This window comes from Cryptomeria japonica, chromosome 10, assembly GCF_030272615.1.
Source record: "Cryptomeria japonica chromosome 10, Sugi_1.0, whole genome shotgun sequence".
NCBI lineage: Eukaryota > Viridiplantae > Streptophyta > Pinopsida > Cupressales > Cupressaceae > Cryptomeria > Cryptomeria japonica.
In genome coordinates, this window is record NC_081414.1 from 833,713,249 (window position 1) to 833,785,337 (window position 72,089).

At 35.6% G+C, this 72,089-nt stretch overlaps 3 protein-coding genes across 5 annotated transcripts; 1 reads left to right on the forward strand and 2 right to left on the reverse strand.

Annotated features, from left to right (window-relative positions):
* Window positions 1–14,357: 14,357 nt before the first annotated feature.
* Window positions 14,358–19,220, reverse strand: LOC131076952 (cytochrome P450 734A1). The gene is made up of 8 exons (XM_059212927.1): window positions 18,786–19,220; window positions 18,374–18,597; window positions 17,021–17,265; window positions 16,395–16,664; window positions 16,003–16,111; window positions 15,902–15,936; window positions 15,581–15,686; window positions 14,358–15,130 (listed from the first exon to the last, which is right to left on the reverse strand). Exons 1-8 carry the CDS (start codon window positions 19,054–19,056, stop codon window positions 14,705–14,707), a joined length of 1,686 nt encoding a protein of 561 aa, XP_059068910.1. The 5' UTR covers window positions 19,057–19,220; the 3' UTR covers window positions 14,358–14,704.
* A 2,718-nt stretch (window positions 19,221–21,938) lies between these two features.
* On the reverse strand, window positions 21,939–25,814 carry LOC131076934 (cytochrome P450 CYP72A616-like). 2 transcript variants are annotated; one of them, XM_059213646.1, is made up of 5 exons: window positions 25,314–25,814; window positions 24,901–25,122; window positions 23,478–23,719; window positions 22,715–23,108; window positions 21,939–22,545 (listed from the first exon to the last, which is right to left on the reverse strand). In XM_059213646.1, the coding sequence occupies exons 1-4, from the start codon at window positions 25,365–25,367 to the stop codon at window positions 23,081–23,083; spliced, it is 546 nt and encodes a 181-aa protein (XP_059069629.1). In that variant the 5' UTR covers window positions 25,368–25,814; the 3' UTR covers window positions 21,939–22,545; window positions 22,715–23,080. The 2 variants fall into 2 exon arrangements, with proteins under 2 accessions (XP_059069629.1, XP_059069628.1); XM_059213645.1 differs by lacking the exon at window positions 24,901–25,122 and having other exon boundaries at window positions 25,314–25,776.
* Window positions 25,815–33,827: 8,013 nt separating this feature from the next.
* LOC131076935 (cytochrome P450 734A1) lies at window positions 33,828–46,689 on the forward strand. Of its 2 annotated transcripts, XM_059213415.1 has the most exons (6): window positions 33,828–34,171; window positions 34,365–34,588; window positions 36,646–36,887; window positions 37,201–37,531; window positions 38,236–38,266; window positions 38,889–39,662. In XM_059213415.1, the coding sequence occupies exons 1-6, from the start codon at window positions 33,901–33,903 to the stop codon at window positions 39,284–39,286; spliced, it is 1,497 nt and encodes a 498-aa protein (XP_059069398.1). In that variant the 5' UTR covers window positions 33,828–33,900; the 3' UTR covers window positions 39,287–39,662. The 2 variants fall into 2 exon arrangements, with proteins under 2 accessions (XP_059069398.1, XP_057870270.2); XM_058014287.2 differs by lacking the exons at window positions 36,646–36,887; window positions 37,201–37,531; window positions 38,236–38,266; window positions 38,889–39,662 and adding exons at window positions 45,125–45,366; window positions 45,576–45,969; window positions 46,094–46,689 and having other exon boundaries at window positions 33,841–34,171.
* Window positions 46,690–72,089: the final 25,400 nt, after the last annotated feature.

Genomic DNA, 72,089 nt, shown 5'->3' on the forward strand with positions numbered 1-72,089 from the left:
ATGTGGTTGATGGCAAATAAACATTATAAATTTGTGATTTTGGATCCATTTTACTTCACTGAGCATTCAAACATTCAAAAAGCGTGAAATTTCTAGAGCTAAGGCATTTCGAGCAAAGAGGCAAAAGCATTTCAGCAATCAATCCTTCTTAAGGCAGAAAACGGTATTTATAATCATGACATCCTCCTCTGCACCTGAATTCATAGCAAACCCTACTGTAGTCAAGGTAATTAAACGCCCTAGGGGCGTATTTCAGCTAGTTCCCGAGATAGCTAAAAAGGATGATAATGTAGGTGCTTTTTCCCAAAATCCCAAAGGAGTTGTTTATGCAGAAGACCCTAGAATTTATATCCATTGCTATATAGAAGAATTAGGAGATGAAGAAATCAAGAACATGTACAAATCTATTATCTATGATGATTTCGGTAAAGTAAAACCTAAACACCAAATTATTGAAACCCTAGGATTCACAGAAATTCTCAGCATTCTGGATTTCCCCAAGGAAGTTATTAGGATAGTGTTAAGTAGAGTACATGGTGCATTCTTTTGGCTTTAATCCGTCCATAAAATTACCAAGGAAGTTGTGAACGTTGTAATAGGGTTACCCTCCACCGGTAGCAGACCAGACAAAACAAAGAAGGTGTCAAACGACCTGGTAATCAACTTAACTGGTGCAACATCCGACATAAGGTCTCTAAGGGTTAATGATGTGACCGACATAAATGTGAGATTTGTTAGCATGATTTTAGGATACAAAGCAAGTCATGCAAACAGACTTAACTCAGTTTCCAGTTTATGCATAAAAAGTGCACATGATATGGTTAAGGATAATGTGAAAATTGATGTATGTGAATGGCTAAAGGATGAGTTGATTGACAATTTAGGAAAAATCAAGAATGATAAGAAAGGGACTTTTAGATTTGGTAATTTACTTGTATGCTTAATGCTACACATAACCAAACAGGTGCCTGGTATAGGCAACAAGAACCTTGGATTTGACATACTGGTAGGGAAACAGTTATCAGATCTATTCAACAACATGGGTGAAAACAAGGAAAAGAATATTAATGAGTATTTTCAAGCACTAAAGGCCAGAATGAACAAAAGAATCAGACTATCATAGAAAATTGTTAACAAATATAAGGATGATATATGCTTTGTGATTAAAAAGGATGAGATCTAGATGGAAGCTGTTATCCCAAGAACAATTTGGGTTACTGAGATGGGTTATGAGACGGATGATCACATCATTGAAACATATGCAACAACCCTTCTTGAAGCACCCAAGGAACCTAAGGAAGAGGTATTTGGTAGTGCTGAGACCATTGAAAGCCAAATTCAATCCAAGAAGAGAGTGAAGAAAGCTGAAGCAACTGTGCGAAGAGGTTCAAGACAGGCTAAGGCTATCAAAGAAGATGTACTGAAACAAACCGGTATCACTAAAGATGAGTTGGAAGCATTACAACTTGAAACTCACCTTTTACCGGTAGCTACTTCTTCTGAAAGTGATATGCCTGCAGCATTTAAAAGAGTTGTAAGGAAAAGGGATCCTTCACCGACATCCACACCCTCACCTAGAAGAACTAGACAAAAACAACAGGTAGTGAGGTCTCCGGTAAAGAAGACAACCCCAAAGAAAAAGCTAACACCTAAAAAGAAAAGGACTCAACAAAACATTGCTTCGATTGATAGACTGTTAGATGAGATCACAGAAGAAGGAAAACTCAAGAACATAGAAAAATTATATGATACACTATCAGCAGATGAGAAAGAGCAAGTTGAAAATAGTGTCATTTTACACCTGGATATCTATAAGAAGTTCTTAATGCAAGTTGTAGATGAGCTACCAGATGAACTATTCAAGAGACTGGAAGCAAGAAGACAAGTTGTTGTAGAGCTTGACAAGAAAATTAAGGTTGAAAAATTACTTGTTGTTTACCCAATCAACTCTCCAAAAGAAATAGATGATCTAATTGCAGAGGCCAACTAGTCAGTTTTCTCTACTGCACATCGGCATATTGCACTAATGGCAGGAAGAGTAAATGAGGTAACAGAAGAAATAGAAAATGGATGGGATATATTCCTTGTGGAGAAGGAAAAGCAGGAAGAGTACAAGAACCCCAAGCCTATCAAAGTCTATCTAAAGGACAAAGATAAGGGTAAAGGAAAGGTTGGTGGATCTCCTGGCATCAAAATAAAAGATAACTTATCCCCACCGCCTTTGATTACTCAACCGGTAACAACAACTGAAGACCAACCGGCATATGACAGTATGGATGGATCACAAGAGGATAATAATCCTAATTTAGAGGTACTATACACAGTGGATGTTGATACTCAAAAGGTCAACATTGTGGTAGATAAAGACACAACCGATAAGACTGACATGGCTAGTGAGCCACCGGCAACTGACAACATTGATAACACTGAAGGAAAAGTGGAAGATGATAGCACAGGGAAACAGATAGAGACTAAAATAGATCAACAGACAGAGAGACAAGCAGAGCAACAGGCTCCGGAAAAGAAACAGGTTCATATGGAAACAGTGCCACCGGCAACAGGAGAGAAACAAAAACCCTTGCTTAAGGAAATGGAAATACAGACTGACCTACCAAAGGTCACTACAAGCATGGTTACTTCCTCCACCGATGGAATTCAGAATGTTGGTTCCTCCTCAGCAGGTTACAAATCAACCAATGTAATTGAAGTTCTCTTAGATTCTTTGAAGAAAATAATTGATTGTAGTTCACAAGCTTATAAAGCTATAGATGACACAATCCCAATTTTGAAGATGATAGCTCCAAAATGCAACATAGATAATAAGGATTCTTTGAGTCAACTTGATACTTTGTCGAAGTATATTACTGACAACACAGTGACAGTTGAGCAAATAAAGGAAGATGCATTCAAAGAGAAATTAGAAATTGAAAAATAAAAATTCTTTGAGGATCAAATAAAGAAGTGTACTAGGGAATTTGACACACTTCTACCGGAACTATGCAACTCATTGAAGGAATTTAAAACTCTGTATAGAGACATTTGTAAGACAAACTTTCTAACAGTTGACATAGATAATAAAATGAGCAAGGTACAGGATGAAATCAATAAACTTGCTGACAATTTTCTTAACTCACCTGATACATTATCAGTTTTTGAACAAAAGATAATAAGTTTTGAGGAAGAATTACTTAAACTAGAAACAGAAAAGGAGAGAATAATAAATAAGGCTAAAAATTTGAGATTAAGACTAAGTCCAAGACTGGACTATCTAGCATCTTTGAGGAAGGAAATATCTGAGGCATTAGTATAAGGACAAAAAACACCGACAGAGCATATGCAACACCTCAACAGTACAGTTCAAAGAACAAAGGCAACAATAAAAGACAGTAAGAAGTTTTTGGAAAGCATAAATTTGGCTTTGGCGGATCTTTTTCAAATTGTAACCACCCAGTTACAAGGTTGAGACAGAAAACTACAACTCTATTGACACTTTGACAACCTTTGTCATTGATGCCAAAGGGGGAGTAGTAGTATGAGAAAATAATCAGCAAAAGACTTATCTTCTCAAGGGGAGCTCATATATTTTTGGTACACATTTTTGGAAACAATTTTTGGATTACAAGTTTTGGATACACTTTTGAAATTTTCTCATGAGTGTTGCCATCAATGCCAAAGGGGGAGATTGTTGGCATATGCACACTCCAATGAGACATTGTAGGTGATTTAAGGTTTTGTCATTGATGGCAACCTTACAATCCTATGACACGGGCAAGGCAATCCACCGACACTAGCAAGATCAGACTCTACACCTGCACTAGCAAGATCAGACTCTACACCGACACTCAGACCACCGGCACTAGCAGTGAAAGGAAGCATACCGGCATAGAGGCTGACAAGATTTTTGTTGTAATATATTTTGTTTATTATTGTAAAATCTTTATAAGCCGACTTGGCAACATTGTAAAATGACTCATATATATAAGAGATCATTGTAGAATATTTGAAGAAGGATGGTAGAAGGTAATTACCTGCGAAATAAGGCAGACCTATTATGCGAATTATAGGTTAAGGGTTTATGTAAGAAGAAGAGCAGAAATCGGTACTGGATCAGGCATTATAGATGCTATTCTGAAGCAGTACAAGACATTGGATTTATATAATCCATTTTGTAAGTCAGTGAGACTTCCCATTTTTGTAATTGAGCAGTGAGCTCTAGGCACTTGGCCTTCCTGCATGTGCAAGCCCCTCTTGTAGCAGTAATATTCTCTTATTGGCCAGTAAGTGAATATTGTGGATCACAATTCCCACCGAGGTTTTTCCCACACCGGGTTTCCTCATTAAATATTTGTGTTATGGTGTATTTTCATGTGGTTGTTTTTATCTCTGTTTATTGCATTACTTCTTGCTTATCAGTACACTATTCTAATATGTTCTACATGTTTTAAGTTAAGAGATTTAATATACCGGTTAGATACTGATTCACCCCCCCCTCTCAGTATCTGTGGGAATCCTAACATATTTTATAATATTAGTTGCTATAACAAGTTTTGTACCAGGAGGCACATATAGAATTATCATATTGATTCTATAGTTGTGAACAATCAAGTCCATGTCAACCTATATAACTTCAATGTTATTCATTGATAATAGTTTGAGTATATGATTTATATTTCTTTCTTGACGTACATGTCATTTATTTGTATAGAGCATACATAAAAATACACTCAAAATCTTATAATTTTTATTGATGCCTAAATAAAATATGTGTGTTTCTTGCAAGAATATCATATTTGATTCCAAGAAGTCACAGTCATTTGCAATGTCATTGATATGGGATTTTAAGCTTTGTGTCTTTGTAGAGATAATAAATATTGATTTAGTTGTCATTGAAATTTCTCCAATGTATTATAGCTATCATTTACTTGTGTGACTAATTAATGATTTTTTTTTACAAATTAATTTTTAACATTAAAATTTTGTCCAAGTCAATTCAACAACTATAGTAATCTATATGTTGCTAACAGATTTGAAGGTTACATATACTGTGAAGTTTATTTTTTGAAGACAAGTAAGGGGTTTGGTATTGAAATCCTTTTTAAAAATAAATTGATAGAGCCCTACTTGTGCAGAGCTTAGTATGGATTATTGTCAAATAGTTCAATGTGTGTGATTTGAGAGTTCAAGAAGATGGTAGTTCAAGAACTCAAGAATTAAGCTCAAAGCTATACCCTTATGAGGGTTATGAGGTAACTTGATAGAGTTCTACCTAATTCAAGATTTGTTTCTTTAGATAAATATCCTCTCAAAAATGTGTATTTATTTTATGTAATCAACAAGTTTTATGATGCAAGCCTCAAGGGGGGGTCCCTTGGTCACGTGAAATTTGAGATTTCAAGGGTTCTTTTGCAGGTCCAATGAAATAAGGGAGGAATGCTATTGTAAATTTTATATTAAATTATTAATTATGGATAATTATGCAATTGGCAACTACATTCTTTTATATAAGCCTCACCATTTTTTGTCCTTCTAGAATGAATAAAAATATGAAAGATTTCATTGATCCATTTCAAATTTTTGTTGCCATCATTTTGAAAATTATTTCCTCTATGATGATATGTACTACAAACACATTCTTCTTAAGTTTGTGCATTTGTACATGGCTTTTTTATGCATTATAAATAAATAATTCTCCTTTATTGGTTGTTCACTAATGTTTATGCAATTTATTTTACGAGAAAGGCTCTTCACATTGGTGCTAGCGGTCATAAGGTTGCCTATATTTTATCTCTCCTTTGTTACATTTTCCTTATTCACAATTATGAGTGGTATTTTTTCCATATTGTATTAGTTGGAATATATTCTTATTTTTTTTAGTTTACTAGATTTTGTACATACTTGGACTCAAATATTTTTTTCTTAGGAAGAAAATGTAATTTTGAACAAACTGTTATAAAACATTGTGACATTATTGTAGCAATTTTATGTTATACTTTATGATGTTAATAGTTTCATAGAACAAAACTCTTATGGTTTGTTAATGAAATGCTTGCATAGAAAACTTCATTTTCTACAATTAGTTTCTCCTTCTAAAGAAATTATGAAGATTGAATTGACATAATTATTATTGATTTTAACATAATTAACACTAAAGAATATGTAATAATCAAGCTCAAAAAATGAGTCAATGTGCAACATAATTGTCATAATGAACTTTTAAATTCCTTGTGGTGCACTTTTAAAAAATAAAAAAGAATCCAAACCTTTCCGCAAGCTTGTATATTGATGAAGTTATTTGAGTCATCGTCACTTTTTGAACTTGGACTCCAAGATCCTTTGACTTTAGATATTGTCATGAACATCAAGTCAAGATCACCAACACTAAAACCACTATTAGTAAAACCTCCATATACTCTTCATAGAACTCAAGGGATTTGACATTCAACAATGATTTCAATCAGTCCATGAAATTATATTTCATCCATTTTGTGATGTTATACTAGATTGACATTGTGTGATCTTCTTTTAAAATCACCTTATTAGTGATTGCCAATTTATTATCGTTTGATGGATGCAAATATTCATTGTCTATTTGAAGCATGTAATATGTTGAATCAAATTTTTGAATGGAGTAGTGGATTGATTAGATCTTCTTTGACATAAAGATGGTTGGAATAGGAATAATGGTGACATCTTCCACCTACTCCTGTGTATCAACTTGTTGCATTTTTTATTGGACATTTGAGGTTAGGGGTTCCCTAGTAACCAAAAACACCTTCGAACTCCAACCTTTTCTCATCTTCCTTCACCACTAGTTTCTTTTATTATGGCCCTCTAAACTATTTAATTGTCAAAGTTAAAAGGTTTAGTGAGAACCAACAACCTTATCAGAGGTTCCTAAGGTTCCCAAAACCTCTAAAATTTTTAGAAGACTCTTTCTTTAGGACCCTTTTCCTCTCTTGTCGAAGATCTTTAATGAACAGGATACCTTGTTGCAGTTCTTGATCGACTACGAACCTTTGACAAGATTCCTAATTGAAACAAAAACTTCAATAAACATATATTATATAATATATAATAATAGTACTATAAATATAAATATAATAAATAATATTATATTATAAATGTAATACAATATAAAATATAATAAATAATATAATATTATATTATTGTGATAGTGTGTACACTAATAATAGTTCCGATAGAAATTTATTATTGTTGTTTGATATGTTTGTAAAATTAAATGCTATGTCTAATATATATCTTTAATACAATAGTTCATAGTAAAATAATTGTAATAACTTAAAAAATTTACATGAATACATAAAAAATTATTATATTTCAACAAAGGTTAAAAATAATAAAACTAACAAACATTAACTTTACACAATCCATGTGATATTAATCAACTATTTCCAGATTAGATTGTGTGAATTTTTTTCTCCTTGGACATTTTTCATTTATGCATGCTCTCTTTTTTCATCGTGATGAGGGATCACAGTGTGTGATCCAAAACGTTGATACAAAAAATTCACACACAATCTAATCCAAAAATAATTGATTAATAAATAATAAAACTTCCAACCATCAAATTAACAATAATTCATTTTTAAAATATTTAAATTTAGTCTTATTAAACAAGGTTACTTATATGTGTGAACAAGTTCTAAAAATATTATGATGTTTGATAATACTATGATCTTATAAAAATGAGCATTGAAAAAATTACTCTTTGCCTATATATAGGCACATAATAACAATGCTAATATACAAAATCAACAAGTAAAGAGAGCCTTCATTCCAAAAAAAAAAAAAAGATTTGCAGGCCTCAATGTATGGAGTGGTTGTAGGTATGCTTAAAAGCACTTTAATCTTCTAGAAATAAAATAGAGTCTTATGTGCTACCTTTGTTGGTGGTCTTTCCAGTTGATAGGTGTCACTTGAAAACTCCACAACAACAAGAAAAAATGTTGCCATCAAAGGGAGCAGAGAGGTCCATGAATAATCTGTTAAAACTAAATCTTTCAAAATGTCCACAAAATGTGGCTAAAGATAGCCAACAAACATAAGTATTTAACCAACAATGAGATTGAGTAGCACAAAAACATAATTTTTGACCAAATTTAAGTAGATGAGCAGATAGGAAGATGACAAGAGAGTCAAATGGCCCTCTACTAAATTTCTTTTTACAATTATTTTGGTATAACAAAAAAAATAAAAAATATTAAAATTTGCATTCTTTTTGATGGGGCTATGTGTTGAACTCAACATGCAATCATGGTTTTGATACCATGTTAGAGTAAGCCAGAAATTTGAGATGCCCAAAAATAATTTTCACTAGTGAAACAATAAACACAATAGGATAAGTTTGTAAAATATCCATAGATGCCTATAGGTAAAGGGTTTATTGAGAACCAACAACCTCAACAGAAGTTCTAATGTTCCCAGAACTTGAAAATTTGGGAAGATTCTTTCTTTAGGACCCTCTTCCTCTCTTGTTAGATATCTTTAATGGACGAGACATCATATTTTAGTCCTTAATAGACTACGAACCTTCCAAAAGGTTCCTAATTGAAACAAAAGCTTTGATAGACATATATTATTTATATATTATATAATATATAATATATAATATAAATATAAATATAATAAATAATATTATATTATAAATATAATATAATATAAATATATAATATGATTTATAATATTACTTTAATAGTGTGTACTAATAATAGTTATAATAGAGATTTATTATTATTGTTTGTAAAAGTAAATGCTATGCCTATATAAATCCTTAGTACAATAGTTTATAGTTAAAAATTGTAAAAAATTAATAAAAAATGTACATCAATATAATTTTTTTTAATCATATATCAACATAGGCTAAAAAATAATGAAAATTTCAACCATCAAATTGACAATAATTCCTTTTTAAAGATTTAAAATTTGTATGTGTACTGAAAATACTAGGATCTTTGACAATACTATGAGATATCAAATTATTATATAGATCTATATCTCTTGAGATCTTTGATGGGGTGCATGGACATGTATCAACGTCACATATAGAAATACAAAGACATAAATTTAGAAACAAACACACATAAAATGTGAATGTGCTGCTGCACATAAAAACCATTTTTATTGCTTGATACAAAACTTCATTTTTATTGCTTGATACAAAACTATTACATGATGTCTCTATATATAGAGGTCTTTGGAAAAATTCTGGAAAATTTCTAAAAGCATCCTATGCCTTTCAAGACATTAGATCAATATGCCCAAAATAACAAGTATCTAATATTTTTTCTTTTAACCTTATCTCTTGTGAATTCTAGAACATTCCATTCTTATCTAGTTTTTATTTAGAAATAGAGAAATTTTAAATTTGTCTTTTTCATTTAACTAATTGCATTTCATAAGTGGGAGAAATTACACATGCCAACATCCCCCCTTAATTTCGACCACCAATTCTACAACATTCAAATTCCTTTGCTCTTGACTCTTTCTAATGTCCATAACCAAGTTCACTAACTTTGCAAATCCTTTTCCTTGCTCGATATCTTCAAACCATCTTCAACTGTTGCGACAGTCCTTTAATCTGTAGCTTCTTGGAAACTTGCCATCTACAAGTGTCTTGCTAGATAATAATATCCTTTGAATTGACACATCTATTATGCCTTTTTAAAAACTTTTCTTGATTGAAATCAACTTTCACATTTTAGAGTCTCATATACAAATTTTGTTTGGTGCACAATCCAACACCCATTTTGTAGTCATATTTTCAAATTACCTAGAAACTTTTTTTTTTTTTGTAATTTGTGTGTTTGGTGCACACTGCAACACCCATTTTACAGTCGTATTTTCAAATTATCTAGAAAAAAAAAAGGATTTCTCTTTGTAATCTTACTTAGTGCATGAGCCAACTAGCACAACACACCTTGCTAGACCTATTTGACTCTTCCTTCTCTATCATTGGTCACACAACATAATGCACCTTGTTGTCCAGTAGAATCCATACATAATTCAAGTAATGTTTAGATGACTAAGTCAAAAGACTTGATAGCCTTACCCAGTTTCTTTCATTGTTGGTAATGTTTTCCATATTTGAACCTAGTTGGAAATTTGATGATTTTAGGAACCTATTAACTTGTTGACACCAAATATCATTTTATCTTTTTTGTTTGCACGTTAGAGCTTTTGCATTCCTTTGAACCTTGCTAGAGATTCAAGAGGTTCTTGAACCCCCAAAACTTCTAATATGACACTTATATGTTTTCTTTCCTTTTACATCAAACTTTAGAGAACTTCAAAATTTGGTTAGAGGTTTAGAACGTTATTGAACCTCCAAAAATTTTGGGTGGGGAGGGGAAAATAAGGCCTCATCATTACTTGTGTTTGATAAATGCTATAGCACCCATTTTATTGTCTCATGCAAATTTTGTTTAGTGCACACTGCAACACCCATTTTGTAGTCATATTTTCAAATTACCTAGAAAATAATTTTTGTGTTTGGTGCACACTGCAACACCCATTTTACAGTTGTATTTTCAAATTATCTAGAAAACAAAGATTTTTCTTTGTAATATTACTTAGTGCATGAGCCAACTACCACACCACACCTTGCTAGACCTATTTGACTCTTCCTTCTCTAACATTGCTCACACAACATAATGCACCTTGTTGTCCAGTAGAATACATACATAATTCAAGTAGTGCTTAGATGACTAAGTCAAAAGACTTGATAATCTTACTCGATTTCTTTCATTGTTGGTAATGTTCTCCATATTTGAACCTAGTTGGAAATTTGATGATTTTAGGAGCCTATGAACTTGTTGACACCAAATCTGTTTTTATCTTTTTGTTTGCATGTTAGAGCTTTTGCATTCCTTTGAACCTTGCTAGTGATTCAAGAGGTTCTTGAACTTGGGAAGACTTCTAATACGACACTTAGATATTTTCTTTCCTTTTACATCAAACTTTAGAGAACTTCAAAATTTGGTTAGAGGTTCGAAACATTATTGAACCTCCAAAAATTTTGATGTCTTAACACATAAAACACATGACTTATACTTAGGAATTTTTTTGGATTCTTAACCTTGGGAAAATAACATAGGCATAGTGAAAACTATCAGAATACACATATCCCATCTAATTAAAATGACCCATTGAGAATCTCTTAAATTAGGTGTAATAGGAAGGCAAACAAAAAACCTAACTGCATAAAGTAACTAGGGCTCAATATAAAACTTTGACACTAAAATATGGAATTTCAACAGTTGGAATAGAGATTAGCAAGGAGTGGGTACACATAAATCTCTAATTAAGTCAATATAAGTAGAGAATATGGCTACTACAATGTGTAGTACAGTGATATGGGGTATTCGCTAGTTTAGCTATGTAAATAAGTAATTAGCCTACTCACTCTCATTACATTAATGAGGAATGAAGTCAATAGATTCAATCCCAAATATTTGTAGAGGGGTTGAATGTTGATTGACTTCTATATCCTACCTCTTTGTTTGAGTTGAAAATTAGCTATGGAAATATATGAATTGAATGCAAGACAATAATCAACATGTATAAGCAATTTTAGATCAGATATGCAGGAATAAGTACAGATATAAAAAAAGATAAGGTAAGACGAACCCATGTTTGAAATCTAACCTTGAAATTGCCAGACGATGGTGCTTGGGCGACCTTGCCCTCGAGGTGTTGAATGTGAACAACAAATGTAATTTTGGGATCAAGATGTTCTAATTTTTTTCTTGAAATTTCACTAAAAAAGTGTCAGACAATGGTGCTTAGGGTGACCTTGTTCTCCACTTTTTTCCTCTACAAAAGTTGAACCTGTACGTCTCTCTCTACTCTTCCCAAATTTGTATATCGTCTTCAAATCTTGCCACCTGCATGTGCAAAGGATAAATTTGGTATAATTTATAGGGGCTTGCCTAGGTCAAATCATGGGTTTGGAATTATACCTCAAGCTCACTAAATTTTATAAAGGTTGATGATGTAATTTTTTTTGAATGTGATCAAAATTGTTGATACAATAACATGGCATGACATGATCAATCACAAATAAATAAATCATAAACACGTGCTTGCATGAAGATTATTGTAACTTGCTACTCCATAATGCTTAGATCTTGAAGAATCATTGAAGGATATGGTGGGATGAAATGTCGCCTTGGTGCTTGATGGATGATAACGAATGTGGATGGATGATGGGTTGTGGATATGAAAAATAATGAAATGATACTCTTATATAGGGTTCTCAAGGTATTTTATAAATTAGGCTGACCTCCAGAGATCATATTGAGGCACCAGGATCAGGAACCAACTAGTTGGAAGTGGGCACCGACATGTTCAAATTTGGACCCAGTTTAAGGGACAAGGATGCCACAGGCACCCTTGTTTAGGACAAGGGCACCCCAAACACCCTTGTCCACCCAAAACAAGGTGAACAAACCAAGGATGAGGTGCTCTCATCTCAAGATAGGGGTTCAAATCACCATGTAGACATGACATCAATTTTGCAATACAGAGGCCAAAAATAGGCTTGGATAAGAGATTAAGAGAAAACTTACTAAGGCAAGGGCACAAAAAGTGGTGTAAATTGTATAAGGTTACAATTTAATGCTACACAATGTTTTTAAAGATAATTTGGTTATAAATTTTTTGTGTAGGTATTATTTTTTACTTCAAGATTGTTAGAATCAGTTGTGATAGTTAGAGTGTTATTTTTTTGGCCATGAAACTCATTTATTATGCTTGTAATAAGTATGTTCAATGTCACTTTCTATGAGAGATGGGAAATAATGGTAAGGTCTCGTTATAGAAGGTTGAGACTTCAAAAACTATTGTAGATTTCCTCACAAAGACAGTGACCACATAGAAGTTCTTTTGGTGCAAGAAGGTCATGGGCCTATGATCTTGTATTAAATTTTATTTATATTTTTTATATGGATATATCCATAATGTATAATTTCAAATGAGAGAATTAGGATTAAGGTGTCATTACCTTTATAAATCTTATGTATATTTTATTTCTCCAATGCTCTTGGAAGGTGAATTTAATGTCCTAGGTGTAATTGGGGAATAATTTGTGATTTTGATGTTCCTATGATATCAGCATTAGTTGTCATATGCATTCATGAGGGAGACGAACAACTATGGTGGTAATTATATTAAATGACTTTGGATTTATTTAAGGAATATTCCCAATTTTATGTGCTAGAGGAAGGAGTGGAAAAGCTTGTCATAATGGATGAGATCCATATTAGTTAGTGGACATTAAAATAAAGTGCTACAATTGATGATGTGATTTTTCAAGGAGTTGTTATTAAAAGATGCCTTTGTGGTTACATTTTTTATTTGAGGATTCATGAATTGCATCCATGTAATGTCAGATATTGAATTTACAAATTGACATTACATGGACTTAATTCATGAATCCTTAAATAAATTACACATGTAGGGGATAAACATACTAGATAAATCACACATGAGTATATACTTCAAACTCATTTTCAGAAGCTTAATATTACCAAGCCCAATAGAAAAACATACAACCAATCAAAATCTATGTTGTTTTCCTACACTTTTTTATTATTCTCTTCCTTCACCTTTTGTAATTTCTACACTCTCAAAGCTTCTAGTACTTATACAATTTACTGAAGCTCTTTCCTTATAAATCTTATCTTCCAATCAGGGCAATATGTTGATTCCTTAGAATGATAATATAAGATTTTCCTATGTCAATATTTTTTCTTGGGATATTTGTACTATGAAAGCTCTTGGCATCATTTGATTGGATGCACAAAAAAATTATCTACCATCTACATTATTAGCTTAAGGCACATTATTCTTAGTCTATGTCATGTGCCATATAGATCACAAAATCACAAATTAATTCTGGCCATCTATATTGAATACCTAGAGCTTCTCTATTCTTCCTTTATTGGCCTACTTATGCACTGTCATTGATCATCAACATAAAATATTTCATGAAGTTCTATACCACTCTTCTACTTGGTTGGTCTAATCTATGTGAGTATTTGACCCACACAATCAACGACCCATGAAAGCATTGAGATCCATATAAAAATTTGAAGATCATCATTGTAAAAATTATTGATCTTAAAACATTTTAATAATATAAAGACCATTTTCAATTATCATTACTCCCATCATTCTTTTTTTTATGAATAAGTCATATACTACTCTTTATTATATAAAATAATATAATGATGTAGCATTCACAATTAAATGTGGATGGTAGAACGACACACCCTTCAAAGTCTAGGCAAGACCAAGTCCAAATAAAAGATAAAAATAAAAATTAGAGTAGAGCTTGGTCAAGAGTAAACATAAATAATATTGCTTAGTGACGAGAGTAAGAGGGAGATCACAATCTCATACATCATCTGATTTGCTCTAATTTACTTATGTAGATCTAAGTTCAAGTTTGCAAAGTTGCATTGGCAGTCATTTTATCTGCAAGAGCTTCATAACCACTAGGGTAATGGTCTCTACACTTTTCCAAGGGTCCTATTCCTTGCTTCCTCCTCACCATGTGGTCACAGGCGTGGTCATAGTAAATTTGCCCAATAAAATCATAGATTAATATTATGTACATTAGATTTACAAAGACAGTTCAAATTTCAATCACAGAGGAGTTTAAGGGTAGTATTATTCTCAGATATTAGTCCACGTGGAAGATAATCTGAGGTCCGTATTGAGGTCGTAGAGTAAATACAAGCAAAGGAGCATGAGTATAAGATGGTGAAGTCACAAAAGAAAAATTTTGCAGAATCATGGCCAGCACTAATTTTGCTTCCAACAAGGCAAAATTCTGACCCACACATTTAGTTGGCCCTGTTCCAAAGGGCATGAATGCCATTGGATGCTTTGCAGCCTTTGCAATTCCTTCACTAAATCGCCCTGGGTTGAAATCTTTGGCATCATTTCCCCACAGAGCAGTATCATGGTGAATTGCAATGATCGGAAGCTCAAGTTGGGTGCCTGCAGGAATTGAGATCCTTCCAACTTTCGTTGGCACACAAGCCTGTCTCAATACACCCACTGCAGGTGGATAAAGTCTCATGACCTCATTTATGATCATTCCCACCTACAAAACAAAATCATACAATATTTAATGAGACAAATCCAAAATACTGCTTTTGAATTCAAATGCCAGTGCTCGTTTACTATTGAGATTGGGTATTGCTTCCCTTTATATTCTTTGAAAGTGTTTTGCCAAGATAATATCTGCTTTTTGTGTCGTTTCTTGGACCAATTGCTCACCAATTTCTAATTGTTATAGCTTATCCTTCTTTAATATCATTTCACAAAAGCCCTATATCTGCGATTGATTTCTATTTCCTATATATTTAAATTTACAGTAACTGAATCTATGTTTCTCTAAGGATCTCATCAGGTACCTCATGTACAAGGAAAAGTGCAGAGTGAGAGGCATAAAATTCAGTTTGTCAGAGCCAGCAAATGGCCCCTACTCTAACTTATTATTTTACAAATTTCAAAATGCTTATCATATTCACATCTGTTAGATGGTTCTTACAATTTTAAGACGACTTAAGCTGTCTGCATCTGGATAATTGTTTCTCCCACATACTTCCAACACCTCTCTGCGACCTCGCTCTTGCCAATCTTGATGTATGCCCAACCTATGTTACCAGAAACGAGAAACGTGAAACGGCAACCGCAACGCAACGAAAAACGGAATTTAGAAAGGTTGTGAATAAGAAACGGTATTATATATATATTCTTTTATAAAATCAAAATATTAAAAAAAATAAAAATTAAAAAATTCAAGATACAAACAAATGCTAAATAGATATTAAATACTTTATAGAAATAAACTCATAAATCTCTAAAATACCCTAGGGCGAGGACCTCATCTGTCTGTCCAATGCTCTGCATAATCTACCAAAGAAGGGTTGCTGTAAAAATCTCCTCGTGGCGTTTACGAGGGGTTACTACCCATATCCGAGCGGTGGTGCACTTCCCATCCGTTGGTGAAGCATGGCTATCGCCCCTGTAGTGCTCTCGTGCTGATCGATAGTTCTCGAAGCGTATGAACAGACCGAAACTACAGAGTTATCTACCAGTGTTTGACGTCATCCGCTACTTAAAAATATATTAAATCTATATGCATGACAAACTGCTGGTTAACTCGTGTAAGTGGTGAGTTAATAGCCTAAAAGGACGCAGCAGACAGTGGCAAGCACAAAAAACTGGCAGATATTTTTGCTACAAACTCCTTCACAGCCGATTGGAACGGTCAGATGGCTTAGAAACGGCCGTTTCAGACGGGAAACCCGTTTCTGCCGTCGAAACGCGAAACGGGGCTTTCCCGTCGCGTTTCTGGTAACTAGGTGCCCAACAATATTATACTCCATGCCAACAGTACTGATGTGGTTTCATGACCACCAAAGTAGAAAGTCTTACATTCATCAATTATTTCCTCCGTGCTCAGGCTTGCATTACTTTTTCCATTGACTCTCCCCTGCTGCTTGCTCTCAGACATCATAAAACCAAGCAGATCGGCACCATAGCTACCTGTTTTCTCCATTCCAGCAGTCTTTTTCTTCGCATCTATAACTTGTTTTAAGCATCTTCTTATATTTATCTCCAAATTCCAACGTTACCTGTTCTTTGCAGTAGGCAGAAACCTGGTGAGAGGAATCACTTTCACCCATTACGTACTTATGTAAGAAACAAAAAGAAATTGTAGATTCTGTGTAATTTCATAAAATGAATAAGCCCTGCTAAAGTACGAAGGCATTTATTCTAGTCAGATAAATATTGGAAAACCTTTTGAGCAGTTGGGTTTAAAGTTAAACAATCATTTATTAGGTAACTCATCTGCCATTACACGAGTTTTTTCAATAAAACTCATTCATTGATGTGATTTACCTCAAAGAAAACAAAAACAAATCACCATTTCAACTAAGTAATTTCAGATTGACAAGTGTACAGTCACAAAACTCAAGTTTGTCACCTGAAACCTGGAATATAAACAGTGTGAAATAATTCAGATGTAAGAACCATCTGTTTAGCCTGCATATCAAATATATCCTTTCCCTCTATAAAACTGCTACCAAATGCTGTGCGGGCTATAATATCTGCTGTGAGCTCACGGAACTCCTTCAGCACTTCAATTTCCGATGCACCTGACAACACCAATTTACTCCATCCCTCCAACAGATTGGCACTGCTTTCAATAATTGTTGGAATCATACCCTGTATTTACAGAACTGCTATAATCAAGATACATAAGTTTAATGTACGACAGAACATTTGACTATAAACATCAAAATAGGTAAGTTTTTATAAAATAATCCACATAGCTTCTAAAAGATTAGGGTGTATATTTTTGCAGTCATAGTCTCTATAAGATAAACAAATTTTCGATGTATATATCATATCATTTTAATCCTAATTTCTCTACTCTTGTATGCTAGATATACCAAAAGCATCATATCAAGTATTTGTATGAGTAACCTAAAGATCTGCACAAAAAGTCCATGATAAAGTTGCATGGGACGTTAGAAATCATTTTAATACTGAGAATTCAAATACTCCATTTGAAACCATACATGTATATTTGATGGATCATTAATCTCTGTTCCGCTACTGTGGCACCAGGCAGACCATATCTATGTGTTCTAACAAAGTAAATGGATACTATAATTTGTCCATTCAAGAAAGTTAAATAAAGTAGACATAATTGCTAAATTCGTCAGAGGTGTTAGAAAGTTTCCTAAATAAAATGTAGGTAAGTTGATCATATTGAGTTCCATATTGAGATAAAAAGCTGAAAAATGATGTGTACCCAAATAGGCTAGCTTGAAACATCTAGCTCTTTGTTTCATACAGTGATACAGCATTATGATTCAATGAAGCTGAACTCGCCTAAAGGTGGGTTTGTTTGAAAATTAATAACAGTAAACTTTAAGAAAATATTAGCCTTCTTTTTAGTTTTTACAGCATTGATGCAGGACAACTGTTTGAAAAAGTTTCTAAGCCAACTTAAGAAAAGAGTGTTATGTAGCATCGCTGCACGACAACGATTTCACAAAATCTCTGAGCCAAAAGCACAACTAAACAAACAAAATTTACTCCCCAAATTTTGCAGGTTAAGTTCATAATGAAAAGCAAAGCTCACTGAGTATTGAATGAATCTTTTGGACAAGAAAAAGATGCCCAAAACAGGTATTTAACAAAACAATGCCAGAGAACTTACCACAAGGATGTGGAACTTGATAGATTTCTCTCTATAATAAAGCGATTTATATTATATCATTTTGGTTCTAACTTAGGACATAAACACAGACATTCAGTGCCTTACCTTCAAAAGATCCATGTGGAAAGCAGGATTGATGATTTTTCTGTGCCGAGCCCATTTCTCACCTGTCAACCCCACAAGTCCCTGTCCAACCAGTTGTCTTGAAAGGGGATTTGTCGGAAGCTTTGAATAGTTGTCAAATTTAGTGGAACATATGTCCTTAATAAGCTCAGGATGGGGAACGACCAACCTAGCATTCGGTCCAAACCAGAAAACATAATCGTAACCTATATCAGATAGAACAAGTTTATTAATCAACAGTCTTCTTTTTAATCTTTCACTTTTCTTCCTAACCAGCCACTATTTTAAGTTCTAACAACACCCATGTAAAAATATCAATGGTGCTAAGCAAGAATTCCAGTAATATGAAGAATGAAACGCCAGATGCTTTAAAAAATGCAGAATACAGGTGTACCATAAATTCTGCTCCACTGATGTAAATGGGGAAAAACTCGAGGGAGCATGTCATGTGAGAGTGGCATGGGTTTGGACTTCTGCTCATCGATCATTCTGGATATATCTGTGGTATTCCCATAGAATAGCCTGTATGGAGGGCCACTGATTCCTTGGGCTTCAAAGAACTTTTTCACTTGCAAAGGCTTCCACCACATCCTTGTTACAATCTTCACCAAAAACAAAATTAAACCTGCACAAACAGCTGCAAAACCCCAAAATACCCATTCCATATTCCAGACTTAGCCAATAACCAGTGATCCTTTGGTTGTGAAAGCTTCAGATTCGTAGTAGGCCTATGAAACCCAAGTGTACGATCCCTTGCATTCTTGTAACTTTAACAAAAAGAAAATGACCTGTTCATTGATTTGACGAAGATAAATGATTGCAAGTAACTTTAAAAAAAGTCTAGCAGTGAAGAGATGACAGCTTAGATTAATAAAGTGTCAACAGATCATTGATAAGGATATTCACCTTGGAGAGAAGTTTTAAATTTTCTTTACATTTTAGTGTGAATATTTTTAAACATATCGATGAGCTTTTTAATAGTATATATTCTGTATTTTCAAGTTTTCATGGATATTAAGCTTAAATTATTATTGAATAAATATTTTGATTTTCAACAATTTTGATAATCTAATAAGAACGAATGGTTAAAATGATATGTAATTTCAAATATAATATATTAGTTCTCTAATTAGGCTGAGAGGCGTTTTACAGTCACATACTGATGAAAAACCTCATCTCAATAAATAGATAGCTAATTTAAGTTTAGCAGTTATAAACATAATGAACTTTTCAAGCATTATCAATGGCAGCTACTGTTTTCTTGCGAGTTACAAACATAATTGTGCGACTGAGGCGTTTCTTTTGTAGGGCTGATTACTGGGTCATAAGAATTTCTGAAGGTGATTTGTTGTTCCTTTCTCAAGTTGCATCCTTGTAACCTGAAAGCTCTGCATGGGAAGAATCATGTGAGATTTCCAATCTAAGGCTCTAAAAAATGAGGGTTTTGCCAAAGGTGAAATCAATGCCAATAGATTACCGATGGCTATTTATGGACTAACTATGTGTAGGCAGATGCTTAATACCAGTAGTTGTGACCTTTGTCTCCGGACCGCTATCCAGAGCATACAACAGTTCATGACTTGTTGCTAGACGAGCACATATATGAAAACCCTTGTGCTGTTAAATATGTTTTTGCAAACATTTATACTGAATGGGGTAGTTATAATTAGCGATGGCCATATATTCTTGATAGCCAAACTTTAATCTACTAGAAAGCATTCTTATAACAACAATAAGATGTGAATTACACCGTGTTGTTCAATTTGTCTCTGCCAGCATTTATACTGGATCTGGATGGTTCAAATATAAGAGGGGTTTCCTGTTCTTGTGACATTAATTAATTCGTGATGCTTTAAGTATCACCTAGTTTGAAGGGTTGAGTTTGTCTTTCTAACTGCCTCATGAATTTGCATAAAAATTGTAGATCTCATCAACAAATTTCGGTTGGGCATGCCCTACCATTGAGGCATTTTGACAAACAAATTGCATGCTCAGTTTGTGTCATTCTGTAAAACAATTCATCTACATTGAGCATACTATTTTTTTTGCGATATTTTGTCATCAGCTCACCAGACCTGTGCAGGCATGTTATTATTATTTAAGGTATTTTGTTAATCTGTGTAGGCATTTTACTATTATTTCGGCTGTATTGGACAATATTGTATATACTGTCCCTTTTGCTGTTTATTTGTGCAGGTGTTTAATTTGGGAGGTATATATATTCGTGTATCTACGTTAGATGTATGGAAAACAATGTTTAAAAAGGTATTCTACACTTCCTATCTATGATTTCATTAGTTTGAAATGGAGATTAAACTGTGGAATGATATTAAACTATGTAATCTAAAGTTCTTCATATTAAATTTTCATCTTAATTATAATGTCATTTATTTAATTGTATTATATATATTTTTAAAGCAAATAGATAATCTAAAATGATATCTCTTAGTGTTTTCTATATATATTTTTCTAAATATAGGTATGCTAGTACTAATCATTTGAAAACAATAGATTTGAGCGATGGTGTATTCATTATGTATCTAAAGTTGTGTATTCATTATAACATTTCAATTCACTTATAAACAGATTTGGAATAATTACAATGATGAATAAAAGAAGCTTTGAATGAAACCCTATATGAAGATATAATTAGATCATGTGGTGTGTCCTCATCCTATCCTATGCTATGAGACAAGAAAGTACATACCTAAAGTTAGTTTAAGTAGATAAAGTAAAAATGGGGGCTAATTAATTAATTAGATAGTTTTTTTATTAAATATTATATAACACCTGCCTCATAAATACAACTTGGAGAGAAGTTAAAAATCTAATGATGAATGTGTGAATAGGTGCATAGATGAGTCTCACTTACAACACTTAATTAAATATCCATGTACAAATAGATAAATCTCTTATAACTAGAGAAAATAAGAAAACCAAATAGAAGAAAATATTCCACTTCAAAAAAAAAAAATGAAATAAACATCTGTACTAGTGAGAGAAGGAAAGGAGAATGTGATATGTCCCCTAAAGGATTTATTCTATCACATAAACTTATATAATAAATGTTCCCCCAATAGGAGAGAAAGAAGATGAGAATATGAATCCCCCTCAAAATGAAGTATCCATTGTATTAATGATGAAATCATAGAGATAATATGATCTACTACCTGCAAACAACATTTCTCCCCTTAGTAAGAAATATATATATTGGTAATTGAAGAAGCAACTTCATAAGATGGATGAATAGGAAATCCAAATCCAAATCCAAGGGTGTGTCTCTAATTTTTTTTTCAAAATGATAAAATCAAGTGATGCCAATCCAAAATCCTATGGTTAGATTGGCCTATGTTTGACAAAATGTTTCAATAGGGTCTTGACAGTGGCTTGATATTACAATCCATTTGTCTCTCTTTGAACCACAAAATCTACCTCTATCTTACACCCCAAGTACTCACAATCAAATCATATTCATTGTACAATTCTATCAATCAAATTTTAATTTAGGTTAGTCAAAAATATAATCAATCCATTCTACTTTAACAGATAATACAATAATAATAACATTTATTATATCAAGAGTTCATGACCATCTTGCCCCCACACAAACCAACAATGTTTTTTGTGAATACAAGTTCAACCCCTAACCCAAGTTACAAGAGGAATAGGGGTCTCACAAGAAAATAGAAGGGTTCTTAGGGAATGTCACATATTGTTCTCAGATATTAGTCTAGTGGGTGGAAGATAATCTGAGCTCCATATTGAGGTTTCAGAGTAACTAAAAGCATAGGGGCATGAGTATAAGAAGGTGAAGTCACAAAAGAAATTTTTTGCAGAATCATGGCCAACACTAATTTTGCTTCCAACAAAGCAAAATTCAGACCCACACATATGGTTGGACCTGTTCCAAAGGGCATGAATGCCATTGGATGCTTTGCAGCCTTTGCAATTCCTTCACCAAATCGCCCTGGGTTGAATTCGTTGGCATCATTTCCCCATAAAGCAGGATCATGATGGATTGCCAGGATTGGAAGCTCAAGCTGAGTGCCTGCAGGAATTGAGAGCCTTCCAAGCTTCATTGACTCGCATGCCTGTCGCGGTAGAGACACTGCCGGTGGATAAAGCCTCAAGGCCTCATTTATAATCATTCCAACCTACAAATAATTCAAACAATCTCTTATGAGACAAATCCAAAATACTGCGTTTGAATTCAAATCCCAGTTCTTGTTTACCACGATTGTGATTACTTGAATTCAAATCTCAGTGCTAGTTTAACTGTGATTGTTATTACTTGTTAATGTGGGCGTGTTAGATGGTTCTTACAATTTTGAGGCGACTTAAGCAGTCTGCATCTGGATAATTGTTTCTCCCGCATATTTCCAGCACCTCTCTGCGACCTTGCTCTTGCCAATCTTGATGTATGCCCAACAATATTATACTCCATGTCAACCGTACTGATGTGGTTTCATGACCAGCAAAGTAGAAAGTCTTGCATTCATCAATGATTTCCTCTGTACTCAGGCTTGCATTACTCGTAACATTGACTGTCCCCTGCTCCTTGCTCTGAGACATCATTAAACCAAGCAGATCGGCACCATAGCCACCAGTTTTTTCCATCTCAGAAGTCTTTTTCCTGGCATCTATAACTTGCCGTAAGGATCTTCTTATTTCTTTCTCCAAATTCCAACGTTACCTATTCTTTGTAGTAGGCAGAAACCTGAGGAGGGGAATCACTCTCAGACATTACATACCAATGTAAAAAAGCAAAAGAAGTTATAGATTCTGAATGCTTCAGAATATGGCTAAACCCTCCTAAATTACCAAGGCATTTATCCTATTGAATAAAGTGTCTTCTCAAGATAAAAATTCATAAACATGGTTCTTGAAGGACGAAGGCATTTGAGATGGGAAGATATAACTAAAAAAATAAAGTGGCACTTCCAACTGTAAGATAAATATTGAAAAACCTCTCAAGAAAAACATAACAGAGACAGAGACATTAACACACTCAAATCAAAATTTTGATTGCATTCTTTGGTACTTCAATATTGACAAATTGTACTGTCGCAAAACACAAGTTTGTCACCTGAAACCTGGAATGTAAACACTGCGAAATAATTCAGCTGTAAGAATCATCTGGTTGCCCTGCATATCAAAGATATGCTTTCCCTCTGTAAAACTGCTTCCAAATGCTGTGCGGGCAATAATATCGGCTGTGAGATCGTGGAACTCCTTTTGCACTTCAATTTCTGATGCGCCTGACAATACCAATTTACTCCATTTGTCCAACATATTGGCACTGCTTTGCACAATAGTTGGAATCATACCCTGTAATTACAGAACTAGTTAATCAAAATATGCAAGTTTCTAGTATGACAGAACATGTCTTCCTATGAAACTCCGAATATAAGTAGCAAAATAGAGAATTAATTTACAATATAATCTACGTGGTTTCAAACAGATTAGGTTTTATTTGCAGATTAGGTTTTATTTGCAGAGTCAAGTATCAGGAATATGTTTAGAATAAAAGCAACTTCTACAGATAGGAGCAGAATATCGGTATTCAAAAAGCACCAGTCAAGACATTTCAGTAGTATCTCAATTCAAGACAACTAGATCTACACTCTACTGACCAGCAAATTGAACAAAATTAATTCATCATGTTATTTTTTTACATGCAAATAACTCCCTGAAGGTCACTGTGTGGTATCAATTTGTAAGTAGTTCCACCGTTTACCCATGAATCTCTTTTTGACTGCTGCAACCTTGGGCTTAATACCACACAGAATCTTCCCTCTGCTAAGAGAAGTATACCCTTTCAAATTGACCAGGGTTTTGCACTCAGATGAAACCGTTCAATAAAGATATGTCAAAACAGGGCAGCAGGGGCATGGCCTTTTAAATTGGATTTCCTCATGCGAAGCATCACTGGCTTAATTCTGTATCACGTGACACAGACAAACAGATTCTGTCTCAATTTAATTAGTTGAAAAATGTTTGGCCATATGTAATGTGACTCTGCAGTAGACATCCTTAAGAGTGGCTTATGGTCCAAGACTGAAGCTTCTTAAAACTAATTGCATGCTACTTGAAAATGACACTTAACATGAACTGTGATAAGATTCAGGGCTTAACACTCAGAAATGCTTGTTATGATGCCCAAGTGCAAAGTTTAGCCTGTGGCACTAATTGGCCATTGGATGCTAGCTGATCTAGACAATGTGGAGATTACATCTAGTTAGAGAAATTACCCTGCCTCTACAAATAGTAAAGGCCCAATAATGCGCCCCTGCATGCTTGGAAGGAGAGTTTTATATTTCTTGATTGGGTGTTGGCCCAGCGATCAATCCTCGGGAAATTTTAGAAGATAGATTTACAAAGCAAATCAAAATTATAATGTATATTTATCAGTAGGAGCTTGATAGATCTCTCAAAACAAGAATTCAATTTATCTATTAAATCAGTTAGGTCCTTATTAGAAACATAAATTCAGACATTTGGTGCCTTGCCTTCAAGAGATCCATATGGAAAGCAGGATTGATGATCTTCCTGCGCTGAGCCCATTTCTCACCTGTCAAACCCACAATTCCCTGTCCAACCAATTGTCTTGAAAGGGGATTGACCGGAGGCTTTATAAAGTTGCCAAATTTAGTGGAACATATCTCCTTAATAAGCTCAGGGTGGGGAACAACCAACCGGGCGATGCCCAAACCAGAAAATAAAATCCTGTCCTATACAAAATAGACCAAACTTATTAATCAATTGGGTTTACAGAATCTCGCATCTTCTTCTTAATTAGCCAATATTCTAAGTTCTATCACTACCCAAGCAAAAGTAAAACAATCAATGGTGCTACAGAAGAGTTCCAGTAATATGATTAATGAAACACGCCATGCTTAAAAACTGAAAAATACAAGTATACCATAGGCTCTGCTCCACTGATGATAATGGGGAAGAACTCGAGGAAGTATATCATGTGAGAGTGGCATGGGTTTTGACTTCTGCTCAGCGATCATTCTTGATATATCTGTGGTATTCCCATAAAATAGGCTGTATGGAGGGCCCTTGATTCCTTGGGCTTCAAAGAACCTTTTCATTTGCAGAGGCTTCCACCATATCGTTGTTGCAAGCTTGACCAAAAACAAAACTAAACCAGCACAACCAGCCACCATACCCCAAAATATGCACTCCATATTACAGACGTGGCCAACACCCAGCTCTAATTCTTTGGTTGTCAAATCTTAGTTTGCACTTTGCTGTAACAACGTATTTGCTCGCCAAGTGTTATATTTGCATAAAGAAAATGAATGCAAGCAACTTCAACTCCTCTGGTAAGCTTTCCAGAGATGACACGGCTTAGATCTTACTCTCTGACACGAAGGTCTTCTTAAGACACTGTAAATCTATATTAGCACTCGCCCACCATACTGGTCAACCTTTGACCACGACAAAGATTAGCAAATGTGATGGCATGAACCGTCCGTTGTGCTTTATTAGTAGAATCTACAACCTACTCATGAATTTGAAGTGATCATAATTCACCGGAGAGGTCCCACACTCAGCCAGCTTAATAGTGGAGATAGTACTAGTTGGGAAAAAGAATCTTTTTTATTAGATCATTAAAAAAGTAGTCAATATTTATTTTTAAAAAGATTTTCTTAAATTTTAAAAAACAATCAATTATGTGATGTTACTTCTATGTACCAATATACATTATGTGATATCATATATGATTATGTGGACTTGAAACCAAATTTTTTAAATAGGGGACTTGTCAAGTAAAATGTTGTAGAAAGTTGAGAGTGATTTGAAATATCCACATAAGATTTTGGAAGACTTGTTTATGACTTGTTGTTTTATTGGTAATAGCACGACGATGATTAGAGAGCTCAAAACTCATCTTTTGGGCACATTTGATATGAAGGATTTGGGGGTTGCTAGATATATTCTTTGGATGCAAATCAATAGGGATTCAGTATATAGAAAGCTTTGGTTAAGTCAAAGTAACTATGTTGACACCATTTTGTAGAGATTTAAAATGTAGAACTATAAGCTAGTAAGTATTCCATATCCAATTGGTACCTAAGTTGAGTTTAGACATGTATCCTAATTCTAATGATGATATTGAAGATATTTCTAATTTTCCTTATGCTAGTGTCATTGGTAGTTTAATGTATGCAATCGTTTGTACTAGATCAAATATAGCCCAAGCAGTGGAAGTTCTAAGCAGGTTTATGTCTAACCAAGGTAAAGAACATTGGACTTTTGTTAAATTGGTATTAAGATACTTGTGAGGTACTTTTGATTACTATTTCCTTTAGCATGGTACTAATGATGTGGATAGGTCATTGGACATATAGGGTTTTGTTGATGCAGATTGGGCAAGTGACTTGGACATTTTACCAGTAGGATATAAAGAGTGGTTGAAACAAATAGTTAGTTAACATGGATTACGAGGCTTTTACAATTCAATTAAATTAAGGCTATTTTAATTCATTTGAATTCAAGTCTATGATGAAGGTGTGAACGATATACAAGATTGTGGTCTAGCTTGGGGTAAAAGCATGACTTTAGAGCGATTTTGAATTTCATTGGATACTTGGCCTGAATTTGATTTGTTTAACCATGCATAATGCATTTTGTGACTTGCTCTTCCAAGAATGCTTTCATGAAAGTGCATGTACCAATGAATTATTGGTTGAAGAAAAGTCAAAGAAATACAAATGAAACAACACTTATTTTTATGGAGAGGCATGTGTCGATGAATCAAGGGTAGATGGAAAATCATGTGGGGTCTTGATGGACCATAAAGATGATTGTTCAAAGAAACATAAATCAAATATTGCATATGCTGGAAACATTTTCACTAACCTAAGATTGTTGGTGAGGGATTCAATTGAAAACAATGTATGTGTGAAAGTTTGTGAATTGACATATTCGCATTTGTAATGTGCTAAACACATGACCAACTACCCACTAGATCGAAGAACATTTTGACTCATATCGAAATCTTCAACTCGCAATGTATAACTTGTATCAGTCACAACCTCCATCCGTCTAAATGCTCATCACTACAGTCCTTTTGCTAGACTCTCTTAAACAGGGTTTCCACAAATTTAGGGGCAAGGCCAAGAATGCCTATGGTCACTAATTAAAGAGGATTTAAAAAAAAAAGGTTAGGAAAATATAAATAAAAGGAGCTTAAATTTAATCTGATATACATGTTAATATTTTTCTTTCCTTTAAATTTGTTTTTTAAATGTTCTTTCAATTTGCAATATCCACAAGAGTATATACTCTTTCATTTAAAAATCAATAATAATTAATAATACTATTATTTAAAAAAATATCATATAAAAATTAATTGGTTATGTTTGATTTTGCTCGTAGCTTTCTATATTACCTCTTCATGACCTCTTCAATGCATTCTCTACTACCGCGAAGTAGCGATGAAGACTAACACAACGTGTAATATGGTTTTGCAATTTTGTGAATTCACGAGTCAATGCCATCTGTTGACATATGAGATAACAATTGCGACTAACACACTGTGTTAGGTGATTTTGCACTTTCGTGCATGACTTGTTAAATGCATTCTCTATTACCGCAAAGTGGCGATTGCAACTAACACGGTGTGTATGCACTTTTGGAATTTCACTACTTCACGGGTCAATAACATCCGTTGACCCGCGAGACGGCGATGGCGGCTAACGCATCGTGTTGTCCTCATTTGTAGTTTCATGCATGACCTTTTAAATGCACTCGAGCTACTATAATGAAATGGTGATTGCGACTAACATGTCATGTCAGAAGCTTTCATAATTTTGTGACTTCATAGGTCAATACCATTTGTTGACCCATGAGACAACGTTATTAACTAACACGGCATGTTAGGTGCTCTTGGACTCTCACGTGTGACCTTTTAAATGCATTCTCTACCACCGCAAAAATGGTGATTGTAACTAACACGGTGTGTTAGATGCTTTCACAATTCCGCGACTTCACGGGTCTATACCATTTGTTGATCTATGAGACGACAATATTGACTAACATGACATGTTAGGTGCTTTCGGAGTTTTGCGCCTAACCTATTAAACGGATTCTCTACCACCACGAAACATCGATTGCGACTAACACTGGTTGTTATGCGCTTTTGCAACTTCATGGGTCAAACTATCTATCCACTCGTTGGATGATGATTGCGACTAACATGCAGTTTTAAGTGCTTTCACAATTTCGCGTGAGTAGACATAGTCGATTGTGACTTTCGTCGTTTCACTACTTCGTAGATTAAGCCCAATCTGTTAACCCGCGAAATGACAATTATAACTAATGCGACCTGTTTTTCGCAGCTTCTAGCCCTAACATGACCAATAAAAAATCTAACGCTACTTCTAACCCAATCTAAGCCATCCAATCGAAAATCTATAGTTACTAACACACCTATTCACCATTGTGACTAACACGCAGTTTTAAGTGCTTTCCTAGTTTCACATGAATAGACACAACCGGTTATGACTTTCATCGTTTCGCTACTTCGTGAATTAAGCCAAACATGTTAACCCACGAAATGACGATTGTAACTAACGCGACCTATTTTCGCAGCTTCTAACCGTAACACGACTTCTAACCCTAATACGACTTCTAACCCTAGCGCAATCTCAGTCATCCAATAAAAAATTTACAGTTCAAAAGGTGGGACTAACATCACCTGTTACTCGTGCCGTAAGTTTTGAAGCCAGAATAGACGCGTCCCACGAGGTGTCTTACCCTAACATGACCTGTGTGTGCGTAGTCGTAATATATCAAGTGACCTATGTGTGTATAGCTCCTAGACGACGTGTCTAACCCTAACACGACCTCTATGTGTATAGTCATATTATATCAACTGACCTGTGTGTGTATAGCTCCAAGTCGTATTATATCAAGCAATATAAACTAACTATAATATCTTCAAACTAAAAATGAAAACTGTAGTGATTTTAAACATAAAATCCAAACCATATCATGCAAATGATAAACTAACCTCAATATGACTTTTCCTACGTTAGGTACATCAAATCGTGCCATGTTAGTCTTTTCTCTGATGAACGTACCAATTTTTGGAGCCTATGCCCTCTTTTTTCCATCGCGATGTCATCCGAACACAGTTTCTTCATTCACTTTCTTTTAATGTGCGTGTTATGCACAACAAACCACCGGTAACCATGAAGCCAGTCACGGCCATCCTCTGGCATGTCCACGTAATTTCCAGTGGCCCCTGAGGAGTGAAATCGACAACTTGACTAACTCCACAGGCAACTCCACATCACATACCATGGGTCTAGGCACCGCAGCAAGTTGGCATGGTATGCATGTCTTAGACATGTATGTCGATGCATCTCGTTGGAATGACAAGTCCATTTTTGAGCCAGAATAGACGTGTCCGAGAAAAAGAATCTTTTTTATTAGATCGTTAAAAAAGTAGTGTCAATATTTATTTTCAAAAGGATTTTCTTAAATTTTAAAAAATAATCAATTATGTGATGTTACTTCTATGCACCAATATACATTATGTGATATCATATTTGATTATGTGGACTTGAAACCAAATTTAATAAATAGGGGACTTGTCAAGTAAAATATTGTAGAAAGTTGAGAGTGATTTGAAATATCCACATAAGATTTTGGAAGACTTGTTTATGACTTTTTGTTTTATTGTTAATAGCACGACAATGATTAGAGAACTCAAAACTCATCTTTTGGGCGCATTTGATATGAAGGATTTGGGGGCTACTAGATATATTCTTTGGATGCAAATCAATAGGCATTGGGTTCATAGAAATATTTGGTTAAGTCAAAGTAATTATGTTGACATCATTTTGTAGTGATTTAAAATGTAGGACTATAAACCAGTAAGTATTCCATATCCATTTGGTACTAAGTTGAGTTTAGACATGTATCCTAATTCTAATGATGATATTGAAGATATTTCTAATTTTCCTTATGCTAGTGTCATTGGTAGTTTAATGTATGCAATCGTTTGTACTAGATCAAATATAGCCCAAGCAGTGGAAGTTCTAAGCAGGTTTATGTCTAACCAATTAGGTAAAGAGCATTGGACTTTTGTTAAAAGGGTATTAAGATACTTGTGAGGCACTTCTGATTACTATTTGGTTTATCATGGTACTAATGATGTGGATACGTCATTGGACATATAGGGTTTTGTTGATGCAGATTGGGCATGTGACTTGGACATTTTACCAATAGGATATAAAGAGTGGTTGAAATGAATAGTTAGTTAACAGGGATTACGAGGCTTTACAATTCAATTAAATTAAGGTTATTTTAATTCATTTGAATTCAAGTCTATGATGAAGGTGTGAATGATATACAAGATTGTGGTCTAGCTTGGGGTAAAAGCATGACTTTAGAGCGATTTTGAATTTCATTGGATACTTGGCCTGAATTTGATTTGTTTAACCATGCATAATGCATTTTGTGACTTGCTCTTCCAAGAATGCTTTCATGAAAGTGCATGTACCAATGAATTATTGGTTGAAGAAAAGTCAAAGAAATACAAATGAAACAAGACTTGTTTTTATGCAGAGGCATGTGTCAATGAATCAAGGGTAGATGTAAAATCATGTGGGGTCTTGATGGACCATAAAGATGATTGTTCAAAGAAACATAAATCAAATATTGCACATGCTAGAAATTTTTTCACTAACCTAAGATTGTTGGTGAGGGATTCAACTGAAAGCAATGTATGTGTGAAATTTTATGAATTGACATATTTGCATTTGTAATGTGCTAAACACATGACCAACTACCCACCAGATCGAAGAACATTTTTACTCATATCAAAATCTTCAACCTGTGATGTATAACTTGTATCAGTCACAACCTCCATCCGTCTAAATGCTCATCACTAAAGTCCTTTTGCTAGACTCTCTTAAACAAGGTTTCCATATATTTAAGGGCAAAGAGGCCAAGAATGCCTATGGTCACTAATTAAAGAGGATAAAAAAAATCAAGTTAGGAAAATATAAATAAAAGGAGCTTAAATTTCATCTAATAGACATGTTAATATTTTTTATATTCACTATCGTGGAATCTGGAGGTGTCCTCACCGAAGCGAGAATAATCCCCCAGTGTGTACAACCTGCTCACAAGGTAGCAACACACATAGAGTTAACACAGCCGGAGACTCGAACTCAAGGCCATGGGGAGCATACCCACGCCTTAAGTTGCGATCCACGACCGGGTGAGCTAGGGCCGAAGCCCTGTGTTAATATTTTTCTTTCCTTTAAATCTAATTTTTAAATGTTCTTTCAATTTGCAATATCCACAACAATATATACTCTTTCATTTAAAAATCAATAATAATTAATAATACTATTATTTTAAAAAATATCATATAAAAATTAATTGGTTATGTTTGATTTTGCTTGTAGCTTTTTATATTAAAAGATAAAATTTAAATTTTAAGAATTTTTAATATAATTTATTTTTATTTCTAATATTTTAATTAGAATTATAACTTTTTAATTTTAAAATAGTTTACATTTAAATTTATAATATTTTTTTATTTCTTAATTTATTCAAGACTTTAATTATATTTATTCTTAGTATTATAATAATTTTCAATTTACTTAAGAAATTAATTATATTTAGGTTGAATTAATGTTAATATTGTTTGTAATAGATTATTATTTTATTTGGAAAGACACTTGATGCCCCACACAATCAATATTAAACATACATTCATTAAATTGTCTCAAGAGCAATCCAAACCCTTTCCCGTCTTATATTGTGTGGATCTTATCACATCCAAGTCTTTGTTCACACATCCTTCCATAGATCACTAGCTCAAAATACAATTGTACTTTGATACCATCAATGAATAAACATGGTAAATACTTCAATATTATTGATATATGCTAGGAGAAATTTATATTTATATGTGAGTAAGCAATCATGTGTAACAATTTGAAGTTATAAAGGAGCAAGTGAAGACAATTCATGCAACTGTTATGTAATGGTGGAACAATATTTTCATAATAAAAATTATATGCTAAAGAAATAATAGGGATTAAAAGGCAAAAATAAATCATGTATGTAATTGCAAGTAGACTAGCCTTTCCTAAAAAAAACTAGAAAATATGATTGAGAGTTTCATGGTGGTCACAAAAGAGAAAAATAGTATTAAAACCTTGATAATGAATACATTATGAAAAGTGAGTGAGCAAGCTTAGGCTCACCAATTATCATCCAAATAGTTTGGAATCTTCATCGATTGAACTAGCTAGTACCACCCAACACAAATAAGGGGAATGCAACAATAGTCTAGATGGGGAGGACTTCGATTGTGTCAAATGGTAGTGCAACATTTGCTTTGGTAAGCCATTGCAATAGTAGAAATCAATTAGTTCCATCTCTATTTACTTTTCTAATAATCAATATGACAACCACCTTGTTTTGTAAGCCATTGCAATAGTAGAAATCAATCAGTTCCCACTCTATTTACTTTTCTAATAATCAATATGACAATGACCTCTTCTTTTCTAATAATAAATGTCACAACAAATTCTTCATCTCAAATAGTTCATCTATATCTTACTATCAGAATCATAATAACCCTACAAGTGCTAATATTAAAAAACTATCTGGGCCTAGGGGAAAGGATCCAATAGTTGTGCACCCTAACTTCGCGCTTCTCAAAATCCTACTTGAAAATTTCAAATCACTCCGATTTTTTTACAGCAGCTTACTTGGCAAGTCCCTTGCTTATAACTAAGGTTTCAGGGCCACATCATCAAATATGATGCCACATCAGCATGCTTTTTGCCAAGGTGTCCAAAACAGCGCCCAAAAAAAGTGAGACCAATAGGTGTGCAAAAGAGACCCCAATAGTTGTGCCGCTGACATGGCATCACATGATTGGTTACTTTTTACAATATTAGTACATTTCTTAACAACTATTGGTACATTTCCTAACAACTGTTGGTACATTTCCTAACAAAAATTGATATTTTTTGTTTCAAACAATAGGTTTTATTTGTTCAATTTTTGAAACAAAAGGTATCAACAACCCTCACAACAATTGGTACATGCTCAACTACTAGTCCTTTCCCCTATATCTAGAATGAAATGGCCGCGGCTATTTTGGCTCCAAAATAGACCTTTCATACAACGTGTTAGTGACAGGGTAGTCAATCGTGACCGTTAAATGCAAAATCGATGGTGTAAAACGCGCGACTAACACGCATGTTAGTCCCTCCGTACTGTCGAAAGAAATCATCCCTTCTCATTAATATCATTGTACACTTATTGATAATAATATAAGCTGTCATCTCTTGACTACGACACTCTGCTTCAGCTACTTGCATTCATTATTCTTTGTCAACAGGTCATTTCTTTATGCAAATATAATAATAATAATAACAAGAACTCAAGGAATCCTACACTTAGCAGCACGGACATAGTCACTACAAATCTAATTCTTGGGTGTTGGCAACGTCTGGAATATGGAGTGGCTATTTGCGGGTTTGGCAGCTGTTTGTGGAGGTTTAATAATGCTTTTATTTAAGATTGCAACAGCAATATGGTGGAAGCCTTTGCGATTGAAAAAGTTCTTTGAAGCACAAGGAATCAGGAGACCTCCATACAGGATATTATATGGGAATTCTACAGATATATCCAGAATGATCGATGAGCAGACAGCCAAATCCATGCCACTCTCACATGACATGGTCCCTCGAGTTTTTCCCCATTTACATGAATGGAGCAGAATTTATGGTACACTTGTATCCTGCAATTTTTAAAGCGCCTGATGTTTTATTAATCATATTACTGGAATTCCTGCTCAGCACCATTAATTGTTTTGCTTGGGAATTGTTAGAACTTAGAATAGTGGTTGATTAGGAACAAAAAGAAGATCCAGGATTCTGAAGATTGTATTTATTAATAAACTGTTCAATGTGATGTATAGGTCAGGATTTTATTTTCTGGTTTGGGCATCAAGCCAGGTTGGTAGTTCCCCATCCCGAGCTTATTGAGGAGATATTGTCCGCTAAATTTCACAACTTTACAAAGCTTCCAGGTGATCCCCTTTCAAGACAGCTAGTTGGACAGGGACTCGTGGGGTTGACAGGTGAAAAATGGGCTCAGCATAGGAAAATCATCAATCCTGCTTTCCATATGGATCTCTTGAAGGTAAGGCACTGAATGTTTGTATGTATGTCCTAAATTAGAACCTAAATAATAGAATGTATGGATCGATTTTTTTCGGAGAGTAATCTACCAAGTTCCACATCATGGTAATAAGTTCTCTGCATTTTTTTTTATATGTTAAATACCTTCTTTGGAAATCTTTTTATTGTCCCAAAGATTCATTCAATATTTACTGAGCTTTGCTTTTAATTATGAACTTAACCTGCGAAATTCGGGGAGTAGTTCTGTTTGTTAGTTTGTTTTTTTTTGGCTCGGACATTTTGTGAAACGGTTGTCCCTCATCCATGTTTCATAAAACCGTTTCTTTAAGATGGCTTAGGCTAAATAGTTGTCCTGCTCATTGATCTAAAAATCAAATAGAAGGTTACGATGTTAATTGATATTTAGTTGTGTTTATTCACAGATCTTTTAGTTGAGTAGGTTTTTTGATTCCGAGAATGTCTGGATTGCTTGACAAAATGGGTATATGGGTTTCTGATAGTGGATTGCGTGACAAAAATCCAAAATGGGTATATGGGTTTCTGATAGTGGATTGCGTGACAAAATGGGCATATGATGCAAGATTGGAATGTTGCAGATAGTGGACAATTGAATCTGGACTTCTCTCCTATGTTAGTCCTATGTTGGAACTATTGATTGGGAGGATAAAAATGGATAATTCTTTGATTCATTTCTGATTAATAAATTTTTACCCAAGCAAACCCAACTACGGACGAGTTCAGCTTCATTGCAAATATTGCTGTATCAATGATAATGGTGTTTCAAGTTCGCTTACCTGTCTGGGTACCCATCATTTTTTAACGCAATATGATCAGCTCACCTACATTTCATCTAGGAAATTTTCTAACGCTTGTGATGAATTTAGCAATTGTGGCTAATTTGTTTAACTTTTTTAATAGACTAATTGTAATGTCCATTTACTTTGTTAGAACACATAGATAAAGTGGTCTTCGTTTGGTCTGCCATAGTAATGTCACAAGGAAGAATGATCCATCAAATATACTTATATGATTTCAAACGGACCATTTGCATTCTCAGCGTTAAAATGATTTCTAATGTCCCAACGTTTTTTCTCATGGACATTTTGTGCAAATCTTTAGGTTGCTCATACAAATATTTGATATGACGCTTTTGATATATGTAGCATACAAGAGCTACTTTTTTGGCGAAGGATATTTTATCAGATAGAATTAGGATTAAAATGATATAATATATATAAATCGAAAAAATTTCAGTGTCACTGTTGCCGTTGCCGTCACGTTTCTGGTTTCCGGTAACCCTCTTTCCAAACATGCATAAGTGGACTATTTGCAGAGCCAGGGTGATTCCTCCAATTAGATATAATCCCCACGTTATATCCACGGCCAAATATTGCAGTTGGGCGTCACAACTGAAGTTAAAAATGATTTTCAAGTAGAATGCAATTAGTTTGAAGGATATCCAAGCCAAATTACTTAAGGATGTCTAGGGCAGGGCCACATCACTTGAGCCCAAAGATTTTTTAACAAGTTCGTCTGTGATGAAGAAATAAGCCATTGATTTTTCCACGAGGAAACCCGAATTAAGCGCCATCCTCTGCTGCCCTGGATTGACATATTTTTAATGAAGGGTTATATCTCTGTCAACTTAAGAGAATAGCGTACTTCTCTTAAAGCATTCAAAAAGAGATACGTGGGAGACCCTGGTACTATTTTTTTTTTTTTCAATCAATGCCTACCTTGAGATTTCTAGAAACATAATATTATGAACTAATTTTGTTTAATTTACAGGCCAGTGGGGAGTAAACTTGATTGAGATGCTACCTAGAAGCCTTGGCTGGTGCTTCTTGTATACTGATATTCTTGTTAGAATCTATAAAAGTTACTTTTATCTTATCGAATCTATGACACTGCCATTATAAACCCTAATCTCTTTGTAACTATCCAGATTGTTCTATAAATACTTCCCTACTTTGACATTCAAATCAAAATTTCATAGGAGATATATCCTGTCATACTAGAAATTTATATATATTTTTAATAATATTTCTGTAATTACAGGGTATGATTCCGACAATTGTGAAAAGCAGTGCCGATATGTTGGATGAATGGAGTAAATTGGTATTGTCAGGTGCATCGGAAATTGATGTGCAAAAGGAATTCAGGGAACTTACAGCAGATATTATTTCCCGCACAGCATTTGGTAGCAATTTTACAGAGGGAAAGGAAATATTTGATATGCAGGCCAAACAGATGATTCTTACAGCTGAATCATTTAGCACTGTTTATATTCCAGGTTTCAGGTGACAAACTTGAGTTTTGTGACATATTCTTAAATTAGGAGTGCAATCAACATTTTCTCTGAAAATGTATTTTTTAAATAATAGTTTGTTCAAATGTTTCATCTGAAATTACATTAATAAATAGGTTCTATCACTTGAGATTAACTAACGAAACAAAAGCACCCACAACAAATGTTTGCTAACGTTTGTCGGACTAGGATAATGTGTTGGTACATTACGAGGGCCTATTCATATTATGGAGTGCACAGAATCTATAATTTCTTTTGGTTTCTTAAATTGGTACATAATGTCTGAGAGTATCTCCTCTCATCAGGTTTCTGCCTAATACAAAGAACAGGCAACGTTGGAATTTGGAGAAAAATATAAGAAGATGCTTAAAACAAGTTATAGATGCTAGGAAAAAGACTGCTGGAATGGAAAAACCAGGTAGCTATGGTGCTGATCTGCTTGGCTTTATGATGTCTAAGAGCAAGGAGCAGGCGGGAGTCAATGCAAAAAGTAAAGCGAGCCTGAGTACAGAGGAAATCATTGATGAATGTAAGACTTTCTACTTTGGTGGTCATGAAACCACATCAGTACCGTTGACATGGACTATAATATTGTTGGGCATACGTCAAGATTGGCAAGAGCGAGGTCACAGAGAGGTATTGGAAGTATGTGGGAGAAACAAATATCCAGATGCAGACAGCTTAGTTCTCTTCAAAATTGTATGAATCATCTAAAAGAAGCGAAAATTTCCATGAGAATATCATAAAGCATTTTAAAATTAGTCAAATAATATATTAGAGTAGGGGCCATTTGCTGGTTCTGATAAACTGAATTTTTAGCCTCTATACTTTAGTCAAATAATATATTAGAGTAGGGGCCATTTGCTGGTTCTGATAAACTGAATTTTTAGCCTCTATACTTTTCCAGTTTCTTGAGGTACCCGCTGACATCCATAGTAGAAACATAGATTCAGTTATTGTAAATTTAAATATACATAGAGAGGGAACAGAATTCAATCGTATATATAGAGCCTTTATGAAATGATATTAAAGGTGGTCAAACTATAACAAATAGGTGTTGGTGAGCAATTAATCTAAGAAATGAAACAAAAAGCAGAGAAATTATTGAAATTTGTACATGTTATCTTGCCAAAACAATTTCAAAGGATGTAATGCGAAGCAATACCCAATTTAAATTGTAAACAAGCACTGGGGTTTGAATTCAAAAGCAGTATTTTGGATTTCAAAGGATGTAATGCGAAGCAATACCCAATTTAAATTGTAAACAAGCACTGGGGTTTGAATTCAAAAGCAGTATTTTGGATTTGTCTCATAAAATATTGTATGATATTGTTTTGTAGGTGGGAATGATCATAAATGAGACCTTGAGACCTATGTTACCAGAAACGAGAAACGTGAAACGTGACGGCAACGGCAACGTAACGAGAAACGGAATTTTGAAAGGTTGCGCATAAGAAACGGTATATATATATATATCAAAATATAAAAAAATAAATAAAAAGTTTAACATTCAAACAAATGCTAAGCAGATATCAAATACTTAATAGAAATAAACTCATAAATCTACGGAATACCCTAAGAAGGGGACCCCATCTGTCCCAATTGCTGCATAATTTGCTGCAAAATCATCGGAGTATTTTGATAGACTTACCAAAGAAGGGTTGCTGCTAATCCCATTTTAAAAATCTAGCTGTGTTTGTTTGCTTAACTTAGTTGAAAATCAACACGTCAACAGCTACATAAAAGTATTAAATCCATATGCATGAAAAACTGCTGGTTAACTCGTGCAAGTGGTGAGCAAAAAGCCTAAAAGGATGCAGCAGACAATGCTAAGCACAAAAAGTGGCAGATATTTTTGCTTCTAACTTCTTTGCAGTCGACAGGAATGGTCAGATGGTTTAGAAACGGCCGTTTCACGACGGGAAACCGGTTTCTGCCGTTGAAACGCAAAACGGGGCTTTCCCGTCGCGTTTCTGGTAACTTAGCTTGAGACTTTATCCACCTGCAGATGGTGTATTGCGACAGGCATGTGCGCCAACAAAACTTGGGAGAATCTCAATTCCTGCAGGTACTCAACTTGAGCTTCCGATCCTTGCAATTCACCATGATCCTGCTTTGTGGGGAAATGATGCCAACGATTTCAACCCAGGGCGATTTAGTGAAGGAATTGCAAAGGCTGCAAAACATCCAATGGCATTCATGCCCTTTGGTGCAGGCCCAACTATATGTGTGGGCCAGAATTTTGCCTTGTCGGAGGCAAAAATGGTTTTGGCCATGATTCTGCAGAAGTTTTCTTTTGTGACTCCACCTTCTTATACTCATGCTCCTTTCCTTTTATTTACCCTACGACCTCAATACGGAGCTCAGGTTATCCTCCTTAATAGTATCTAGAAACTCCTCGGTCATTGAAATTTTAACTAGCATTTTAGATCTACTATACATAATATTAATCTATCACCAGACCTCAATAGTGCAGACCTTGAATAGTATCTCGAATTAGAAATGCTGGGAATAATCACGTTCTCTCAACATGTTGTAATTGCCGCATGTTTCCTAAGTTTTGGAAAGGAAAAAGAGTGGAAGAAATCCTATGGACCTCATGGATTATAAATCTTAATGCAATGGAATATAGTAAATTTGTTTTATAGACTAATAAATTGTTGATATCTAAGTTTGTCACTTTCTCAAGAATGAGTTTTGCTGGTGACAAGTTGTCTTTTGTTAAAAATTCTGAAACAGAAATTAATAATGATATGGATGTTCTAAACTTGTATTGCTATATTTTGAACTCAAAATTAGCTCATCACAAGATATAATTCATTAAATCCAACTTGTCTCAAGAGCAATCCAGGTGATTCTGATGAAGTTGAAGGAGTTGTTGATATGGAAGGAGAATTGAGATCTGCATTGGCTGATTTGGATGAGCGTAGAGATAAGTATAAGAAGGTAGTTGAGAAGATTATTTTCTTAAGAGATTTAGTGGACAAGGGAAAGAAGGCAATTGATGAGTTTGAAACAAATATTGATGAGAAGACCAAAGAATATTTGAAGTTAGAAGAAGAAGTGACAAATCTAAAAAAAGAACTCAAAGATGCTAAAGATCAGATTAGTAATGGCTTGAGTTTGAAAGGTGGAAAAGAGATACATGAATCTATCAAGTGCAGTTTCAGAATAATAGAGATTTTGGTGAATTTTCGAAGATCAATGAAAATAAGAACAAAGGAATGAAGAATACTACTGAGGATAAGAAGACTTTCATGCCTAATCAAAATTTCTGGAAGTCTATGATGGACCAGAGACCTCTTTTTTCTTCCAAGTATTTATCATTCAAAAGAAATTGTTTTTCATGCAATCAAGTAGAACATAGAGCGAGTGAACGCGGAAATGAGATAGCCTAGAACTATTCTTTCAATGGAAATTGTCATTATTGCAATAAGTTTGGAGGATTCTTGAATACCTATTAGTGTTCAATGTTGTTAGATTGTGTATAATGAAAAAATAGGAGCATAAGTTTTTCAATTTTATTTCAACGGAGGAACCAAAGCATATCCTCTATCATTCACACCATCAACATGAATCACATTATTATCAGTGAGATCTACGATTTTATGCTCAAATATAATACAAGTATATGTATGTGTGTCGAGTAATGCTATGGAGATTGCAGAAGGATTAATCATTATACAACTTTGAGACAATCCTCTACAAGAATCCTATAGATGGATGAATTAAGGCTTACCAAATTATTGAGAAGGTTTGAAGAACATTATCTAATGTTTTGCTAAGCTTTGTAAATTTCCTAAACCATCAATGTTTGAATGGTACAAAATCAAATGTAGTAGACATTTGATTGGACTAGATTTAGATTCTTTCTTGTCATTTCTACTTTGAAATGTATTATTTTTTTTTACATGTTGAATAGCAAGAGGAAGTGGATGATACCCCATAAGATTCAAATATTTAAAATTTAAAAAAATTTAAATTCACATAGAAATTTTACCACATAAATTTGGAAGCTAATTCCATAGTCATTAATAGCCTAATTATGTCTCTAGGGACCTTTAATTACATTAGTTAGTTGTTTATGACCATACTGACACATAAGTGTTGTAAGAAAGTGGTGGCTAGCTTGTTAAAATAATGGATAAAAATAGGAGCTAGGGATTAAACATAATCAAGGGCATAGTCCTTAGGGTTCATGGAAATAATTCAGGTAAGACTTTATCTTCATATGCAATATATCTAGATACGTATCATTACAAGCTCATAGGTGACAATTGTGACCATTGTTTCCATAATATAACTATAGTAAAGTCAATGGACAATGGTTGGCTAAAACCCTCAAACACAAAAGGTGTGCAATATGGAGGACTATATAGCTACAGGCATCGTATCCACTTTCTTTTTAAGTTGATCAAACTGCTCTATACTAGTTTATTTAAGGTTTAGAAATACAAATAATAGTGGTATGTGAAGCATGAGTAAAATAGAGAATGTTAAAGAAAGTGAGGTAAGAAAATGGAATTGTAGTGAAAAGAAAAATCACACTATAAATATAGAGTTCTCATAAAATGACAAAGAAGAATGATACAAAGAAATAATTTTAATACTTGTATGAGTATAAATAAACACTATCCAACTTAAATTGAGAACTCTAGCTTTGAATATAGAACATCACAAACTACACACATAATACGCACCCACAAAATAATTATCTCACTAGTTTCAGTCTGACCATCATCTTAACCTTCCTCAACTTCCCTAAACTCAAAAATTCTTCATTAATTCGTATGGTGAATTGTGACTACAATCTACATTTTGCAAATCAGTTGCAACTACCTCTTAAGAAAATTCCTGTGTCCTTTATACTTTGATGAATGTCCATACCTTGTTCCAAAGCTCCCATTTGGCACATGGTCGGAGGATGCTGATATTTGGTTGCAAGTTTCTAAAACCTTTTCAACAAATCCATTTTTTAAATATCCTACAACCAGGGCGTTCCATGAGAACTTATTTCTTTGAGGAATTCTGTCAAACGGTTCACATGCCTTGTTTATGCTTCCACATTTTGGATCCCATGACATTCCGTCAAACAGTTCACGATCCTTACCTATGCTTACACATTTTGCATACACGTCTACCAGGGCGATTGCAGTTACAACAACTGATGAAATTTATCTATCGTTTAACATGCGATGGATGTCAATAACCTGTTCCAAGGCTTCCATTTTGGCACAGGCTGGGATACTGGCAAAGGTTGCACAGTCTGGCTTTCCACCTGCTAATCACATTTGGTTGAAAGTTTCTTAATTCTTCTCACCAAACGCATTTTGTGCATATCATGCAATTATAGAATTCCATGAGACCACATTTCTTTGAGGCATCCGGTTAAACAGTTCACATGCCTTATATATGCTTCCACATTTTGGATAAATGTCTAACAGAGCATTTCCAACAGTAATATCTGACAATAAATTCCATTCCATTATAATTTGATGGATGTTCATACCCTGTTTTGAAGTTCCCATTGTCGCTATTGCAACAACCATATGGGTAAAACGCTCTTGTCTGCTTCAGATACCTTGGTCTGACGTTCTTGTCTTTTCATTTATGCCATCAAACGCTTACGGGCATCCACCGGAGTTCAACAGTTTGAATGGAAACAAATGCTGGTGACAGGAAAGGGTCCACATATGTCATCTAAGCTGTCGAAGCTTGCGTTGTGCTGTTTAAGTCCAATACTATGGGAATATATTAAATGAAATTACATCGCATTCGTTTGTCTATATACATTCAAACAAAAGGTCATTATCTTTCTGCAATTGTAAATATAACAGGATACTACACTTGGGCAGCACAGACATCGTTACAGCAAATCTGAAGCTTTAAGCAAATAATTACTGGCTGTTAGCCACATCTGGCATATGGAGGGGGTATTTTGGGGTTTGGCGGTTGTTTGTGGTGGTTTAGCTTTGTTTCTACTCAAGATTACAACAACGATATATTGGAAGCCTCTGCAATTGAAAAAGTCATTCGAAGCGCAAGGAATCAGTGGTCCTCCATACAGGTTATTCTATGGGAATTCCACAGATATATCCAGAATGACCGATGAGCAGGAATCCAAACCCATGCCGCTCTCACATGACATACTCCCTCGAGTTCTTCCCTATATTCACCAGTGGACTAAAACCTATGGCACACTTGTATTCTGCATATTTTTAAGCATATGGTATTTTATTAATCATATTACTGGAATTCGTACTTAAGACCATTGATTGTTTTGCTGGGGTGTTGTTAGAACTTATAATAGTCGCCAATTAAGAAGAAGATGCAGGAGTCTGAAAACCCTATTGATTAATAAACTTGTTATATGTTATATAGGTAAGGATTATATTTTCTGGTTCGGGTCTCATGCCAGGTTGGTTGTTCCCCACCCTGAGCTTATTAAGGAGATACTGTCCACTAAATTTGGCAACTATCCGAAGTTTCCGATTAATCCCCTTGCAAGACAACTGGTGGGACAGGGACTGGTGGGGTTGAAAGGTGAGAAATGGGCTCAGCATAGGAAAATCATCAACCCTGCTTTCCATATGGATCTGTTGAAGGTGAGGAACTGAATGTCTGTATTTATTTCCTAAATTAAGAACATAATGATCTAATAAATAAGTTGAATTATATTTTAGAGAGAAAAAAATATCAAGTTCCTACTGATAAATAAACATAAATCTACTTTGCATATCAATCGTCTGAAAATTTCATGAGGTTTGATTGTTGGACCAACACCCAATCAAAGGATAAAGCCCTCTTTCCAAGAACGCAGGAGCTGACCATCGCACCTTTACTACTTGCAGAGCCTGGGTGATTCCCCTGATTAGGTGTAATCTCGAGGTTATGTAGATGCCCAAGTATCCCACGACCAATTATTACCCTATAAAATATGTCTCCATTGCGAAATTTTGCACTTTGGGCGTCATAACAAACATTGGTGAGTGTTTGAGCCCTGATTCTCATCACAGCCAGAGCCAAGTAAAAATCAGTTTGAAATAGCAAGCACTTGGTTTTAAGAAGCTTCTAGTCTTGAATCTTTAGCCGTCTTAAAAGGATATTCAGTCCAAGGTCATATTAAACTAATGTCCTGGGTTGACATGCCTTTAATGAAGGGTTATGTCTGAGTGCAAGATCCTGGTCAATTTGACAGAATATAATACTTCTGTGTGGTGTTTACCACCAAAGATATTGCTTCAGGGGGCGATGAGTCTCTCACCTTTATAATTATTTATCCACTAATCTCATTTGTGATTTAATACAATTAAGACTTGTGCTCAAGAGCAACAACTAAAGTCTTATCCCATTCATGTCAGCTTATCAAGGATAAGCTGAATATTCAGTCTCAAAGGATCTCTTCTGATCATAGGAAGTCGGAGGCTAGGTTCGAATGAAATGATTTGAGTTTTACGGTTGCAAGCTCACAAAAAACAAAAGGGTCTTCTGTAATGAGCAAGCAAAACCCTTTGGTTTCTGTTTTTTCTTTACATTTTGGTAAGGATTTGGACCCAGCTGTTGTGGATTCTGTTGAAGACGTAAACCAGAGCTTCTCCCTCTGGTTGAGATTGGTTCTTCAAAGAATTATAAAACAACCCGATCGGATGATCGGATCAGAAATTGCTTCAGAGCTCTTTAGAGAGGCTTGATTTCAAACCTCCTTGACTGTGTCGGCTGTCTTGTTACTCTTACGCTGCTATTTGTGTTGGCTGTCTCTTTGTTGTAATGTTGGTGTTTGATTTGCTTGGGCCTTTCTTATCTTAAGACCAGTTTCTTTGTGGATCCTTTATTCCTGTTGTAATTTTGTTTGTTTTGATGTGTAAGATTTTTGGACACTTCCAAATTTGACATTTAGAAAAAAATTACTAGTAGAAAAATGATATTATGATTTAACTTTGTTTAATCAACCGACCAGTGGAGACGAGACCTTGCCCTCTTGAATTCAGATCTCTTGGCTGGTGCTTCTGAATAGCAGTACTCTGTTCGATCCATAGAAGTTACTTTTAGCTTAAATATACTTCAGACCATGACTGCCAAAGAAAACCTTATATTTTAGAATCTATGCAGATTATTTTTCAAATAGTTCTCTATTTTGATATTTATAAATTCACGGTTTCATAGGAAGATATTTATATTCATAATGTCAGAAACTTATTTATTTTGATTATACTCTTTCTTTAATTGCAGGGGATGATTCCAACAATTGTGAAAAGCAGTGCCAATATGTTGGAGGAATGGAGAAAATTGATATTGTCAGGTGCACCGGAAATTGATGTGCTAAAGGGGTTCCGCGATCTTACAGCAGATGTTATTTCCCGCACAGCATTTGGAAGCAGTTTTACGGAGGGAAAGGATATCTTTGATATGCAGACAAAACAAACGATTCTAGTACTTGAAGCATTTCATAGTGTTTATATTCCAGGTTTCAGGTGACAAACTTGAGTTCTGTGACAGTATAATTGTCAATCTTAAATTTTCTCTGTTCTTGATAGTTTTTTCTTGAAACAGTCGCTGGAGAGGTTTTCCAATTTTTGTCTCACAGTTGAGAGTGCCACTTGTTTTTCAACTCAAATAACTTTGTCCTTCTTTTGATTTCTTACATTGATACGTAATGTCTGAGAGTAACTCCTTTCATCAGGTTTCTGCCTACCACAAAGAATAGGCAACGTTGGAATTTAGAGAAAGAAATAAGAAGATGTGTAAGACAAGTTATAGATGCCAGGGAAAAGACTGCTATAACGGAAAAAAATGGTAGATATGGTGCCGATCTGCTTGGTTTAATGATGTCTGAAAGCAAGAAGCAGGTGGGAGTGAATGGTAATAGTAATGCAGGCCTGTGTACAGAGGAAATCATTGATGAATGTAAGACTTTCTACTTTGCTGGTCATGAAACAACATCAGTACTGTTGACATGGACTATAATATTGTTGGGCATACATCAAGATTGGCAAGAGCGAGGCCGCAGAGAGGTGGTGGAAGTATGTGGGAGAAACAATGATCCAGATCCAGACAGCTTAAGTCGCCTCAAAATTGTAAGGACCATCTCACACACCCACATTAACAAGTAATAACAATCACAGTTAAACCAGCACTGAGATTTGAATTCAATTACAGTATTTTGGATACCCCATAAAATATTGTTTGAATGTTTTATAGGTGGGAATGATCATAAACGAGACCTTGAGACTTTATCCTCCAGCAATGTTTCTGTTGCGACAGGCATGTGAGCCAATGAAACTTGGAAAGCTGTCAATTCCTGCCGGCACTGAACTTTTTATTCCGATCCTTGCAATTCACCATGACCCTGCTTTGTGGGGAAATGATGCCAAAGATTTCAACCCAGGGCGATTCAGTGAAGGAATTGCAAAGGCTGCAAAGCATCCAATGGCATTTATGCCCTTTGGTGCAGGTCCAACTATATGTGTGGGCCAAAATTTTGCCTTGTTGGAAGCAAAATTAGTGCTGGCCATGATTCTGCAAAATTTCTATTTTGTCACTTCACCTTCTTATGCTCATGCTCCTATGTCTTCAGCTACTCTGCGACCTCAATATGGAGCACCAGTTATCTTCCGCATGGACTAATATTATCTGATAACAGTACTACTTAGAAACTCCTCTATCTATTAAAATTTCAGCTATGATTATGTATTTACTGTTGATGTTGACCTTGGAAAATAATGTTTATACTTTGTAATAAGGTTGTTTTCATGATTTAGTATTAATAATTAAAATATTCAGTTAGTTTTGTGTTAGATTCTTATAAGATAGTTTGGAGAAGTTTTACAATAGAATATGTTATAAACATTTGTATAATACATTAGAGATGATTTTAAATGAATATTAATAAAATTAATTTTTTTTAGTGTATTTTTTGAGAATCATATTTTTATTTTTATAATATTTATGTTGTATTTTTCAAATTGATATTAGAGTCGTGAAAAAAATAGAACTAGTAGAGTAAATGATGATATATGATTGTTCAATTAGATCTATTTTTTATAATTAGAAGAGTGTCGATCCTCGAAAAAAAAGTGGGTAAGCAAAATCAGGGAAATGAGCATTATTTGCAGAAACCATTGTATTAGGAATAACAACATTAACAATAGAAGCAACAACATCAGTTGAAATGACAACAAATCAAGCACTGCACATTTTATCATTAGAAGGGGGTTTGGAGTGGCAAACAACACCATTAAATAAATTAGTAGCAGGATGGATAGGAGTAGAAGAAAATAGAGTAGGAGACTACCCCAGGTCCAAAGTTAGCTTTGTAGAACTAGGAGGAGAAACCTTAGTGGGTGGTTCAGAATCCTTTGAAACAACATCATCCTCAAAAGAAGCATTAGGAAAAATAGTAAGATGGTCGTGCGAATAACATTCTTCCACCAAGTTGAGGAAGACTGCCTACATGCATTAGAGGAGCACTCAAAAGCCATATGCCCAGTAGCAAAACAATGCCTACAATGAAGGGGGGTTCTTTCATAATCCACTAGCTAGCATCAAGATCTATCATTAGCTTGTACAATGACTTCTCCAAGTAGAGCTTTTGAAATATCTACTTCAACTAAAATTTGATTAAATAAAGTGTGAAGAAAGACTTTGGTCATAGATTCAACCTCCAAGAATCTACCTAAAGTGCTACCAATAGCCTCATAGGCTTCATCCAGAAATGAAGGGGAAGATAAGACAACATTACCCACACAAACAAAATATCAATTGAATCTTTCAAAGGGTTGAATGAAGAAACTTAGGGGTGCATAAAGAGAGGATGTGAATCCCACCGCCAAGGCCCACCATCAAGCATAGATCGTTGATCATCCTCATACTTGAAGCACACCACAAAATACCTTTGGTAGAAGGCTACAACTCTATGTTACTATCAACTAGAGGAGCCCAAACCTCCTGAACCCAATGGTGTAAATCAAGAAGAGAAGGCTAAAAACAAAAAAACCTATAGATTAAGCTATACTTGGCAAAATATCCCTCACAACCCAACACTACTCTCCCCAAAGAAATCATGAGAGAAACAAAAACACAAGGTACTGAAGACTTGACAAAACCCTTCATTTTCTTGAAAGCAACAACCTTGGCTTTAGAAACAACAAGCAAGATTCTCCTAAGTAGATCTACATAGGAAGCATGTTGACCAAAGGACCCGATGGGAGTAGTAGCACCCAACTTCGTAGTAGAAGCAGAGTAACCCAAAGCCAAATTATTTGTCTCTAGAGCCCCCATAGACATGACCCTAATCATAGAAACCACATGACCAACAATAGGCCAAGAGAAAGCCCTACAAGGAGACGAAAGGTCCACCACCAAATCAATATGAGACAGATCAGCTATAAAGGATATCCAATGTCCCAAGGAGGGGTAGGAAAGCAAAATTTGAAAAATGAGATGAATGAGATTGAGCAGGAGGCATCTCCAAAGAAAATCTTTTACAAATAAAATATGATTATTGCATTATATAAAGTGACTCTATTGAAAAGGTGAATCAAGCTAGCATGCTTATAGAAATGATGGAAGAATATGGTAATGTTGTCAAATTTTATGTCAAGGTTAAAGTGGTTAAGTGAGAAGGAAATATTGAAAAGATTATTAGAAGAGAATAAATCGGATCAATTTGAGGTTAAAGTACTTAAGGGATAGGGAAATATTGAAAACATTAGAAGTGAATAAAGAGGAATTTAGAAGAAAGATGGGAACAATTAGGTCATGAACTTGGTCACTGAAAGGGAAAGGGAGGGAGAACATGTGGGTCCCACTTTGAAGTGATCAAAGAGAAATAATGATGGGGAGAATATAGGAAGCATTTGGGTTATGGCTCCAAATCATTAAAGGGATTTTTTAGATATATGAACTTAGTGGTTGAAAAAAATGAAATAATAATAGGACACGTGGATAAGAGAGATTACAATAGGTTACCCCCAATGCTAGGGGAAATAGAAGTAATGATAGAAAATGTGGATAAATGGAGATAGACATTGAAGAAAAGCAAAGATTGATAAGAATACGTGTGGATGTAGAACAAGAAGGTGATGGGAAGAGATAAGGAGAGATACCCCTAAGGGAAGAGTGAAGATCTATCTCCCAAGGGATGAAAGGAATACATTAAGATAAAGTAAAAAGGTGAGAGAGAGAGAGAAATAGTATATAAGAAGAAAAAGATTCAAAAGTCAAATAAAGGTGAGAAAAGATGGAATAGAAAATGAAGAGAGATACAAAGTAATATATAAATTAAGGTTAAGGAAGATAGAAAAATAATTATAATGACAACAAGATTCACAACATAGACAAGTGGGTTTCCTAATGTTGTCTTAATTTTATGCACAAAAATGGTAGAAATTTTTGGTCAACCATCTTTTATGTGTATGTTGTAGTGTAAGTGGAGAAGAAAAGAAAATATTTAAGGAGTGCAAAGGGATACAATAGTATATCAGATAAGTGTAATGTGGAAGGACAACAAGTGATGAATGAGAGGCTTGCCATGAATGTTTTGAGGAAATAGTCATTATTTTATCAAGGACTTCAAGAGAATGAGGAAAGACAGATCAAGAGATGGGGAGATGGAGAAATATGCTAAAATTTTTATCCAACAACTATTGTCCCCATAGATATCTAATAGATAATGAAAATTTATTTATTACCAGCAGCAATTGCACCCACACTTCCAATTGTGTATGAACTTGTAGTCTCCAGAAGCATTTTTATTGTTGTGCTAGTTATAAATGCATAATCATAACAAACATGTGAGATACTCTCAATAAAAATTGACTAATTCAACAATAGAATTTAGAATCATAATTGTATATGGTGAAAATGGATAACAATAATAACAATATTGAAAGGCTAAATGAATTCAACCACAAAACCCTAGCCTAACAACAACAAAGATCCACCATAACATATGAAGATTACCTAAGACAATGCAAATCAAACGAAATCACAAAGATTATACCATCACATGTCCAATAGGGTTTGATTCTCCATTCTTCCTATCTCCATTGATCTTGCTTGATATATTTGCTCTCAGATTTTATGTGCACAAGAGCTCAACAAAGAACGGAATGTGGTTGCAAGTAGGATCATAGTGTAGTCAAGTGCATAAAAGATGATTAGGTCATTAGGGTTTGATAATGAGGGAAGCATCTCCTTATATAGAAGACACTATATGAAATGGAGGGATAAGATTGAGAGGTGTAAAAGGAGGTCGGCTATGATTAGAGGGTAGGTAAAAGAAATAATAAAATAATGAAAGGGGTAGGTAGTGTATGAATTAAGAGATGAATGACATGTGTCATGGATAGAAATGGCTAATGAATTAATTAAATAAATAAAGATTTATTTAATTAATAGAAGAAGTGGGATAATTAAATAAATAAGATATTTATTTAATTTAGGAAAAAGGATAATTTAAATAAATAAAAGTATTTATTTAAATGAGAAATAAGGCTAGAAGAGGATAAATGAATTAATTAAATAAATAAAGATTTATTTAATTAATAGAAGAATTAAGCTTAGATAATTAAATAAATAAAATATTTATTTAATTAGACTGGACAATTTTGGGTGTCTACATTTTGCCCCTCTTTGAGACAATGCGGCTTATCGCATTGTTTTAAAGAAGATAATATGAACTGATACAAAGTTGCCCCAAGATGAGAATGATATGCCCCCTCGAGAGATTGGATGAAAATGTCTGAAAAGATTGCAGACAATCTCTCAATAAGAAAGAGAGGCTAGAATGGACTGACCGGATAAAGTGACAGAGTCACGGGATAATGAAGACTAACTCGGGAGGCAAGGGCTAGGGCTAGGGTAGTCTATAAGATAGACCACGGGGGAAAATACATCCTCATTGTCATGTACACATCCACGAGAGCAGATTGCAAAGCGAAAAAAGAACAGCAGCAGTCAGCAGCAATGGCCTTTGTTCACAGATTCGACCGCATTCGCCGATTCCAGAGGCCAGCAGAGGCAGGAGAGCTGGTAAGTACCACCAAACCTCTTCATACTTTGACGCATTTAATTTTGTCATTAATGCATGGTAGGTAGAGCAATAAATGCGCTTAGACTAGGGTCCAAAAAATGTCCAAAAATGTCCAGGCGCGTCTGCGTTGGTGCCAGGCACGTCTGTGCTCGCGAGGCGCATTTGTGTTTGTCAGGTAAGCGCGTTTGTGTTTTAAAAAGTGTGAAATTGCGTCTTCTAGGTCAAATCGGCAGTTCTGTGATGAACATACGATGTCGATTGGATAAGCTGCTGAGAGGATACACTCAAGCAGGTCCTCTAGGGAAGACTAGAATAGATCAAGGCACTTTGTGATGAACAGTGAGTACCAAGATAGAGTACTTTGTGATGAACAAGGAGTACTAAAATATGAGCAGGGAGTACTAAAATATGAGCAGCACTTTGTGATGAACAGTGAGTGCAAATGTGAGAAACACTTTGTGATGAACAGGGAGTGCCAAACACATAGTACTTTGTGATGAACAGGGAGTACTAAAATATGAGCAGCACTTTGATCTGAACAGTGAGTGTAAATGTGAGCAGCACTTTGTGATGAACAGGGAGTGCGAAACACATAGTACTTTGTGATGAACAGGGAGTACCACTAGGATAGAAGCAACACTTTGTGATGAACAGTGAGTGTCACTAGGATTGAGATGATTGATTTGTGTTACTGCAGGAGTATTTGCCTATGTTGGAGTCATGGGAGAGATTCCCATCGACTTAGAGGTTGTGACCTGAGTTGACAGTCGACGACCGAGCTGCGATTGAGGTTATGGGATTGAGACATATTTTGTATGTGCCTAAGTTTCGGGCGAACATGAGATTGCTGACTGCACTGGTGGAGAGGTGGCACTCAGAGACTTGTACTTTCCATTTGTCGATGGGGGAGATGACAGTCACCCTGGAGGATGTATACAGGATTCTACGGATACCGATCGATGGGGAGCTGATTTTGTACGATCGAGATGGAGACAGGGATGCCCTTAGACGAGTGTTATAGGATCCAGGACTGGAGATGAGGGTGGGACACGTGGCATGGGACACGATGACACAAATAGGATTAGCACTACCAGTAGTGTTGGCAGGAGTTATCAGTGGGTTCCTCTGTCCGGATAGGGCGACACGAGGGGTGGCTGCAGAGGACACAGGGGCCAGGAGAGATGATCTTGGGGCAGGTCCTTCTAGGGCTCAGACTCTGTCGAGGCTAGTCGGCTCTGAGGGAGGGAATTCATCATAGCCGTAGAGGGCTCCGTATGTATTAGTATTGTACCATTTTTGTATGATGGTGTAGACACCTGCGGGTGATTGTAGCCATATGATTTTGACATCATTGTATCATGACACTTTATATATATATATGAGATGATTCATCTTTGCGGCAACTATATGCATGTGTACCTATGTGATGAGATGTTTCATGATGTATGCTTATGATATGGATGCAAATATGTATATGATGCAATGCAATATTTTTGTTCTTTTATGTTTTATATGTGTATGCATGATGCAAATGTGAATGTATGTAATGCAGATGAATATGATAATGCAAATGTCAATTGTGCTAACATGTGTTGTGTGCAGGATGTGATGCAGTTGTGATATCTATATGTATGTATGAAATGCTTATATGTGGTAATGCAGGTGCAACTACATGAAATGCAAATATTTTTGGTGTGTCATTATACTCAATCATGTGATAGCAGGCTACGCGGACTCGAGAAGGATGATGGAAGTCCATCAAGAAAGGGGGATGGAAGACAGAAGATATGAAAGTGAAAGAGCTTCTTGTGCATTATAATCATTAAGCTTTATTATGGCAAGTAGGTTATGACAATCGAGGCATATGTTCGACCCAGAAAGTCATTGTACCTATTTGCATGGAGATAAGACAGTCACAAACAAGGAATGCCCCAGTTCACACTAGACTCACAGTGTCCTCATATCCTTGGACAAGTCATAGCATTACTAGGAGACAATCCACAGACAGCAAAGAAAGATAGGTGACGATACCCCATCCTCGCATTTCTAGTCAAAGACATCCTGGAGATAGAATCTCTAGTCAGAGACATCTTGGAAAAGCTAAAAGACATGTCACCAAAAAAGATGAAATCAAAAGTAAACCAAGACTCGACACCAACATCCACTGTAGTCCTCAAGTTTAGTGTCTCTTGTCACTTGTATAAGTCTTATTTGATTGTGGTCACAATGTTTACTTTCACAGAAAGGATAGATAGCACTGAACCATAATGTTGTCTAAGTCTGTTGAAAGATTTGATTTGTTGAAGCCCATTGTTGTTGTTGTGTCTCATTTGAAACTGACTGAATCCATGAAACTGATACTTTATTATGGAGAAGATGAAACTTTATTGCGGATCTGTGATGCAAATGTTGCTTTATTGAGGATTGTGCGCGGATAGACTGAAGGAAGCTGGAAGAAACTGTACTCCTCGAAACATGTGATGTTCTCAGTTCCACACCCATCACTAGACGTAGGATTTGCCTTAGCCACAGATAGGATCTGATTTATTATGGATGGAAAGGGAGGTTTATTATGAATGGCTAACCAATCTTGGGTAGATCAATAACAAGCCATGATGGGAATGGGTAAGTTTATTATGAACGAATAGGTTGTGAGTGTGTGCAAAGTGAAAGGATGAAAGTGAATCCTAGAGGAGGGAGGAGCAATGTCTCTACACATGGCACTGGTGACCCAATTTTCACCATGGTACTTGCCCAAGGCGCCACTGAAGTGGTTTTCACCGTTGGACGAAATTATTTCTCTTTACTTTTTTTATTTTTCAATGTTTGTTGTGTCACAAGGCACTTGTTTGCCAGGTTTTCACCAAGTAACGATTTTTTTGTTTTATAATTTTTTTTTTGTATATTTGAATTTTTTGATTTTTTTGTATTTTTTGAATTAGGATACTCTGAAGAGCTATGTGTAAAACCTGCGAAGGTGCATGTTGTTGATAGGATCCTCCAAAGGTTTACCTTCTATAGTTGAGAGCTGATATGCCCTAGATCCATATGTTGCTGTAATGATGTAAGGACCAAGCCAATTTGGTTCGAACTTGCCCTTCTTCTCTCTGTCTTGCTGATTTTTGGGATTTTCTCTGAGGACCAAATCTCCTACCTCAAATGTGTGAGGCTTGACCTTGTGATTGTAGCCGTGACTCATTCGTTGTTGGTAAGCTTTGAGATGATTAAAAGCAGTTTGTCTTCGTTCATCCAATAGTTCCAACTCTTGTAACCAAGAGACCCTATAGTCCTCATCACTGATGATGTTTTGCAAAGAAACCCGTAAAGAGAGTAGCTCAACCTCAATAGGCAAGATGGCTTCAGTGCCATAGACAAGTGAATAGGGTGTAGCTCCTATAGGTGTGCGGACACTTGTGCGGTAGGCCCAAAGTGCAGGATTAAGTTGGATATGCCAATTACGACCAGCATCGTCGACTGTCTTCTTTAGGATTTTAGGGATTGTTTTATTAGACACCTCAGCTTGGCCATTACCTTGGGGGAAATATGGTGTGGAGAAACGATAGAAAATATGGAAGCGGTCACAGAGTTCACGAACATCCTGATTTTTGAAGGGACGCCCGTTATCAGTGATAATGGAAACAGGAATACCGTATCGGCAAATGATATAGTTGAGGATGAATGTAGCAATCTGTTTTCCTATGACTTGTGTGAGAGGCACGGCTTCAATCCATTTTGTGAAATACTCTGTGGCAGTGATAATGAATTTATGACGATTGGAAGAAGGAGGGTGAATCTTGCCTATGAGATCGAGTCCCCACTGGCAAAAGGGCCAAGAAGACGCAAGTGGTTGAAGTTCTTGTGTTGGCACATGTATGAGGTCTCCATGAATTTGGCATTGCTTACATTTCTTGACAAACTGATATGAGTCTTTTTCCATATTGGGCCAGTAATATCCAGTCCTGATGAGTTTCTTGGCTAAGGTAGGACCACTAGCATGTGGACCACATATCCCTTCATGCACTTCACGTAACGCAATCTGAGCTTCATCGCTTTCTAAACATCTAAGAAGAGTGCCATCTAGACCTCGCCGGTATAGGATATCAGCTAAAATGACATATTGAGAGGATTGGCGAATGAAAGTGCGACGTTGGTTATTTGATAGATCAGGAGGTAGAGTATTGTCACGTAGGTATGTGAAAATGGAACCATATAACTGGGATTCGGGACCGACAACACATATCATCTCAGTAGGCATGATCTCATATGAAGGAACCAAAAGGTTATCCACCAAGAACTCATAGCGGGTCTCATTTGGAGGTAAATCAATCAGGGAAGCAATTGTAGCCATGACATTTGCGGTGCGATTCTGCTCTCTTGGTATCTGCTCAAAGTCTATCTTTGTGAAGTGTTGTTTCAGGTCATCCACCATTTGTTTATAAGGCATTAATTTTTCATCTTTTGTTTGGTAATCATCAGTTGCTTGACGGATGACAAGTTGAGAGTCCCCAAAAACACGAAGTTCTTGGATCTTCCATTGAACTGCAATTCGTAATCCTGTTGTTAATGCCTCATATTCCGCTATATTGTTAGTGCAAGGAAATGATAAGCGGTATGATTTTGGTATAGAATCCCCTTGAGGAGTTATAAAGAGGATGCCAGCTCCTGCCCCATGCTATGTGTATGAGCCGTCGAAGTATAGTTGCCATGGCTTTGCATGTGACATTGTCAAAATGGATTCATCTAGAAATTCTGAACTTAGAGGAACATCATTTATCATGGGAGCATCTGCTAATTGATCTGCGATGGCTTGTCCTTTTATTGCTTTTCTATCCACATACTCGATATCGAATTCACTCAGGATCATTACCCATTTGGCCAGTTGCCCAGTAAGTGTGGCTTTATTGAGAAGGTATTTCAATGGGTCTATCCTTGCAACTAGCTTAGTCTTATGAGTAAGCATGTAATGTCATAATTTCTGCGAAGCAAAGACCACGGCGAGACATGCACGCTCAATTGGTGTGTAGTTTAGCTCATATCCTACCAATGTGCGACTGATATAGTATACTGCTTTTTCCTTGCCCTCAACAATTTGTTGTGCTAAGAGTGCCCCCAGTGCTGTTGGAGTAGCTGATATGTATAGTAACAGTGGTTGATCTGGAACTGGTGGCATTAGAACTGGCGGATTTAGAAGATAATCTTTGAGCGTCTGGAAAGCCTGTTAACAGTTATCATCCCATTTGAATTTGATGTTTTTATGTAGCAGGTGCTGAAAAGGATTACACTTATCTGCCAGTTGTGCTATGAATCGTCGGATGGACTGGAGTCTGCCTTATAAGGATCAAAGTTGACTGATATTTCTTGGTGGTTGCATCTCCAAGATGGCCTTGACTTTTGCTGGATCAGCTTCAATTCCTCTTTTGGATACAATGAATCCTAGGAGCTTCCTGGAGGTTACTCCAAAGACACATTTCTTGGGGTTTAATCTTACTTTGTATTTTTCCAACTGATCAAAGACGACTGAAAGTATATCCAAATGTGTATTTCTGTCTATTGATTTTCCCAAGAGGTCGTCAACATAATCTTCCACGGTTACGTGCATGAGATCATAAAAGATAGTAGTCATGGCTCTTTGATAGGTAGCACCCGCATTCTTTAGCCCGAAAGGCATGACATTCTAGCAGAAAGTTCCCCACGGACAAGTAAATGATGTTTTGTGTTGATCCTCGGGCGCAATCCTTATTTGATTATAACCAGAGAATCCATCCATCAATGATAACATTTCATGACCTACTGTGAGATCAACAATCAAGTCAATATTTGGTAATGGGAAGTCATCCTTTGGACAAGCTTTGTTGATGTCTCTAAAATTTGTGCAAATTTTGATGTTGCGATCTGGTTTACTGACAGGTACTAAGTTGGAGATCCATTCGGGATAATCGATTGGGCGTATGAATCCGACATCCAATAACTTCTCAAGTTCTGCTTTAACTAGTAATGCCACTTGGGGATGCATTTTTCTTAATTTTTGTTTTACTGGTTTTGCCCCCGGTTTGACTGTCAGATGATGCATTACCAAATCCGGATCCAATCCAGGCATATCAGTGTATGACCAGGCGAAGTTGATTTGTCATTCTTTGAAGAAACTTATGAATTTTGACCTTTCGGACTCTGTCAATAATTGAGCTAGGAATATGTTGTGTGGAACCTCTTCTGTACCAATGTTTGTTTTGATAGTCTCCTCTACCAACATAGATGACTTTTCCTCATATGATGCTGGGAGAATGTCGAGCCTTCCATCTTCGGGTGCCTCAGAGAGGTTTTTGCCCTCAGATACGTCCTTTCTTTTTACTTTTTTGGGGTCAGACAGTGCCACAGTGTGGTTTTCGCCATAAGACCCTTGATTTGTTCTTATTTTCACATTTTTGCGACTAGAAGGTCTGACACCCTCACCAAAATATGCCACGCTATTGAGTTCTATAGTGTATCCTGCTTTATGGTCTCCAGGAGGAAGATCATCTCCTTTGCCCAAATAGTCAATAAAAGCTTCATCATTTTGGAATGTGTCAAACTGTGTAGGTCCTTCATGATCCCAGTCAATGAGTTGGTGGTGAACAAGGGGAAGGTCGTTAATGTCTTTGAAGTTAGTGGGGCTAAGAGTGAAGATGCAGTTATATTCGGGTATGTCAAGGTAATTATCGAGGTCATCGATGGCACTCTCCTCATCAGTCTCGATTGCGAGCGAATCCAAATTATCATCACTAGTAGCGCATTCTGGGACAGGTGTTCTCATCCTATGTGATTTCAACCTAGAACCTTGAGACAAGGACTGTGTGGAATCCTCATGGGTTGTTTCTTGACCAACTCTGAACTTGTTATAAAATTCCTCTTCTTTTGTTGGTTCATCTGGCTCTTTGAATATCTCGATGAGCTCGTAGTCATTGGAAGACTTGTCGGAACCCCATTCCCATTCGTTGGAATATGTGGAATAGCAATCCTCTTGTTGAATTTTGGCAGCTTTGATTTGTAAGGCTTCTTCTGTCCTTTGGGTGTGGACCTTGGAAGTTAAGAAACCAAGTCCTTTCGAGCGTTCCTTTTTGAAAGTCAATTCAGGTTGTAAAGGTTCAATGATGCCTTCCTTTCGTAACCCAAGAGGGCTTTTTCCATCATACCCAAATTTTTGTAGAATTTTGAAGCCTTTGCATATTTCTGACATGGTAGACTGATGTGATCTTGTGTTTCATCTTCATTGTCTCTAAAAAGCATTTTGTATAAATCTTCCTCTTCTAGTTCACCCCATCTTTGAAAGGTAGTAGGGTCCCATTTGAGCATCATGATGGATACTTGCTTGTTAGGATGTGGTCTTCCATATTCTTTTGGGGAACTCATGACTTGTAGTAAGTACATGGTCTGATTTAAGGTGTATTCCCCCATGCCCTTGTTTTGAAACTTGCCTTTAAGCTCATCTTGTTTTGATGTCAAAGGTTTTAACGACTCAGGATCAATATATGCTGAGGAAGGAACAACTTCACGATTACTAGGAATGATGGTCTCAGTTTTTGATCTCAGATTATTGCAGTATATGAACGGATTAGGATCACCGTTAACTGTTACCTCCACTCCATTATGAGGAAACTTAATGCATTGGTGATATGTGGATGGGACTGCCCTCATTTCATGAATCCAAGGGCGTCCTAGCAATATGTTATAAGTGAGATTTAAATCCAGGACTTGACAAACCACATCCTTTGTAATTGGCCCAACTCTAAGAGGTAAGGTGACTATGCCCTGGACGAATGTTCTTCATCATCATATGCCTTGATGGTGATTTGATTTGTAGAATTCATAGCTTTATCAGAATATCCCAATTGTGTAATAGTGTTCAATGTGCAAATGTTTAGACCTGCTCCTCCATCTATCAAGACTCTTTTTATTCGATGTTTGTGTAGGAAGGCTTCAATGTGTAATGGTGCATTATGTGGCTGACTTACGGAGCCGTCATCAGCTTCTGTGAAAGTAAGGGAATGTGGAACGGAAAGGTATCCCACCATGGCTTGAAACTAGTCCACGTTCAGATCAGTAGGAACAACAGTATCTCTCAAGATTTTGTCAAGAATGGCTTTATGTGCGGGTGATATGCGTAATAACTCAAGGATTGAAATGAGTGCGGGTGTCTTCCCTAATTGTTCTACAAGGTCATACTTAGGTTTGGTTGATGAAGAAGCGGTGTTTTTAGTTGGAGCACCTTGCAAAGTGATTTTACCTCGGTGGGTTGTAACATGACATTCAGAGGTAGGTTCAGAAGAAGATCCAACACCTTTTAGGAAAATCCTGGGTCTCCGAGTAGAATTCTTAGACGCTTTGTCCTTGATGATAATGGTAGAGACATAATTGTCCATCGAGATGTGATTGATGGTTGAATCATAGTTGTAAGATGCTCTGGTATAGTTGGTTTGATCCTCTGTGGCTTTAGCTTTTCCCTTGTCATGTTTTGGGAATGGTTCCTTAAACATCTCATGTTCTTGATTAGACGAATGTCCCTCAATCTCAATGTCACCTCTATCAATGAGATCTTGTATGATGTTCTTCAGTCGATGACAATTTCCTGTCTTATGACCCTTGCTCTTATGAAATTCACAATACTCATCATCATTCCACCAATTCGGCTTAACCTTTGGTTCATATGGAGGAAAATCTGGAACTGTGATTACCTTGTTTGCCACTAGCTTCTTGAAGACTGACTCAAGTGGTTCTCCCAATGGGGTGTACTTCCTTCGTGATCTAGAAGTTGTTTGAGTATTCACTTGATTGTTTGTAGAACTTGATCCCGAAAAAATGAATTTGGGTCGCACTGTGTTGGCATCAACAACACCATCATTGACTATGTTCTTGTTTTTGTTCCAAAATCTTGGCTTATCTTTTCCTTTAAAGTCATCTTTGTTTTCCTTGAATATCTTAATGATTCCTTGTTCAATTAGGACCTTCTCTATTGCTAAGCCTTTTTCAATAACGTCCTTGAAGGTGGACAAACAAGCTTTCCTTAGATCATAGCCAATGTCTTTGTTAACATTTTGTGTGAACATCTCTACCATTTGTTTTTGTGGAATTTCACAAGAGCATCTGCTGGCTAGATTTCTCCATCTTTGTAAAAATGATGCAAAAGATTCTCCCTCTTTTTGCTTGGTGTTGCACAAAGTAGTGACTGATATGTCTGTCTCTATGTTGTAGGAGAAATGTTGGATGAATTCCTCTGCTAAGTCACCCCATGACTTAATTCCAGGTGGAAGTTGGGAGAACCATTCCATAGCTTGATCACCTAAGCTCTGTGGGAATAATCTCATCAAATATGTCTCTTCTGCTGCTATCTCAATGCAAGCTGTGAAAAATTGTCTTATGTGTGCCTTAGGATCCCCTTTTCCTCTATACTTATCAAATTTAGGCGTCACAAAGTGTGTAGGAAAAGGAGGCATTGGAATGCTCTTGTCAAATGGATAAGGACATATGTCTCTCATTGTGTACGTTGGCTTTGGTGTATTTATGCCCTCCATTTTCTTTTGTAAGTCCCTGATTTGTTGCTCCAAATTGTTCTTAGGTGGAGATCGACTTCTTGGACCATACCCCATGCTTGAGGCACCAATTGGAGGAGGAGCATGTTGCATATATGGATGATATTGATCATACACATGTTCATATGGAGGAGGTCTATAGTGATGTTGCGTATATGGACCACTTGGTATAGATTCATGTTGAGGAACACCATATCTATTTTGTCCATGTATACCATACTCTACAAGCATGTCATGTTCTAATGTGTTGCCCCCAAATTTGACATGGGGTTTCCTCATGTCCAAATTTTGAGCATGCCTTTGGATATCCAATTGCTTTGGTGGTTGATCCTTAGCATTGGTATGTGATTGAGCATATCTGTCTGCATAAGACTTCCATAATGGTCTACGAAGGTGAGTATCATATGCTTGACCATGTGTATGTGGGACCTCTAGTTTTTGAAGCAAAGTTGATGGTGATTCAGGTACCATATGTGGTCCTCTATTTCCTCCACTATTAGGCCTTCTTTGATCCATGTTGGAGTGAGTTTGTTGCAAAGGTCTATTTTCCATTATTTGAGACATGTCAAAATCATGAGGTATCTTGGCTCCACTTTGTGCCATCATTTGTAAGAAGTATTGTCTATCCCTCATTATTTCCTCAAACAATCGATTGAAATGGGGATTCATAATGGATTCTTCCACATCTGCTGAATGTACGGAAAAGTTGTCCATATTGTCATTGTGTGTAGCATTATTGTTTGTAGTGTCCATGTTCTCAACATTTGGAATGTTTCTATAGGCATCCATGTCAGGTAATGTAGTATGATCAGAATTGAAAAGGATATCATTCTCAAACTCATAAGAACTCATGTTTGCGGACTCTTGAGCCTCTTTAGTTTCTTTCCTAGATTTTTGAAGACGGGTTTCAACCATGAACTAGGTATTGACCAAGATGTGTGAGACTAGATGAAAATGGAAAGAGGTATGGAAGACCAAGAGTTGGATGGAATGTAAATGAATCTGAGGTGTACTTGCAATGTCCAAAGTGTAAGACCAAGTATGTATGTAGTAGAGTAGGTGTGACTTCCAAAGAGAGGATAGTTTCTCTTGATGAGGTAAGTTGACCTTGACTCTAAGTAAGACCAAATGAGACCCAAAGGTAAGAAACCTTGATGAGGGACCACTTAGCAAAGTGTTGTTGTATGTAGTGTGTTGACAAAATATGATGAGGACAAGCAAGTGACCTTTTGACTCAAGTTTAGACAAATGTGAATGTAATGTACGGTGTGAAGCAATGATGGACTTTGTCAGACCCAAAGACAGGTTGACTGCTAAATGAAGTCCTGGAGAAATGACTTAAGAAGCTCAAGAATTCTGAAACTGACTGTGTTTGTTTGCTGGACTGTAACTGTTTTTCAATTCTAAACATAGACGCACTTGTATACTTCACAGACGCGGTTTCCTGATGCAGACGCGGCTCTGTTTAACACAGACGTGTTTCTAAGATTTTTTGCAAAGTGTAATGTTGATTTTGTAAACACAGACGCGTTTCTGCCCTTCACAGACGCGGTTATACAACACAGATGCTATTATGTCCGACACAGATGCGTTTCTGTAAAATTTGTGCAATTTTTTCCAATCTGTGAAGTCATTTTGTTGTGACAAATCTGACTGTTTGACTGATTTTCAAGTGTCTAGACTCAAAAATGACTCCAAGAAAAGTGTGTTGTTTGATGTAAAAATGTTTTGCATACACTTGAAGACAAAAAAGACACAATGTTTTGCTGTTTGGTCTTGAATGTTTGAATGTTTAAAATAAGTCAAGCACAATTCTTATGGTTGGCCAAGACAATAGTTGTTGATCCCACATGGGGTTTTACCCCCGAGGCTACGCTATTCAGAGCGGATACTTAGATGCTTGACCTCACTAGCTCCACCCTCGGCACTCACTTCTCGGGTTAGCCAAGCATCAGTCCCCACAAAAACTCCCTGTGGCGAACTTTGTATCTCTACTAAGAACCGTATGTGTGTGGGCTGCTACCAAAGGTCTAAACTCCTGCCCCAACAACTAGAAGGATTTGGGCTTCTAAAACAAAAAGGTGCTAGTAAGGGCATCCGCTCGTGTGGCCATACATGCGGCACTTTCAGCTCTGTAAATACAGAAGGCTCCCAGCCGGTAGGAGTTACGCCCTACAAATGATCAAATAAATTTGATCAAACGGGTTTATGGGGAGACATAGTGTCAGTATGAACTAATCAGCACACGTTATCCATAGTTTTCACTATGAATACATTTGTTTATAGTGGTTTGGAAGAGGTGGGTTTTCCTCGCTACCACTTGGGTCATTCTCTTCTCACTAGTAGTCCTGATGACCACATGGGAAGACAGACCCTCTAAAGATTAAACAAAAAGAGCCTATTGCTCAAGACACAAAAGACAATGATTCAATTTTAGTGCACCAATTGAAGTGTTTGCTAGTCTATGAAAACAAGGCACACAATAAAAATCCAAAAACCCTTGCCAAGGACCTGCAACAAAGAGTTGTTAGTAGTTTGGATTGTTTCAAATGATCACCCCTTCCTGCAAGCACACAAGTTAGGTAAATTTTAAACCCAAAAGACTTTGTGAAAATAGGGGTCTTCAACCAAACGATTTTGCTTTCAAGACAAGCTGCATCAATTTCGTTAGCTAGATCTGAAAATGTTAGCTCAAAATAAACTAGATCTGAAACCCTAAATGCAAAATCCGAAAACTGAATCAATAAAAATCCAAAATTTGAAATTGGTGAACACAAATGCGATTACCCTCAACATAGATGTGTTTTTGTGACACAGACGTGGTTCTGTGAGGCACAGACGCGACTACAGAACGCAGACGCGACTAAAAACAGCGCAGACGCGATTTTATAACACAAACGCGCTTTCCTGGAACCTGCAAAATAAAATATTGCCAATAAAACAGACGCGGTTCCAGATGTCGCAAGCGCGCTAGAAAATCGAAAGCGCGATCCGAAAGTGCACAGACGCAAAAATATCAAAATGCTGCCGAAAACGTTAGATCTGCAACTTCAAAATACAAAATCTGCAACAAGGATGTTAAATGCAAAAGGGACAAGAGTCCCACCGGGCGTGTCAAAATGTATATGGTGAAAATGGATAACAATAATAACGATATTGAAAGGCTAAATGAATTCAACCACAAAACCCTAACCTAACAACAACAAAGATCCACCATAACATATGAAGATTACCTAAGACAATGCAAATCAAACGAAATCACAAAGATTATACCATCACATGTCCAATAGGGTTTGATTCTCCATTCTTCCTATCTTCATTGATCTTGCTTGATATATTTGCTTTCAGATTTTATGTGCACAAGAGCTCAACAAAGAACGAAATGTGGTTGCAAGTAGGATCGTAGTGTAGTCAAGTGCATAAAAGATGATTAGGTCATTAGGGTTTGATAATGAGGGAAGCATCTCCTTATATAGAAGACACTATATGAAATGGAGGGATAAGATTGAGAGGTGTAAAAGGAGGTCGGCTATGATTAGAGGGTAGGTAGTGTATGAATTAAGAAATGAATGACATGTGTCATCGATAGAAAAGGCTAATGAATTAATCAAATAAATAAAGATTTATTTAATTAATAGAAGAAGTGGGATAATTAAATAAATAAGATATTTATTTAATTTACGAAAAAGGATAATTTAAATAAATAAAAGTATTTATTTAAATGAGAAATAAGGCTAGAAGAGGATAAATGAATTAATTAAATAAATAAAGATTTATTTAATTAATAGAAGAATTAAGCTTAGATAATTAAATAAATAAAATATTTATTTAATTAGACTGGACAATTTTGGGTGTCTACAATAATCACCATGATCAGATTCTATTTTAGGAGAATTTTAAAATTAGTTGTAACACAAATACGTGATACTGAAATTATCTTTTTTTTCAAAAGTTTTTAAGAGATCTCTAGTCAAATTCATTATAATTTTCATTTCTCCTCTATGATCAGTTAAATTAGCACAAAGGATTTGAATCAATTTTTAATTTGTATAGATGAGTTTTGTATGTGACAATCACATTTTGCTTCAAATACATCTCCAAGATTACAAGCATTTAGATCCTCAATAGAAAATATGTTCAAAGTATCTTATTAGATCTATAAAACAATTTTACAAGCATGTAAAAATTAGGAGAGAAGCAACAATAATCTTTTGTAACTATTACTACAAAATCCTACTGTTGGAAATTTGAGTTATGTTGTTATTGATGTCAAATTTGTTGGTATAGATGTGATCTATTCCGGATATGATATTCTATGTTGTCATTGATATCAAATTTGTTGGTTCGGATGTGGTCTAATCTAGATATAGTCTTGTTCTATGAAAACTATTATCAGTAACAATGACAGGTAAGTTGTTATTATGTTACATCATGTAAGTTTTTTAAGGTTTCTCTATTTTTCTATTAGTGACATTTGATTACAAGTGAATTGTTATTGTGTTGTCATGCAAGTATATGAAGGTTTTTTCATTTTGTACTGTTGATTAAGGGTGTTATAAATTGTTGTTGTTGAGTTTGATTGGTGTCTCAGTTGAATTTATTTTGGAGGATGATCTAAGATGTATGATCTCAATATGTGGTGCTTGGTGTTGTTGTTGAGTTTGATTGGTATCTTAGTTGAGGTTGTGTTGCCATTAATGTTATAGTAAGTTATATAAAGTTGTAGCAAATGTTAAGTGATCTATTTGGTCTAGTATTAAGTGTTCAGAAATTGTCATATTGGCTAGTGAAGATATTGTGCTTAAATGAGGAGTTCTTGGAAGATTAGTGTAGCAAAAGTTTCAATATGCAAGAAAGAGTATTGCCCAAAATGAAGAATGTTTTGTTCTGGTTCGTGAAGAGTATGGTGTGTGGGATTGGATATAATGTTAATATTTTATGAATGGTGTACTATCAAGTTTGCAGGTTCTTTGGTTGCTCAAATGATGAGATTAGTCATTGTTCTCTAATAGTAAGTGTCTTTCAGACTGGTCCAGAATTTGTTTGGTGGCTTGCGGATATGTGAAAATGTTGCAATTTGGAGGACATGTAAATTTGGTTAGTGTAGTGTTCCATTTCAAATCTTTGGTGTTTTTTTGTTCCACAAGTGAGTTATGTTGGTATGTTCTTGGTTTGGTTAGTTTTGTTGGGTATCAGTGTCCCCAGATGGATTATCTTGTTTGGATCATGCTTTTATGGTCTAGATATGCATTGGAGGTTGAGTTAGAATATTGTTTTGGGTCTCATCATGGCGTGTGGAGATCTGCATCACAAGTAAATTTTGCATTGGAATGTACTTTTAGGTTGGCTTGTTGTTGAGTTTTATTATTTATCTACACATTTCATTTGGAACCGGATTTGAAAGATGTTTTAGGGTATGTAGTTCATTGGAATCAACTTAGAAGGATGTGTGGTGCTAATTTTGGGTCCCCTCTTTCTCATGGAGTGGACCACATTGGATATTATTGGTCTGAATGGCCTAGTTAATGTAATCTTATATACTCTATTTTGGGCTTACTTGGTTGATAGTTTTAATGAATATTTTTATATGTAAGGATGATTAAATGTATGCGTTGAAGTGTACATAAGTGTGGGATGTGTTTGAAATGATGTGATGTGTATGTGAATGATATGCAGAGAGATTTGATGAAAATGGTGACTGAAAGTTAGTTGAGAAGAGCTTTAACAATGTTCGGTAACATAGATTGAGGCCAAATATATTTTACATGATATTGGACACTTGACACAGAGGTTTAAGGTTAATTTCATGATCAGAGATCCGATTCATTTTTAGTTTAGCTATTCTTATCGAAAGACAATGTGTCTCTCTTGGCAACTCTTTGTATCTTACCCTGAAGTAGTGAGTTTTAGTTGTGCAGGTCCTTTGTATCTTTCCCTAAGTTTGTGTGCCTTAGCTAGAAAGTCTGGAGTAGTGAGCTCCCTAGACTATGGCTTAGTCATTGTAATCATTTTTATCTATATTGTGACTTTGATTCTCACTATGGTTTTTCCCTTCTTGGGTTTTCCACATAAATATGGTGTTCACGAGTTGATTGTGTTTTGTGCAATCATGGTTTCATTAAAGTAATATATTAGACGTGGTTTAAAGTTTAATAGATTAGAAATAAAGTTGTGTTAGAGATCTGAACTGATTCTCCCCCCTCTAAGTCATGTTGTGTGTTCAACACCTACTTCTTGAATTCATGAATTACATCCTTTTTTCCTCTTGTTGCCTTTTTTTATTGTTCATATTTGTTATAATACAAATACAAATTGTAGTAATAAAAAAGTATTGCATTGAAAAATATTATAAAAAATATAGAATAGAAGACGATAAAATATTATCCATAAAATGGAGCTTTCTCGAGATAAAATGAATATATAAATTTTATAATTCAAACATCATTTAGAAGAAAACTTTTCTTGTCAAGTAAGAAATTTATTTTCTTGCTCTAGAAAAAAAAGTTCTAGTTTTTTTTGTAATTGCATTCTGTTTTTCCATATTGATATTGAAATCCTAACAATTAAAAAATTTCATCAGCACGTACATGATCTAGTGCCTATTTTGTTGGCATATTCACACTCCAATGAGACATTGTAGGTGATTGAAGGTTTTGTCATTGATGGCAACCTTACAATCCTATGACACCGGCAAGGCAATCCACCACCACTAGCAAGATTAGACTCTACACCAACACTCAAACCACAGACACCGGCAGTGAAAGGAAGCATACCGACATAGAGGCCGACAGGATTTTTGTTGTAATATATTTTGTTTATTATTGTAAAATCTTTATAAGCTGACTTGGCAACATTGTAAAATGACTCATATATATAAGAGATCATTGTAGAATATTTGAAGAAGGATGGTAGAAGGTAATTAGGAGAAATAAGGCAGACCTATTATGTGAATTATAGGTTAAGGGTTTATGTAAGAAGCAGAGCAAAAACCGGTACTGAATCTCGCATTATAGATGCTATTTTGAAGCAATACAAGACATTGCATTTATATAATCCATTTTGTAAGTTAGTGAGACTTCACATTTTTGTAATTGAGCAGTGAGCTCTAGGCACTTGGCCTTCCTGCATGTGCAGGCCCCTCTTGTAGCAGTAATATTCTCTTATTGGCCAGTAAGTGAATATTGTGGGTCACAAATCCCACCGAGGTTTTTCCCACACCAGGTTTCCTTATTAAATCTTTGTGTTATGATGTGTTTTTCATGTGGTTGTTTTTATCTTTGTTTATTGCATTACTTCTTGCTTACTAGTACACTGTTCTAATATGTTCTACATGTTTTAAGTTAAGAAATTTAATATACCGGTTAGATACTGATCCACCCCCCCACTCCCTCTCAGTATATGTGGGAATCCTAACAATTGGTATCAGAGCTTGGTCCTCTATTTCCAGAAGCCTAACAGCTTGAGGAAGATCTTGACATCGGTAGAGATGGAAAATCTGATGAAGCAACTAGAAGCAGCTCTCTCAGATTATGATACAAAAAAATTGAAAAATATCAAACTTGAAGATGATCTAAAGGCAACTCAGGATATCATTCAGGCATTTCAAGAAAATTTTACCATTGCAAGAAATAAAAGAAGAGAACTATGTGAAAAGATGCAAAATGAGAATGATGAAAAGGAATCACTTAATGATCAAATATGCAAGCTGAAATAAGAGAACACAACAATGAAGAATGAGATGAAAGATATGACCATGAGATTCTGTAAGGAAAATAAAGATAGAAAGAAGAATGAAGAAGAGCTGACTAGAAGACTAAATGATGCAGCAAACGAGAACACAAGACTTAGCTATGAAAATGATTTATTGAAGACAGATCTGATGCATACTCATAATGACTCCAATGAACTGATGAGGCAGAAAGAGATCTTAGAAAGAGAACTAGATATTGCAAATCAACACAAAGAAAAATTCAAGAAAATCTCAGAAGAACTTGGTGACTTATTGAAGATTCAGAAACCTAATGGTGACACTTATTGAATTGGCTTTGAGGCGGGAGAAAGCTCCAGTACTGCAAACACACAGGATCATAGCAAACTGGTAAGACAACCTACTGCTTACAAATTTAATGGAAAATGCTTTAACTGTAATAAGTACGGTCATAGAGCAAATCAATGTAGATCTATAAATTATCAAAATATCAACACACCCACCAGTCAATGTTCAAAATGCAACAAAGTTGGTCATAACTTTGAAAATTGCAGAATGAATGTGAGATGTTATGTTTGTGGAAGATTTGGACACCTATCTAATCAATGTAGAACACAAACTGGGATAGGTTATGGGAAAGCTATTCAAAAGAATAATGTGACTTGCTATGCATGTAATAAGATTGGGCATATTGCAAAATTCTGCAGAAGTAAAGGATCACCGACAGACAACAAAAGTTCTAGTTTGAAAGGAAAAGAAAAAGTTGAAGAGGTTAAGCAAGAATTCTCAAAACAATGGATTAGAAAGTCAAACCTAAATAATGTTGGGAATACTCCTCCACTGGTAGAACCAATCAACACTCCACTGGTAGAACAGAGTAGTATTCCACCAGCAGGAAGCTCTTCATCAAATTGAATAAAATTTGTTTGAGGGTTTGGCAATCAAATGAGACATATGCTATTATTCCCTTGGTTAATGATGAGAAGTTGAAAATTACTTCTATACCAGCAAACAAAGTTAAGTGATTACTTAACCAGCATGCATTAAATGTGGTTGATGGCAAATAAACATTATAAATTTTTGATTTTGGATCCATTTTACTTCACTGAGCATTCAAACATTCAAAAACCGTGAAATTTCTAGAGCTAAGGCATTTCGAGCAAAGAGGCAAAAGCATTTCAGCAATCAATCCTTCTTAAGGCAGAAAACGGTATTTATAATCATGACATCCTCCTCTGCACCTGAATTCATAGCAAACCCTACTGTAGTCAAGGTAATTAAACGCCCTAGGGGCGTATTTCAGCTAGTTCCCGAGATAGCTAAAAAGGATGATAATGTAGGTGCTTTTTCCCAAAATCCCAAAGGAGTTGTTTATGCAGAAGACCCTAGAATTTATATCCATTGCTATATAGAAGAATTAGGAGATGAAGAAATCAAGAACATGTACAAATCTATTATCTATGATGATTTCGGTAAAGTAAAACCTAAACACCAAATTATTGAAACCCTAGGATTCACAGAAATTCTCAGCATTCCGGATTTCCCCAAGGAAGTTATTAGGATAGTGTTAAGTAGAGTACATGGTGCATTCTTTTGGCTTTAATCCGTCCATAAAATTACCAAGGAAGTTGTGAACGTTGTAATAGGGTTACCCTCCACCGGTAGCAGACCAGACAAAACAAAGAAGGTGTCAAATGACCTGGTAATCAACTTAACTGGTGCAACATCCGACATAAGGTCTCTAAGGGTTAATGATGTGACCGACATAAATGTGAGATTTGTTAGCATGATTTTAGGATACAAAGCAACTCATGCAAACAGACTTAACTCAGTTTCCAGTTTATGCATAAAAAGTGCACATGATATGGTTAAGGATAATGTGAAAATTGATGTATGTGAATGGCTAAAGGATGAGTTGATTGACAATTTAGGAAAAATCAAGAATGATAAGAAAGGGACTTTTAGATTTGGTAATTTACTTGTATGCTTAATGCTACACATAACCAAACAGGTGCCTGGTATAGGCAACAAGAACCTTGGATTTGACATACTGGTAGGGAAACAGTTATCAGATCTATTCAACAACATGGGTGAAAACAAGGAAAAGAATATTAATGAGTATTTTCAAGCACTAAAGGCCAGAATGAACAAAAGAATCAGACTATCACAGAAAATTGTTAACAAATATAAGGATGATATATGCTTTGTGATTAAAAAGGATGAGATCTAGATGGAAGCTGTTATCCCAAGAACAATTTGGGTTACTGAGATGGGTTATAAGACGGATGATCACATCATTGAAACATATGCAACAACCCTTCTTGAAGCACCCAAGGAACCTAAGGAAGAGGTATTTGGTAGTGCTGAGACCATTGAAAGCCAAATTCAATCCAAGAAGAGAGTGAAGAAAGCTGAAGCAACTGTGCGAAGAGGTTCAAGACAGGCTAAGGCTATCAAAGAAGATGTACTGAAACAAACCGGTATCACTGAAGATGAGTTGGAAGCATTACAACTTGAAACTCACCTTTTACCGGTAGCTACTTCTTCTGAAAGTGATATGCCTGCAGCATTTAAAAGAGTTGTAAGGAAAAGGGATCCTTCACCGACATCCACACCCTCACCTAGAAGAACTAGACAAAAACAACAGGTAGTGAGGTCTCCGGTAAAGAAGACAACCCCAAAGAAAAAGCTAACACCTAAAAAGAAAAGGACTCAACAAAACATTGCTCCGATTGATAGACTGTTAGATGAGATCACAGAAGAAGGAAAACTCAAGAACATAGAAAAATTATATGATACACTATCAGCAGATGAGAAAGAGCAAGTTGAAAATAGTGTCATTTTACACCTGGATATCTATAAGAAGTTCTTAATGCAAGTTGTAGATGAACTACCAGATGAACTATTCAAGAGACTGGAAGCAAGAAGACAAGTTGTTGTAGAGCTTGACAAGAAAATTAAGGTTGAAAAATTACTTGTTGTTTACCCAATCAACTCTCCAAAAGAAATAGATGATCTAATTGCAGAGGCCAACTAGTCAGTTTTCTCTACTGCACATCGGCATATTGCACTAATGGCAGGAAGAGTAAATGAGGTAACAGAAGAAATAGAAAATGGATGGGATATATTCCTTGTGGAGAAGGAAAAGCAGGAAGAGTACAAGAACCCCAAGCCTATCAAAGTCTATCAAAAGGACAAAGATAAGGGTAAAGGAAAGGTTGGTGGATCTCCTGGCATCAAAATAAAAGATAACTTATCCCCACCGCCTTTGATTACTCAACCGGTAACAACAACTGAAGACCAACCGACATATGACAGTATGGATGTATCACAAGAGGATAATAATCCTAATTTAGAGGTACTATACACAGTGGATGTTGATACTCAAAAGGTCAACATTGTGGTAGATAAAGACACAACTGATAAGACTGACATGGCTAGTGAGCCACCGGCAACTGACAACATTGATAACACTGAAGGAAAAGTGGAAGATGATAGCACAGGGAAACAGACAGAGACTAAAATAGATCAACAGACAGAGAGACAAGCAGAGCAACAGGCTCCGGAACAGAAACAGGTTCATATGGAAACAGTGCCACCGGCAACAGGAGAGAAACAAAAACCCTTGCTTAAGGAAATGGAAATACAGACTGACCTACCAAAGGTCACTACAAGCATGGTTACTTCCTCCACCGATGGAATTCAGAATGTTGGTTCCTCCTCAGCAGGTTACAAATCAACCAATGTAATTGAAGTTCTCTTAGATTCTTTGAAGAAAATAACTGATTGTAGTTCACAAGCTTATAAAGCTATAGATGACACAATCCCAATTTTGAAGATGATAGCTCCAAAATGCAACATAGATAATAAGGATTCTTTGAGTCAACTTGA

Excerpts from the sequence above, each read along its gene's own strand:
- LOC131076952 (XM_059212927.1), bottom strand. The coding sequence starts at position 19,056 with ATGGAATGGGTATTTTGGGGTTTTGCAGCTGTTTGTGCAGGTTTAATT. Across the intron at positions 16,112-16,394 it reads ATAATATTGTTGGGCACCTA|TTTCGGTCTGTTCATACGCT; the intron begins GTTACCAGAAAC and ends ATAACTCTGTAG. Across the intron at positions 15,937-16,002 it reads GCACCACCGCTCGGATATGG|AGCATTGGACAGACAGATGA; the intron begins GTAGTAACCCCT and ends TAGATTATGCAG.
- LOC131076934 (XM_059213645.1), bottom strand. The coding sequence starts at position 23,008 with ATGGAAAAAACTGGTGGCTATGGTGCCGATCTGCTTGGTTTAATGATG. Across the intron at positions 22,546-22,714 it reads GCTTAAGTCGCCTCAAAATT|GTTGGAATGATTATAAATGA; the intron begins GTAAGAACCATC and ends AATTATTTGTAG.
- LOC131076935 (XM_058014287.2), top strand. The coding sequence starts at position 33,901 with ATGGAGTGGCTATTTGCGGGTTTGGCAGCTGTTTGTGGAGGTTTAATA. Across the intron at positions 34,589-45,124 it reads TCCATATGGATCTCTTGAAG|GGGATGATTCCAACAATTGT; the intron begins GTAAGGCACTGA and ends CTTTAATTGCAG. Across the intron at positions 45,367-45,575 it reads GTTTATATTCCAGGTTTCAG|GTTTCTGCCTACCACAAAGA; the intron begins GTGACAAACTTG and ends TCCTTTCATCAG.